This window comes from Protopterus annectens, chromosome 13.part0, assembly GCF_019279795.1.
Source record: "Protopterus annectens isolate FY-2018-M chromosome 13.part0, PAN1.0, whole genome shotgun sequence".
In the NCBI taxonomy this organism is placed as follows: Eukaryota; Metazoa; Chordata; order Ceratodontiformes; family Protopteridae; genus Protopterus; species Protopterus annectens.
This window is the reverse complement of record NC_056747.1, coordinates 119,938,902-120,010,990: the sequence shown is the minus strand read 5'-3', so window position 1 is coordinate 120,010,990 and position 72,089 is coordinate 119,938,902.

Here is a 72,089-nt window from a genome sequence, read left to right as displayed (position 1 = left end):
TTGCAACGTTTGCCAGATGGTCTAGGTATTTTACTGAATTTATTCAATAGATATGTGAAAAAGGCACACATTTGTTTAATACAGTTTTTATTTTATATTGCCTAATTCGTATTTGTCAGTTATTGAAGGAATAAGTAAATTAGTCAAGAACATCTCAGCAAGTTAGTTTATTGATTGAGTTACATTATTTCTTATATCTGATATTTGTACATTATTAGGCATTGTGTCTGCTTCCATGCCAACATTTAAAGTAATTAAAAAAGCACAGTGGAATAATACTGTGATGAACGTTAAAAGGTTGCATAATATGTTATATTTCAGTAGCGGTTAAGTTAATTTATCATACATTTTGGTATGAAAGTAGATGCTTAGGTCAATAAGGTGCAAAGTTAAGTACTACTTGTAAAGCTAATTAAAGAATACTGCTGCAGAAGAAGACTAAGCCATATACTGATGAATTTTAACAAACAATGCAGTACCAGTTCTTGTAATGAAACTTAAATAACACAATCCACTAGGAAGTGAAACCAAGCTTGCGAAATAACCGCCTAATTACAAACTTCCATAGTTGGACCTAATTTTTATTTCACACTTCCTCTTTCTGGTATTGCAGATACTGTGGGAAAACAGCAAATGCTGTTACAGGGTACCACCTTTTAGTTTATCTAATGATATTTGGTAACATTTTGGACAGTACTTCTGAGTTATGCAGACTGGGTAATTGGTCCTCATTTCCAAAAAGATGAGATGGGAGGGTGTGTCCTAGTTTAAGACAGGCTATACTCTTCAGCCTCCCGAGGAAAACATATCCCAGTATGTACATGTGACATTTGAGTTTATCAAATAGCTAAGTCTCAAATTCAGAGGGGAATGTAGATTCTGTCTTGGGCATGGAACAGTGAAGCTTAGATATATGTTGAACGGATCAGAGGGCTTCAGTAATATTGTTGATGTGTCATATGAATATATATACATACATGCATACGGATATCTCAAGCACAGGCAATAATGCACTTCCAGCCTGCCAGTATATCAAAAGATTCATCCCCCCAATAACTGTCCAAGCTGTTCTTATGGGTCTATATTAGGTGTTTGAACGCACAGGTGTCTGAATGGCATAACATCGAACCAGGAAGTTAGAAATGTGAAAATAGCGAAACCGCGAAACACTGAATTTTTCCCCAGGAAAAAAAAATTGGTGGGCCGTTTCCACGGCTTTACTATTTCCTCCACTGCGTTGCAATCTTGGAGTTGGTATATTTAAGTAGGGAGGTGTGGGGGCACAGCCCCCCATGTTGAGGGGTGTGGGGGCAAAGCCCCCCACATTAGTAAAAGTTTGAAGTGTACATTTTGTACCGGAATTCTTGCATTTTAAACTTCCCGGTTCTATATCACGTCGTTCAAACACGTGCTTTCGACGACTTGATATAGACCCGTTCTTACAAGTATTTAATCTAGTACTTGTGTTAATATAATTTGGTAGGCCATTCAAGACATCAGCTTTTCTGTCAGTGAACTAATTACTGTATCTCTCATCCTTATATAATCTACACTAGTTGTTCAATATTTATCTACTACTCCTTAATAACCCCAAACATTCCCAGACATAGTGGACTCTAAACACCCTACATATCTAATATCAATATGAGATAGTATACAAGTTCAGATAATTAATCTTTCATAATAACTTAAATTTTCACATTCATGAATATCCCTGCTATATTTCTACTGTAGTTTTTCCAGTGTATTCACTCTAGTCTTCTTACAAGGTTTCCGTTTTATTATTCCATACCATGTATTGCAAATTATCCTTTGCAAAGCATTAGTACAGTACAGGAACTCAGAGCTACTTATGCATGCCATTCAATCCTTGTATTTGATGAGTGACAGTTGTATACATTCTCAGTGTTAAATCAAATGCATTCAAGGTTGGTGCAGGTCTCCACTAAAACTGTATTTTGTGTCCTGCCTTTGATTTTCATAGGTAAGATATCAAGACACAACAAAAGTCTATAGAGTGTCCATCTGGAGGATGTGAGAGTTGCTTCTTTGTTGTTTGCAGATGATGATGTCCTCTTAGCCTCAAGAAACTGTGATCTGTAGTACACACTGGAGTGATTTGTTGCTTAGAGTGAAGCAGCTGGGATGAAAATCAACACCTCTGTCTGACATCATGGTTCTCATCAGGAAAGAATGGATTGATCTATCCAGATGAAAAGAGAGTAACTACCTTAGGTGAAGAAGTTTAAATATTGTGTGGCATTGTCCACAAGTAGGAGTAGAGATCAGGAGACTGATCAGCAGATGCATGCAGCAGTAGAAGTACTGCACTAGACTGTGGTGGTAAAACCAGAAGTGACTCATAAGCCATAGCTGTTAGCCCACTACTCAGTCACTGCGTCTGTCCTCGTCTGTGGTCATCAGCAGTAAATAATGAGTAAAAGAATGAGACCATGGCTATAGACAGCAGAAATTACATTCCTTTGCAGGGTAGTAGCATACAGTAAGTGCATGTCATCTCACTGAAAATAATTTTGCCAAACTCAAAGAAACCAAAGGTAGTTTGCGAAACCACTTTAATCAGCAGTAGAGAGTGCCTTTTTTCACCACTGTTGTGCAGCCTTAAAGTTGGTATATATAATTCCTGGGGTGGTGTCCCCCTAGATGGAGGGAGTGGGTGAGCTTGCTCCCCTGCAAAAAAAAATATTTTAAATGTTTGCTGAAGGTGGTTTTGGCAAACTGATTTCAAAATTGTTGTATTGCCTGAAACTGCTTTCAATGAATTCACATAAATCCATGTACACTTTACTTTATAGACAGAGGAGCTCATTAATCCTGGAGGCCCTTGAAGTATAATCATTGCTTTCCCATGCTAAAGTGGTCTGGGTACCTTGTGAGAATGCCTCCTCAGTGCATCCCATGTGAGGTGTAACAAACACAATTCATTAGTATGAAGCCTGGGAGGAGACCCAGGACACATTAGAGGGATACAGTCATGGTATTTACCTTCAAACACCCAAGGATCCCAAGGTCAGTGAGTCCCATGTGAGGTGTAACAAACACAGTTCATTAGTATGAAGCCTGGGAGGAGACTCAGGACACATTAGAGGGATACAGTCATAGGTTTATAGGTTCATAGGTAGGTACTAGGCTATCAGCCCTAGGGCCTATACAAGCCCAGCCAAAAAAGGTACCCTGGCTTTTGCCACCAAAGAAAATTATTTTCCTGTGCCACTGTCGAGCAGAGCCACAGAAGTGATCCCCGGGGTGAATTTCCTATTTCCCATCCAATCATCAAGATTTTTCCTGAAGAGTGCTAATGAGGAGCTTTGTTTGATATAGATAGGTAGTTTATTCCAGAGTATGGGAAGTCTCTGGGAAAGGAATCTATCCCTCCGGCATGTTCTGTTTATTGTGGTGACAATGTTTAGGTCCCTAGAGCGTGTAGCTCAGAGGGATTGGGATTTCTTTAAGTGGAGCATGTCCAACAGCTCTGGGTTCGACATAGCTTTGTATGTTAGGCAGAGATCATCTCTGAGTAGGCAATATGCAATGGAGTAAAGCTGGAGTTTTTTGAGACGGTCTGCGTAGGGCATCTGTTTGAGGCTGGTAATCCTCTTTGTGAGGTATTTCTGTGGCCTTTCCAGTTGTTGTAGATGTCTTGTGAGGTACATACCAAAAGGGGCGTTGTACTCTTATAATGGGTCTAATGAGTGATGAGTAGAGGGGAACAATGACCTCTTTTTTTCTGGATGATAAACCTTTTGTGATGAGGTGTGCCACGTAGAAGGATTTCCTGACTACTGCGGCAATGTGATTATCAAAGGCGAGACTACTGTCCACCTGTGTCCCAAGGTCTCTTATCACACTTTCGGTGTTAAGTATACTACCGCCTATGTTGTAGTTCATGAGTAAAGAGTTTTTACTAAAGGGGATGACAATGCAATTTTAGGCATTGAGCTTGAGGCCATGGCTTTGACACCAGGCATCTGTCTCAGTGAGGCCCTTTTGTAGGATGTCCACATCATTAGGAGTATCGATTATGGCTCCTAGTTTGTAGTCATCTGCGAACTTCATTAGCCAAAGACCTTCTGTGTTAGCCTGTACTTCAGAGAAGTAGATACCAAACAGGAGAGGACCCAGGACTGAACCCTGTGGTACTCCACTTGTCACTGGTCTGAAGTTGGATTTGGAGTCTGCTACTTTCACAGTGTGGGTTCTGTCAGTGAGCCAGTTGGCAACCCATCTTGTGACATAGGGATTTATACCTAGTTTAGTGAGTTTATCTATAATTCCAGAGTGGGGGATGGTGTTGAAAGCCTTGGCAAGATCTAGATAGGCTGTGTGAGCCACCTTACTCTCGTCTACAGCTTTGGTGACTACTTCAAAGAAGTCTATCAGGTTTAGGAGACATGATCTGCCTTTTAAAAACCCGAACTGGGTGGGGTCCAGAGTTTGGAGATTACCAATGTCTTTGTTTATAAGTTCCATGATGATACGTTCCATGGCCTTGCAGACCAGGCTCATCAGGCTAATGGGGTGGTAGTTCCCGGGGTCCGTGGTGGCTCCCCCTTTGTGGAGTGGGATAACCATCGCTGTGCGCCATTCATTGAGCACAAAGCCTGAGGGGAGGCTATGATTGAACATGGTACTTAGGTGGGGTGCCAGTTCGTTCTGTAGTTCGTGTAGAACGCAACCTGGGATGCTGTCTGGTCCCATGGATGCTGTGTTCTTGGCTTTGGAGAGTGTGGTTTTTAGCTGTGCAGCCGTGATTATAGGATGCATTCTTCCGGTATAGAGATGGGCCCTTTAGGGGGTGAGATGGGGGGGTAAAGTTAGCACTGAACCTATCTGCCGGGATGTTGGCAGTATCAGCTGGGTCTGTATATTTAGTGCCATTGTGCTGTAACTCAGATCATATCTGAGTGTTGCCATTGAGATTCTTGACATAGCTATAGAATGCTTTGTGGTTGTCTTTAGAATCAGTGGTGATTTTGTTTTCGTAACTAGCTTTGGAGGATTTTATGAGGGATCGCAGCTTCTTACTGAGGCTGACCAGGGAGCTGCTCCACTCATGGGATTTTACTCTCTTTTGCAACAGTTTCTTCCTTCTGTTGTACAGTTTGTTTATGGCAGGCGACCACCAGATTGGCTTCCTTTTTTTGGAGGATAGCATCTTGGTTCTGTTTGGGATAGCATGATCCATGCATCGTGTAATTGCTTATAAAGTGCAATTGTGTAGGATTCAGTAGTCGTAACTGTATTGTCCATCTGAAGCACGAAGTTGGCTTTGGAGAAATGTTTTACTATGGTTTCCTTAATGGGGGGGTGGGGGCAGGATGTGAATATCTAGGGTGATGGTACTTACCTGCAAACACCCAAGGATCCCAAGGTCAGTGAGTCCCATGTGAGATGTAACAAACACAGCTGATTAATATGAAGCCTGGGAGGAGACCCAGGACACATTAGAGGGATACAGTCATGGTACTTACCTACAAACACCCAAGGATCCCAAGGTCAGTGAGTCCCATGTGAGGTGTAACAAACACAATTCATTAGTATGAAGCCTGGGAGGAGACCGAGGACACATTAGAGGGATACAGTCATGGTACTTACCTGCAAACACCCAAGGATCCCAAGGTCAGTGAGTCCCATGTGAGGTGTAACAAACACAATTCATTAGTATGAAGCCTGGGAGGAGACCCAGGACACATTAGAGGGATACAGTCAGGGTACTTACCTGCAAATACCCAAGGATCCCGAGGATGATCTGGAGGCTGTTGCTTGTTTTTATAAGTCTTGTCTATCCTGATGAACTTTGTAGCACCATGAGCAACACTCATCAGGACAAGCAATTTACAAAATTATGATAGTAATGATAGAAAAATAGTGTAACCTACTGGAAATTGTACCTAAGCCCTTTGCATATTACATTGTTTCAAATATCGTGCTGTAAAGTCTATGAAAATTAATAAACTGGTACTGTTTGCAGGCTGGGTCCCAGCTTCAGATCCTTATATGTCACATTATTTCACCAATTTCTTTGCAGTACTCTAAGCTGTGAAACAGTGACTATTACTATATAAAAATGATTAGTAACAAATACATATGTGCACTGATATAATAACAGAAGTTTATTTTCAACAAATCTATGCAGTTTATCATAATCTGATCATAGCAAGAAATATAATAAGAATGTAGGAAACTACTGGCCAATTAAACTGGCAGAGTTTCATTGTTTTACAGTTGATATGTAGTGGCATGATATAACATAAACTATCTTAAAGTTCAAGTCCAAAAAGATTGCCTTACCTTGTTTTCTTTGTTTTCTTTTATACCATTTCCCATTGCATTTTTATTTTTCCCCCAAAACCCAATAATAATAATTAAAAACTGTGGTTGTATACCCTAAAATGAAGCATGCATACTTTCTTGCTCCTAAAATTAGCATTGTCATCATGTGCCACATTTTGGTAATATTATGTGCAGGAAAATGAAAACAGCTTGCCACGTGATGAGGTATTAGCAGGAGATACCAGATATGGAAATAAAGTATTAGATATTATTTAATTGAAGAAAGATCTTGGTGATCACTGGTCAGAATGCAGCACTCCCTGTTCAGGATTAGCTTTAAAATAAAAAAAAAATTATTGGTTATAAGAAAGTGCTGGAAAATAAAGTGCCTTTCTACAGTCCAAATCCTACAATGTACAACACAGTTGGGGGGGGGGGGTGGCCATATCTGTTCAGGTACTACATATTAATATTGATGGTGAGCGATTGCATTTAAAAAAGTAACAACTGGAATTTTTTCCTCCAGTCTTGTTATATATTTTCGGTGAACAGCAGAAACAGTCACTAACTGCCTTCTCACCATGCAGCAGCAACAGTCGCTAACTGCCTTCTCACCATGCAGCAGCAACAGTCACTAACTGCCTTCTCACCATGTGGTAGCAACAGTCACTAACTGCCTTCTCAATGCAGCAACAACAGTCGCTAACTGCCTTCTCACCATGCAGCAGCAACAGTCGCTAACTGCCTTCTCACCATGCAGCAGCAACAGTCGCTAATTGCCTTCTCATCATGCAGCAGAAACAGTTACTAACTGCCTTCTCACCATGCACCCAGAATGATGACAACATGTTGCCCAAGGATACCCTGTGCTGAAAATAAATGCCTCAGTTAGGAACAATGCTGGGGAAGATGCAGTATTTTTTTTAAATTACTTTTTAACTAAAAATAGCACATTTTAAGCATTTTGCCACCTCAGACTATTGTTCTGTCATATGGTACTGTTCAGAAGAGTGAAAACTGAATTGAAAGGTCAAATTCAATTTCACCCCTTTAACCTTGATCTTTAACTTAACTAATGGCTATAATAATGCACCGGGTGCATAAACAGAAGGACAGCCAGCAACGTGTGAAATCCACAGACTGTACAGTAGGTGTAGGTAGGGAAAGCCAGAGGTACTCAGTCTCTTTACAAATCATATTCATATCTAGAGTGCTCACTCATACCTCTCAACTGTCTGGATGTTTGACTCATATTTTGGGTCTTTTCCTCTGAAAGTTGTGGTTTCCTGGCAAATCAGTGACGATAGAAAGTCACTAAATAATGACACACATTTAAGATTCAGACTTCACATCCTTCAGAAAAGCCAAGATAACACATATCTTGTTATTCTACCAACCTTCTACATTTATAAGAGCAATATTTAAAATCTGACCCTATTTTGTGGGTCTCTGTTCCTGTTATTTTTCGGCTTTGCCCAGATTTCTTGTGCTAAGAGGTTAAGAGGTATGTGCTCAATGTATCTATATGCTCAACAAGGAGTTGCATACAATTTTATTTATCTATTTATTTATTTATTTATTTATTTATTTATTTATTGTCATTTGTTAACTGGGTTGGTCCAACTGAGCCAAAGGCCCATTTTCAGTGGAGACCAGAGGAGAAAAGCTCCAGTTACAATTACAATAATTTAAGACAGAAATTTACATCACAGATGGCATATAACAGGAATTTATACGACAAAATGATATTAACTAAATTAACAGTTTTGTACAAGTTTCTGAGTATACCTAAACAGTAACAACAAGAATAATCTGGGTGCAGGAAAATGATTTACATGAACTGGGGGCTGGCACTATGGAGAGGAGAAAAGATAGAGAAAAGAGAACAATAACGGGAGAAGAAAGTAGATTTAAGAAGAGGGTAGCTAGAATCAAGTTGGAACTTGACAAGGACAGGACCAGGTGTTTTGTAGATAGTGTTTAAGTTCAATTTTGAATTGGGCCTTGTGGGGGATACCTCTTATATTATGGTGAAGGGAGTTGCAGCAGTGAGCTGAGTATTTGTATAGTGACTTCCCAATATTTTTTGTAGGTTTGTAGATGTCCAAAAAATATTTGCCAGATGTACGAAGCTGATGTCAAGAGGTTGTATTGTGATACAATATTAGAGACAGAGAGGTAGGAAGTGGGGTTGTAAAGAGAATGTGTTATACGCAGTTGTGGAAGGAGCAGTTGTTTAGGGAATTCAAGCCATTGCAAAGACTTAAGAGCAAGGCAGTGGTTGTATTTATAGGGAAGACTGGTGGCAAATTTAACCATTTTGTTGTAGGTTTGCTCTAATTTGCTTAGAATAGATGACTGAAGGTTGGTAAGGACTGGAGCTGCATAGAGAAGACAGGGTAAGACGAGAGACATGGCAAGGGAGGGTTTAGAAGAGGGAGAAAGAAATTAACGATTACAGTACAGGAGGATAAGTTTTTGGTGTTTTTTTTTATGGATTGATTGATATGAATATCAAATTTTAGTTCATCATCTATGGTGATGCCAAGTAATTTAGTATGTGGTTCAGGTCTGATGATGGTATTGTTAATAGAAGTAATGGAGAAGGAGGATTTGTGTTGTACTAGTGTTTTAGGAAGGAAAAGTAGAAGTTTAGTTTTTGTTAGGATTTAATATTAGCTAATTAGTAGTGAGCCAAGTCTCAATGGAAGAGTATGTGTCTTGGGTAAGAGAAAGGAGCTCAGGGATACTGTGGGCAGTAGTGATAAGGGTGGAATTGTCAGCATATTGTAAGCGAGCTGAGAGGTTGGTAGCAGAGTGTAAATTGTTAGTGAAGACATTGAAGGGTCCCAAAATACAGCCTTGGGGAACACCAGTGTAGACGGACAGAAATTGGGAAGAGACAATTTGCCAACGTATAGATTGTAGTCTATTAGATAAGTAACTACAGAACCAGGTTATAAAGAGGGTAGAAAGGTGAAGGTCAGAAAGTTCGGTTAACAGTTTAGAGTGGGAGACTGTATCATAAGCCTTTGAGAGATCAAGGAATAGACAGGAAAGAAGTAGGTTGTTATCATGGGTTTCTGCTACTGTTTGGGTGAGTGAGAGAAGTGCATATATACTGTGGTGGGGTCTAAAGCCATGCTGACTTAGAGTTAAGAGATTATTATCAACCATTTAAGTAGCTGGGAATGAACACATTTTTCCTAGTATTTTGGAAAGAGGGAATAGTATAGCAATGGGACAATAGTTTGAGGGGTCAGTGGAGTTACCTCCTTTGCGGAGAGGGATTAAGGGATTGTGTGAAAGGATTTCCATAACTCAGGGACTACAGACTCAGTAATAGAATGATTAATAAGGATAGAGACTGGGTAGGAAATAGAATTAGCAGCAATTTTTAGGAAATGGGTAGGTAAATTGTCAACAGAGGGAGAGCAGGGTTTGAGTTTATTCAGTTGGGATTTGGTAAAGACAGTGGGAACAGGTTGTAAGGAGAAAGTATTAGAGGACGAAGGACTGGGAGGTAAAGTCAGAGAAAAGGCACTGGGACTATGTTGAGTTAGTGTCTGGATTGTTTCTATGAAGTGATCGTTTAATAGAGTAGCAGTTTCAGTGGCAGTATTGAGAGGGAAGGGGGTAGGAGAGGTGCTAGGATAGAAGATTTTATTAACGGTGGACCAGAATTTCTTAGGGTTGGTACATCGGCTGCAATGGTTGGAAGCAAAAAAAGATTTTTTTATCTTTTATGATTAGTTTTATACACATATTTCTAAGTTTTTTGCAATGTTGGAGTAGGGGAGAGGTTTTATTTTTGATCCAAGTTTTCCAGACAGTGTCCCTCTGATGCATAATAGAACGTGTTTGTTTAGTGAGCCAGGGGCAGCGTTTGATATTATCCTGATTTTTCTGGACGGGTCCATGGAGTTTAGTATGTCAAGAAATATCTTGTTGAATGTTGTTACAGCATCATTAAAGGGGAGGTGATTAAGGAAGGACCAGCTGATGTTGGAGTGTAGAGTTGAACTTCTCTGGGTCAAAGTGAGTCAGATTATGACATTCTCTGTAGAGGTGTTCTTTGAGTGACTGTTGAGAGTATCTATGAACATAGGTAGGGGAATGGTCACTCAGAGAGTTGGGAAGTATCCCACGGTTATGATAGACACAAGGGTTGGAAGTAAGGATCCAGTCTATAACAGGTTTTGTTGGTTCTGGTAGGGGATGATATAAGTTGGTAGAAGCCATACAGCTTGAGACAATGAGTAGGGGAAGAGGAGGAAAGTAAAGCCCAATCGATGTTTATGTCTCCAAGTATAATGATTTCATAGGGAATATATTGGGAGAGCCAGGAGAGAAAAAGTCTTCAAGAATAGGCATGTTGTTATCTAGGGGATATAAATGGAGATGATGGCAATTTTTTTATGGGGGTTAAGATGGCAGTCTACAATGAGGATTTCTGCAGGAGAAAAGCTGGGTAAGGGGGTAGAGACTGGAGAGATAGTGAGTTGGTTGGAGTATAGGATGGCAACACCTCCACTTCTCTTATTAGCTCTGTCTACATGACAGATGTTGTAGCCTGGGGTTAAGATTTCTGAGTTAGAGATGTGAGACTTTAACCAGGTTTCAGATAGGGTTAGGATATGAGAGTAGTTTTGTTAACAATGCTTTACAAATTCCATACCAAAATTGGAAAACCATGCACAATACTGAAAGTCAGATCGGAAAAAGGAAAATAAGACCGGTAGAAAGTTGGACATATCTAGCTGATGTCAGTATTTCAACCCCAAGAGAGATGGAGTTTCTGCTGCAGCTGAGTACAGTATAGTGCAGACTGGTGACTGATTCCATAATTACATGCATGCTCTTCAGTTTTAACATTTGGGTGGGAATAGTAAACACCTTGCATTCATAGTCACAGAAGGATTATGTTGCAATTAGGAGGTGTCCTTGTATTTTCTTCACCCCTTTAGTGACAGTTCGTACCACTTCCAGTTTCTTATTATTATATCATATTTACCATTTCTTTAAGGTCAGTTGGGAAGACAGTGATGGTCAAAAGCAGAAGCCATAAAATCTTTAAATAAAAATATATATATATATATATATATATATATATATATATATATATATATATATATATGGTTTCACTTCATAATCTTGAAATGCTGAAATCTCGAATTTCAACATTTTGTGACCATAAAGCTGAAACCATACAAAACCGAAACTTCACAAACCAGAAACCAGAAACCCGAACACACAGCACACACAAACCACAACACCCACACCACAAAACAAATACACACAAAAAACAAAACACCAAACATGCAAATACCTACACTACACAAAAGCAGGGGGGGGGCAAGCCCCTCCTGTACCCCTCCACCCCCCTACTTATATATACTAACTCTGAGATCACACTAACAGTAACAGACAGAACACCCACACCCAAACATTCCACAGTCCTTCACACATACACACACACACAGACACACACACACACACACACACACACACACACACACACACACACACACACACACACATACACAAACACCAACATATCAAATAATTACACAATCATACGTTAACCTACCTACCCTAACCCACACATACAACTTAAAAACAATCTAACACACACACAAACTCCTACCCAAATCCCTTAAAAAACTGTCACTTACCTTAGACTCCATGCAAATCCATACACCACATCAAACTGCATCCAATGTAAACACCGTATGTCATGTAATGTAAACCATAACCATGAATTCGAGATATTCGAATTTGCAATTATGCACTTTCCACATTTTGAAATTTGGCTTGGCTTTATAGTCTCGAAATGCTGAAATTTGAGATTTCAGCATTTCGAGATTATGAAGTGAAACTAGATATATATATATATATATATATATATATATATATATATATATATATATATATATATATATATATATACTCATTTATGAAAATAGTGAATGGGATTTAAGGTATGAATAAAGACTTAATAATAAAATTCTTTCTACAAAAATAAGTTATGTACTCACCATAACGATGCATCTTTGTTGTCCATTTTCATTTTTTCTCAAGGGTCTCGAATCTGACATCAAATCTGACTCATCCACATGTACCAGACTCGCAGATCCAGATCTCAAGCTCCTCCCTTTATCCACAATGCCCCATTCTCCTGGTTTACCTCAGAATAAGTTTGCTGCCCCACCGTGATAGATATCTGACATTGTAGTACAAAGGGAAACAAGATAAAGACGTACAGAAAGGCTGGAGCTCAAAGCAGGAAACAGATGAGTTCCCAAAAAGACATTCCTTAGGCTGTCAATAGGATAGTGGGAAGGGGGCTGGAGACTGGGGAGTTGAGGAAGAATGAAAATGGACAACACAGATGCATCATTATGGTGAGTACACAACTTCTGTATCTCATATTGTCATTTTCACTCATTCCTCAACTGATGGAACAGAGTTCCCAGCTAGATGAACCTTGAGTGGTCCTCATGGAAGGAAAATGGAACCAAATGCTGCCCTATTTCTAGAGAGTATGTCTAATTTGTAATGAGTAATAAAGGTATGAGCATTGGACCTTAAGGCAGCTGCATAAATATCATTTATGGAAGCTCTTGACCAGAAGGCTAGTGAGGTGGTTACCAACACTGTGGAATGTGCTTGGGGGGGGGGGGGGACTTTGGTAAAGCTAAACCTCTTTCTTTATAAACAAAAGATATACAGTCAGTTAACCATTTTGATAGTCACTTTAGAAACTGCTTTACCCAATTTGTTCTTGGAAAAACAGACATACAATTGATCAGATTTTCTGAGATTCCATGTTTTGGGTAAATAAAACCTCAGCTGTCTATGTACATTCAGAAGATGCAGCATATATTTACCTGCTTTTAAGAAATTAGAGAAGAACATGGGTAAAATGATGACCTGATTTATGTTGGATGTGGAGGCTACCTTAGGTAGAAAAGAGGGGTTTCTGCATAAAGAGACATTATCTTTATGAAAATAAAACAAGTATGGAGGTCTTGCTTAAAGGGCTTGGGATTCAGATACTCATCTAGAAGAGGTAATTGCATCCAGAAAGACTGTTTTCCAGCATAGAAACTCAAGGTCAATCTTAGCAGAAGGTTCTAAGGAAAGCTGGGTAAGGACCTGTAAGAGAATAGTCAGCTCCCAAGAAAATGGAAGCCAAAAAATCAGAACTGCTGAGATTGGGGTGGATTAGGGATGCAAATCACTCTGAAGGGCCCAGATTGAAAATCTTTTCCATTTACGCTTGTAAGTTTTCCTAGCTGAAAGTTTCTAACAGGATAAAAGAATCTGTCAAACTGGGGAAGAAAACATGTGCTGTTTAGCCATCACTGGAGCTGGAGAAACCATGCAGTTAACTTAAGGCCATTGATATCTGGATGCCGTATGTCTGTCAGATGAAACAGAAGGCCTGTCCATGGATCCAGTATCCAAGGATGATAAATAAGATGAGGCCAGAGGAAGGTGAACCAAACCTGTTGATGTCAAAAGGGTGCTATGAGGATGAATGTGCTCTACAACCTGAATGCTTTCTGTAGCAGTTTGGGAATTAATGGTAAATCATAGAGAGGGTGGCCACAGTGGTGCAGCGGTTAGCATTGCCGCCTCACAGCAAGAGGTTTTCTGGATCGATCCTCAGCTGGGGTGCCTTCTGTGTGGAGTCTGCATGTCCTCCCTGTGGTTGCGTGGGTTTCCTCTGGGTGCTCAGGTTTCCTCCCACATCCCAAAGACATGCTGTAGGTGGATTGGACACTCTAAAATTAGCCCTAGGCATAAGTGTGTGCCTTCTGTGGAAGGTTGGGCGCCGGGCTGGCAACTCAACACCGTAAAAAACTCCACTGCCAATCATGAGCGAACAGGTGATCTGCTGTGGTGACCCCTAACCGGGAAAAGCCGAAAGAAGAAGAAGGGGATAATCATAGAGAAGACCCAAGGGCTGATTATGGACTAGAGCATCTCTTAGTGACTTCCCCTTTAGGGGGATCAGGGCAAAGAACCTGTTGCATTTGTTGAGGGGAGAAGCAAAAAGACTGCAGCAAGGTTGACTCAGCAAAAAATCTCTTCAGCCGCTGTCTGATTAAGAGACCATTTGTGAGGCATTAAAATGGACCTGCTTAGTCTGTCTGCAAGCATGTTGGCTTTCTCCAATATGTGCATTGTTACAAGAAAATGAGTGGAAGAGATCACCCATCGCCACACTCTCATTGCTTCTAAACATAACAGGTAAGATCTGCCCCCCCCCACTTGTTGATAGACCAGACTACCGACATGTTGTCAGTATGTATTGCAATCATCCCCAAAGGGAGAACATCTTGAAAGGCCTGTTATGCTAGTAGGACAGGTCTCATCTCCAGGACATTGATGTGAGATTGGCCTCTTACTAGGACCATATACCTTGGACTGTCCTTCTCAAGAAATACTGCTGCCCCCAATTTGGAAGGCATCTGTAGTGACTGTGGCTACTGGTTGAGGAAGAACAAAGGGACAACCTGGGGATACGTCTTTTGAATGTACCCACCAAAGAAGGTATTTCTTGCAAACCTTCGAAATTTTGACTGTGCTGCTCAGAGAATGTAAAAGTATAGACCATGGTATTGATAGAGTTCACTGAAGAAACAGCATATGATACCCAGCTAATGGGACCTGAGATTTTGCGGCTGCCATCACTCCTAACACTTGGGGGACTAGCCATGCTGTCAGAAAGGAAAGAAAAATCACCTTCATGCCCTGAGTCCTGAGAATGTGAATTCTTATTATATGAAGTGAGGCTATCTGGTTGGTCATGTCTATACGAGCACCTATGAACTCAAGGGTCTGTGTTGGAGTAAGCTGTGATTTGGTGTAGTTGACTGTGATGCCCAAACAGCAACATAACTGGAGCAAGTAATCCCTGGCTTAAATCAATAGATGCCTGGATGGGGTAGTTAGGAGCCAGTCATCAAGAAACAGAAACATTCAGAATCCCAGTGGTCTCAGGTGAGCCACTACCACCGCTATGCATTTGTTGAACACCCTGGGTGCTGTGGCGAGAGCCAAGGGCAGTGCTCTGAACTGGTAATGGCTGGTTCCCAGCCAGAAACACAGGTTATCTTCTTGAGTTCTTGAGCTCTTGACCACGTGTTCACCTTTATATGATAGTAAGCATCCTGAAGATCTATTGAGCACATCCAACCATCCTTTTGTAGAGGATGAAAAATAGACTGAACCGTGATTTATTTATTTATTTATTGGCATTTGTTTACCTGGAAAGTCCACTGGGCTAGGATAGCCCATTTTCAGTGAAGGCCTGGGGAGAAAAGCTCCAACAGAGAAAGAGGTACAAATTACATAGAGTTCCAAGTAAATCACAATAAATGAGTACAAATTATTTGGTTATGAATTATATCACATAATTACATACCACATAATAATACAAGAAAGAACCTACAGAAAATAATATACAATTTTAGAGTCAACATAGGGATTCAAACAAGATTTGTGTTAAGACATGAAAGGGAAGGTTTGAAGGAAGAGTAATGAGAAATATAATATAACATAATGAAAAATAAATGAGAAACAAAGAAATATGACATTATGTTCACAGGGTGGCAGATATAGCAAAGTGGGTGTAGGAAAGGGGAGGGGAGAAAAGAGAAGTATGGGAGAAAGAGAGGGAGATCGAGCGGGATAAGAGAAAGATGATGACAGTGAATAGAGAGGGGAGAGAGGAGAGAGGGAGATAAGGAGGAAGACTGGGGAGAGGAGAGTTACTTTAGTTAGAGAAGGAGAGACGAGAGAAAGATAATAAAGGCAGTGAACAGAGAGGGGAGAGAGGGAAGTAAGCAAGAAGAAGGGGAGGAAGAGGGAATGGTTAGTTACAGAAAAATGGAGAAGAGGGGGAGGAGCGAGGTAAGGAAAGGGTGATCATCCGGATCTTTGAATATTTTATGTACTGATTGACTGCTGATCTCCAGAATTGGTCTCAAGTCCCCTGTTTTGTTTGGAACTAAACAGAATCTTGAGTACGTTCTGGATCCTTGTTGGTTTGGGGGGGGGGGATTTTTGAACAATTCTTTTTTTCTAGCAGCTTTTCTACTTTCAGTGTTGCTGCCTCCCTCTGACTGGGTACAACTCCAGGGATATTTTTTCATTTTTGTTGGGTGAATTTGGGAAAATGGTATGAAATAACCCTCTGGATATGATTTTCTGCACACAGGTGTCTTTTATGATGCAATCGCAGGCTTCTGGGTGCAGAGATAAGCACCCTCAACTGCCTCCAGAGTGCAGCAACTGGGTAATCCTTCCAGAGCGCTGATAAAGGCTATCAGAGAAGGTATTTCTAAAGCCCTGGGTCTGCAGGCCACCTCTCCCATGAGGGCAATGCCTTCCATTAGAGTTTCCCCTCTGTCCCAAGAGGAACTATCTCCTTGTGACTCCTGGAAAGGCCATTGGGACTTATGAAACCACATCTTTCTACTACCTTGCTGATTTCTAGAGAAATATCTCTGAGGAATAGAAAATCAAACCCCAATGGAATATAGTATTTCCATCTTGTTCAGTTCTGGAGAGTATTTCTTTAACTTTGGAGCTGAACAAAGACAATCCATCAAAGGGATTATTGATGAATGAAGAAGTGAAGGGTCCACAAAATCACAGAAGTGCATCCAGGCTTGCCTCCTGATCATTATATTTTTTTATTTTATTTTATTTTACATTTGTTGACCGGGCTAGTCCAGCTGGATATATGTCCATTTTCAGTGGAGGCCCAGGGAGAAAAGCTCCACAAATTACAACAACATAAAAGGTCAAGACAAAGACAATAACAGTATAATTTGGTACATAAGTTTTAACAATTATAGTACAAGCCTAAGATTATATATTTTATATTTCAGTAGGAAAAAGGAAAAATTTATCTAAGAATAGATGAATAAGACTAATACATTTGTATTATAAATGGTGTAGTACAAATCTTTATAACATATTACAAAATTAGATACACCTAGTAATTTATGATAAGAGATTCTAAGGTCTCACAAAAACCTAAGAAAGAAAAACACTAGAGATCAATAGATAGAGTACAGAAGAACAGCAAACAAGGATGGATTTCTAGTGTTATTTAACACATAGGTTGTGATACTATATGAAGGTGTTTGATCATTCCACAGTATATACTTATTTACATGAGAAAAATCCTAAGGAAGGTTAAGCTCACTAAAAATTAGTGAGACAACACAAGATCATGATAGGCTAGGAATTGTGGGAGTCTAGTTAATAGTTAGGTACTTAGTCTGGGTTAACACAGGGGCATAGCCAGTGTGATTTGAGGTAGGGTTTAAGCTTGCTTTTAAATAAGCTGACAGAGGATATTGAGGTTAGCTGGCTTGGGAGGATGTTCCAGGCTTTACCTACTGTATTGGAGAACAAGGTGTCACCAGCTAAGTTGTTGGATTTTGATATTTGTACAAGTAGGTTGTTAGCTGAGCGTAAGGTCTTGAGGTTATTATAGGGATGACTAGGGATGTAAGTATGGGTGTATTTTGAGGTAAATACAGGATCTTATGGGCTACTATTAATTGATTGAAAAGTATTAAATTTGGCAGCTCTAACCATCCTAACTGATTCAGATTGATACAGTGATGAGTTCTATAGGAGGACCCAGCTGCAAATCTGGCAATATTGTTGTAGGAGGATGTAAGTTTACTCAGATTACTTCTACATATTTTGGTATAGATAGGGGAGGCATAGAGCAAGGTAGAGATGAGGTGGGTACGAGCAATAGTAACCCTGGCTGGAGGTGTAAGAAAGGGTTTTATTCTATAGAGGGAACTTAGTTTCTTGTTTACTATTTTATGGTGTTATTAATGTGAGGTTCAAAGGACAAGTTGTTATCTATTAGTACCCTGAGTAGTTTGGTGGTTGGTTCCAGAGATATTATAGTTCCATCATTTGAAGTAATAGTAAAGTTAAGTGGGGAGGTTCTGTGGGTGGGGGTAAATAGTAGCATTTTTGTTTTTTTGGGGTTAAGGATAAGACGTCTTTGTAGGAGCCAGTTTTCGACTATACTAAAGGTCATTTGGGTTAGTGACTGAAGTTCTGATTGAGAAGCAGCAGCGCATATGAGTGTGGAGTCGTCAGCGTATTGGATACAGTCAGCTTGAGGAATTACAGAATGAAGGTCATTTGTAAAGATGGAGAAGAGTAATGGGCCTAATATAGATCCTTGTGGGACCCCTAGAGTGACTGGGATGTGGGAAGATAAAGTATTTCTAAACCCACAGCCCTAGAGGTACCCTCAGCTGTGTGGAGATTAACCTCATGCACATGTTGGAGATGGACTGTAGGGTGGCCAGTTGTGAAGAAGCTTTCTACTGGTCCGCCACCGACATGGACTCCATAAGAGATTTGGAAAAGTCAGCGATCAAATCCCATTGTAACTTGGTGAAATGAGTCAAATAATTCAGCGACTGAAGAGCAAACGTTGCAGAGGCATAAATGTGCTTGCCAAACCAGTCCAATGCCCTTGACTCTCTAGTAGAAGGGTGTACAGATTAGCTCTGTTCTGCAAGCTCTCTCTTGGTGGCTACTGCTACCACCAAGGCATCTACATGGACTCCCTTGCTCCAGTGAGCCCTATCTTTGGGGGATGCTGGAAACTTGTTGGGTCTGTTAGGGATAGATTCTGTTGTATCAGGTTCCTTCCATGCTTGGCGTGAGATAAGGTGGATTAACCCATCAGCCAGAGGAATCACCCAAGACATAGCCGGGCCAGACCAGAAAACCTCCAGAAAAACTGACTCTTCCTGAGAAGGGTATCAGAAGACCACCCACTTCTCTGTTTAAGGAGCTTTAGTGTCTATCAAAAGAAGACATCATCAGGTGAAGATCTGGGGGATCCTTCCCCTTTAGTGAAGTCACTCTCTTTGCTGACAGATTCCTGCTGGGAATCTAGGTGCCTCCTTTTGCACATTCCTTTCCTAGGGACCTCATCAGTGGGATTGTCTGGTGAGGTATCAGAAGAGGGTTGAGGCCTGTACAAGGATTGCTGAAGGCTGGAATGGGGTGACTGTCCTGGTGGAGTATGACATGATAGAATCAGTGCTCAGAGTCAATGGAGGGAGGGTAAGATCCAAGGAAAGCAAGGCTATCCTTTCTCAGGGTAATAAAAAGCCCTCTCCACAACCTCAAAGGCAGAGAGTCCAGGAGAAACAGCAGCCAATCACAAAGGAGCTATACTCCCTGGTGTTGACCTCTGTAACCCCATGGACTCCTGTCTCGAGAAAGGAGTTGGAGCCGAGCTAACACCAAAGCACCTAGAGGCAAGGATGACTCTGACACCCTCGGAGTTGATCCCAACCCTCTAGAGCCAGTGCCAACACTTCAACTCAGGGAGTCCTCCTGCTTTGAAGTGGTCTAAGATGGATGACTCAGGAGAACTGTCAGAGTCAAAGAACGAGTGTTTTTTAGATCAGACAAGGACATATTGGAAGACCTCAGATCTGAGAGCTCTGAAGTCACTGGTCGGATTGAATAAGGAGAAGTAATATGATGTCGGGATGAGGACAGGCTCATGGGTCCATTAGGAGATGGAGCCAGTATACCCTCATCTTAATCTGAGCCCTGAGAAACTTCCTCATCATTCTATCCACTTCTGCTCCTGATAGACTCCTGGAAAGCCCAAAGGATGACACAGTAGATGGTGGCCTAGAAGATCTGTTAGGAGTCTCCTGTAGAAAGAGCAAATGGAGCTGAGGAGAAACTGGATCTGGTGTGAAAAGGGGGAATTGGATCCGATGAGACCTTGGTTTAGATGTAGTTGGATCCAAATAAGGTGTCAAATCTGAAGTTTTTGACACTTTAGCCAATGGCTCCAAGGTTGAAGCCAAATATGAAGAATGATCAGGGGTTTGTTTCCTGGACTCCTTTTCTTTATGTGCTGAATCAGGCTTTCCTTTATCTGTTTTACTAGAGGGGTGTTGAGCCCCAGCCAAGACAGGTACAGTAGAAGGAGGGAGCAAACCTTTTAAAACAAGATTATTTCTTCTGTCACTTAAGGTTCTGGAACTGAACCCTGAACAAACAGTGCAATCCACATCCAAATGAGCAGCTTCCAGACAATATACTCACTCCTTGTAGGCATCCAAGTTAGGGATTGTATGCCCACAGGAGGTGCATTTTTTAAAGCCCATAGGATTGTCAGCCAAAGCAGAATCTAACTACTTATAATTAAGAACAGAAAACTTCTAATACAGATATATACTTATTTTGGTAGCTATAGCACCAGACAGAGAAAAATTACCAGCAATGGTAACTAAGAAATACCCTAGCAGTGGATAAGTAAAGGAGATAGTACTAACAGTGGTATGAAAGAGTACCCAAAAGCTAGGACAAGAAAAGAAGTGGAGAAAAATATAAAGAAAATGGATCGAAAGTACAGGTAAATACAAAGATGGAGTAAAGGGAGGAGGGGAATCACTAACTATAGGAAGTTTTCTCCAAAAAGGATATAAGGCAATCTCCAATCCTTCAATTGCTCAAGAGCAAGAGCAGAAATCTGTGTCTGAACAATGTGGTGCCAAATGAAATCTGAGATGAACCAGGAGAGTGGGGCATTATGGGTAAAAGGAGGAGCTCCAGAGCTGGAGCTGTGAGTCTGGTAAAAGTGGTCTATTCAGATCCAATGCTATTTTCGAAATCCATCATTTGAGGAACGAATGAAGTTGACATTACAGCTGTACTTACCATTTGCTTCAAAACTACTTCTAACAGTACATCCTACCTGTACACCACCATCGCTGTAGGAAACAACTCACCTGTACACAACAATCTCTGTAGTAAACAACCCACCTGTACACAACCATCTATGCAGGAAGCAACCCACCTGTACACTATCTCTGTAGGAAATAACCCACCTGTATATCACCATCTCTGTAGGAAATATCCCCCCTGTATATCACTGTTTCTGTAGGAAACAACCCACCTGTAAACAACCATATCTGTAGGAAACAACCCACCTGTACACCACCATCTCTGTAGTAAACAACCCACCTGTACACCACCATCTCTGTAGAAGACAACCTAATTTCCAAAGGCACCTCTACTATATCCAGAGAAGTCACAAATCCCCTTAACTCATAGGTTCATAGGCGATTACTAGGCTAATGGCACAAGAGCCTTTAAAAGCCTAGCCAATAATAGCCAGGATATGATAATATCATAACTTAATTCCCCAGATATGGGATGAGGTAGTAACAGGGTAGTGGATCTTTGGGTGTTGAAGCTCTGAGTCATTTTACAGACTGCCTCTTTCCATAAGGGACATGGACAGTAGCCCAGGAATGGATTTACAGTTCCTCATCCAGTTATCCAAATTCTTTTTGAAGAGAGGGCGGGACAGGCTTTGTTTTACAAAGATGGGAAGTTTATTCCACAGATAAGGTAGCCTTTGGGATACAAATCTGTCTCTCCAGCAAGTTCTGTTAGAGTCACAAATAAGGTCCAGGTCCATGGAACATGTGACTCTTGTATAATTTTTCTTGCGAATATGTAATATTTTCATCAGAGCTAGAGCAGAGAATGCCTTGTAGGTCAGGCATAAGACCCCTCTCAGTAAATGATATGAGACAGAGTAAAGGGATAGGCCCTTTAGTAAGTCTGCATAAGACAGTGTATCTTACACTTTGTATTTGTTTTAGTGAGAAACCTCTGGGGCCACTCCAATTGGTAGAAGTGGCTGGTTAGTACATGCAGAAGGGAGCACTGTATTTGAATACTGGCCTGACGAGGGCCAAGTACAATGACACTATGACTTCCTTTGATCTTGATGCCATGCCTTTAGCCTTTACTTATAAGTTGAGCCATATAGGTTTTCCTCACTACCATAGCTACCTGGTGGTCAAAGTTTAGGTTACTGACTATCTGTGTTCCTAGGTCCTTCACCACTGGGTCTACCTTTAGGGGTGTGCAATCAATATTATAATTTGCAGGGATATCTGATTTACCGAAGGGTATGATTACACAATTTTTAGCATTTAGTCTCACACCATGGTTTTGGCACCAGTCATTTGTCATTTTTAGGCCGTTTGTAGGATGTCGATATCATATGGGGATTCAATGATTGTGCCTAGCCTACAGCCGTCAGCAAACTCCGTGACCCAGAGGCCCCCAACACTGGCCTTCAATTCAGAGAAGTATGTACCAAACAGGAGGGCTCCCAACACTGAGCCCTGTGGGACACTGCAAGTAACAGGTTTCTTATCATAAGTGGATTCAGCTATCTGGACAACATGTGTCCTGTCACTGAGCCAGTTGGATATCCATCTGACGATATAGGGGTTTATGCCTAACTCAGTAAGTTTATCTATGATCCCTGATTGGAGGATTGTGCTGGAAACTTTGACCAGGTCTAGATAAGTGATGCATACCTTTTTACCCTCATCCATGGCCCTGGTGACTTTCTCAAATAAGTCTACCAGATTGAGCAGGCAGGATGTCCCTTTGACAAAGCCACATTGAGTTTGGTCCAGTTTTTGGAGAGTTCCTATGTTATTATTGATCAGATCTATGATAATCTTTCCATGGCTTTGCAGATAAGACTAGTCAAGCTCATGGATCTGTAGTTCCCTGGGTCAGTTGTTTGCCCCCCCCCCCCATGCAGACTGAGAACTGTTGCAGTCCTCCATTCCTCTGGGACAAAGCCCATCTGCAGGCTGTGGTTAAAGAGGGTTTTTAGTTGACCTGATAGATTCTGTTTTAAACTGTTTAAGAAGCATCCTGGAATGTTGTTGTGGTCCACGGAGGCTGCATTTTTGGCTTTAGCGAGCACAGTAAGGACTTCTTCCCTCATAATGATCGTTAGGGGGAAGGTTGAGAGTATTTCTTTGGGTGTGGTAGGAGGTGATGTGTGGAGAAGTTTGAAGTGAACTTTTTGGCCAGCAGGTTTGCTATAGTTTCAGGGTGGGTGTAAGTGTTGCCACTCATGATTTACTCGGCACATTCCTGAGTGTTTCCCCTGAGGTTACAAACATAATTTAAAAAAATCCTTATGGTTATCTTTCACCTGGGAGGCCTTCTTTGCCTCATAGTTTGCTTTGGCAGATTTGACCAGCTCTCTGATTTGTTTGTTTAGACTACTGAGTGTCTTTTTGCACTGTTTTCTCTATTTCTTCTTGGCTTTGGAGAGGATTTTTTTTCCTTTTGTTGAATAACCTATTTATGCTAGGGGTCCATCAGGGTAGTTTATTTTTGCCATTAATCATAGGTTTGATTCGAATAGGTAATGCCTCCTCTATACAGCTATGAATAAGATTATACAGTGTGTTTAGATCAGAGTAGGCTTCAGTGTCATCTGGGTTCTGAGGGGCTTGGAAGTTTAATAAGTTGTCACTTAGTTTGAGGTAATTGGCCTTAGTAAATTTCTTAACAGATTTGGAGTTTGATGGGGGTTCTAGGTTAGTTTTAATACTAATGGAGATCATTTTCTGGTCAGATCTTACTAGGGAGGAGTTAGTGCACAGGAGGGAACAGCTTCCACCTATATTCATGAGTATTAGGTCTAGGATATTTGTACCTCTAGTTGGGGAACTAACTAGTTGCTCTAAGGTGTTTGCACTGACAAAGGACAAAATCCTCTGAGCGAGTGAATTATGGGTCATGTAAGTCTCCCAGTTTATAAAGGGGTAGTTGAAGTCACCCATAAGTATGGTGTTAAGCTGAATGTTAAGACATTCCAGTAGGTTTAGGTAGGAGGTCTGTAGCTAGCAAAGATATGATAGGGTGTTACAACTATGGTTAGTTGGGCATGAAGCAGCTCAAGCGAGTCATGTTGCTGGACCAGTCTAGCAATGCACTTTTGAGGGATACATTGAGACATGCATCCATCACACTAAAGTGTCTTATGTATCTGTCATATCGCATCAGACCCAGTACTGAATATACTATACCTTTTGGTGTTTACCATCATTTTTGAGAACGACAATCGGACAGCAGTTAGTATACTGAATGTCAGATTGTCATTCACAAAATGTAGAATGAAATGCAACATCAAACACACTTATGCAAATGTAATACTGCATTTGGCTTTAAGTGTTCGACAAACTGTACGGAGATCGCAGTACAATGGGGTTTGTAAATTCATCCATATCCCCACTGTAGTGTGATCTCAGAGTTGGAATATATAGTTAGCAGGGGGTGTGGGGGGGCACAACCCCCTGCAAAAACGTGATATGTTGTATAGAAGTTTCATGTATATGAGCTCCTAAATGGATATCATGTGATTTTTCAAAGACAATGTCGAATCAGCTAATTCGACAGTGTAATGCGGTTGCAGTTCCATTTTCGATGGTTTACTTCGACACTGCGAACGGGAATTGTTTTGCCTTTTGCAATATTGATAGTAAACCACTTTTGGCATGTTAATGTCTAAACATATAACTCAACTTGACAGAACTCAGAGATTCATAACTAAAAAGATCAGTTGTCACAAAAATCTTAGCTATCAGGAGGGACTGACAGCCCTTTCTCTGTAAGTCTCTTACAGACTCCTCTGTGGAGACCTCTGTCTAACCTTTTGAGCTATGAAAGAACAAACCCTTTATGGCCTCCTATTCTTTCCCAGAAGAAATGGTACCTCATATAGCTGGTTAAAGGAACTAAACCAGCATCAGCAGATAAATAAGACACGTTAGCATGATAGATTCATATCTCAATGTATCCTTCAATTCTGGAACAAACTTGTATTGCACATCAAGCACCCTTATCACTTTAAAGGTAAACCTAGATAATTGGGTTGGCTGCCTCAAATTCTCCACAGGCTATCTTGCCTTGCCCTTCTTGTGGCTGAAGGGAACTTATGAATATGGATTTTTGGCTAGGCTAATAATGGTCTGCAGACTGATTGCCTAGTACTTACCTATAAATTTACTTGAATAGGCTATGAGTATGATTAGGGTACTTATCAGGATAAGGGAGAAAATATATAGTTCCTGAAGTTCTAACTACTTAGACTGACAGTCTGCTAGTAATAATAAATGTTTATTAACTGATTCATCAATTAATAATCATTATAATGTGCTTGAGTGACATCAGATCACAAGAAGCTTTCCAAACACACCTATGTATGTAACTGTTTTTGTAATTGTAAAGTCTTTTCTTATGGAAGAGTCCCAAATAATTGTATGTGGATGTAATACCAGTGATTAGGTCTGTCCTCAATTAGCAGCCATTTTGTTGAGATGCAAATGCATAGTAAAATCATATTGAATTACCAGCCCTGCCTAAACCAGCAGTGTTAAAATAACTTGTTTGCTGTTTGAAACATTCTTTAGAGTCTCCTTGCTGTTTTTCTGTTGTTTAAAATGTCTTTGAGTGTCTCACTGCTATTTTTATGCTGTGTTAAACATTTTCTAGTGTTTTCCACTGAAACTAGGGTAGCTAGTAGCTGTAGCATAGCCCAGCTACAGGTTTGCTGCATCTGAGTCTGTTTGTAGTGGCTGTTTGTTCTGAGCACATTTTCCAGGCCATCTTTGATTGGAAAGGACCCTTCTGCACTCTAGTGAGAGAAGTATGCTGACTGGAACCTGTCTGGTGAAGGGTGGTTGGTCTAGGGATTGGAGTAAGCATCCTCATTGATCCTTTTGAACCTTTTTAAAGTTTTTTCAAGTTTTTAGCTTCTGGGTTTTAAGCTCTTCTTTGAGCAGGTTTCTCCTTGTTTGCACATCGCACAGCATTGTGCACTGCTGTGCAATTGTGCACCAAATCCAGACAGATAAATTCAACATTTTTTCCCTTCGATACAGCTATAGCACATTAGTGTAGTCCTCAACCTTAGTACTTTTCTGGTCTAAGAAATGCTGCTAGTGAGCTGTGACCTATTAAACCACAAAACAAACAAACAAACAAAAAAAAAAAAAAAACATCAGAAATATCCATCCACTCAGCACCTCCATGATCAGTCCTGAACCCCCCCCCCTTATGATAACTGTTCTTCACCCTAGCATTATGGACAGTTGGACTACCCTTGTTTCTCCTCCCAATTTTGTTAACTTGGGTTTCCTGAGGCAGTATAGCAACTGCCTCATGTACACTGACAACCTTCTACTAATAACTCACTCTAGTATGGAGTGCAAGAGATGTATCTAAACCAAGAATCTTGAATCCCTGCTCTCTCACACTCGAAACAGTAACACTGAAGAGACTGTCGACCCTCCCACCACTACTCATGCACATAGTACACATCAAACACAAAAATCAACATATGTGGAGGTTCTCTCAAAAAAAATTACTGAAACACCAGAGAACTCCAAAACACAAGACTGCTACAACTAACACAGTTCCCACAGCACCCATGATACATAGTAACACCAGTTTCTCACCTACCAAGCCCTTAAGGTGAAACACTCAAAAACCAAATTTTCTTGTCTTTGGAGACTCCATTGTGAGACACACAGAATGTCCCATTCACCAGGTTGGACAAGCAGGAAGTCAAGGTCCTGTGCCATGATTCGTCAGATCAGGAATGCACTCAGGTCTCTCAGCAACAAGTACCATTATGACTCTGACATAGTTCATGTTGGAGTGAATGACCTGAGATATACCTCACTGGACTATATGAAGAGAGGCATGATTGAGCTCTCTGAGTATGTGTCCCAGGCAGGTATCTCCCTAACCTTCAGCAGCCCACTATCTTCACCTAGAATAATGCCACAGTATAAACAAAAATTACTTATTTCAATAATTGGCTTAGTTTTTGGTGTCAATCAAAGCAGATTCAGTTTCTGTCAGCCTGGGATAACATGGTCGACAAACCTCGCTGCTTTACCAGAGACAGGTTGCACCTTGCACCACTAGGCTTTTGGCTACTAGCAAAGGCTATTGCCTCCCCATAGTCTCTTTTTTTAGGCAAGGTCTCAAAAACAAATTTACCGACGTGAAATTTGCCAATCATAACAAAATAAGGGTTGTGCTGCTAAATGCTAGGAGCTTAACAAAAAAGTGCACACCCTGGAAGCACTTCTGTCACTAGAAGATGTAAACATCTGTGCAGTCACAGAAACCTGGCTCAAGGCCTCAGAGAGTACCCCCGGCCTTGCAAGGCCAAAATGTCTTCCACACCTTCAGACCACAAAATGAGCATGTGAGAACTAAAGGAGGTGGTGTTTCTATCTATAATAGACATAAATTCACCTCCCGTAGAGTTAGACTGGACAACTCCATGGAGTTACTCTAAGTTCAGGTTACTGTGGGTAAGACCCCCATTCAAGTCATAGCCAGTTACAGATCTTCCTCCATGGATCATGACGCACATGAAGCCTACTTGACCATACTGGAATCAATTTAAACATTTCTGAATACTCTGGTTATGGGGGATTTCAATTATCCCACCATCAACTGGGAAACCTTCTCTTGCCCTAACTCACTAGCGCAAAAGAATCTTGACTTTGTTAACGTTAATGCCCTGGAAGAAATTGTTCATACCCCAGCAAAAGGAACAAGCATACTAGATCTGGTCCTCACTAAAATGACAAACCGATGTAGTGCCGCAAATGTCAGACCCTCTCTAGTTAAATCTGACCCCAAATCAGTCATTTTCAAGCTGGCACTAACACCAGAACTCACAAAGGGTGAAGTCAGACTAAAAAATTTCACCAAGGCAAACTATACCCTCTAGGGGAAAGTATAAATCCATTCCAAGCCCCACTCCCAGCTGGAAGTGGTAACTACACCAAAGCTTACACTAAAGCCCTGTACAATTTCTTGCAAAAATGTATAGACTCGGTTGTACCAGAAAGAATCAAAGCTACATCCACCAGTAAAAACAAGCCACCATGATGGACATCCAGCATCAACAAACTTTACAACAAATGCAAAATGTTTCTGTCCAAGAAAACAAAGGCAAGGCCCCAACTATGGAAAAGCACCCTCCACAGCCTTAACAGGCAAATAAGACAACATGTCAAATTTTCTAAGGGCATCTTTGAGAAAAACCTACCAAGCACAGCCCAGGATAACCATAAGGCCTTTTACAGCTAAGCACATAGCCTAAAAGGTAGGACCCAAGCACATGCTGAACTAGTGACAAATGGTATCACACAAACTGACCCCAAAGAGATAGCAAACCTGCTAGCAGATAGGTTTAGTGAAAATTTCACTACCTTACCCCCTCCAAACATATCACAAACCTTGCCCCAAATTTCCCCCCATCCTACATATCTGAAGAGCAGGTCATTAAAGCCTTGTCCAAGGCAAATAAAACACAGCCTCTGTGGGACCAGACAGCATCCCAGGCTGTCTTCTAAACAGGCTAAAACACGAACTAGCATCAGCATTAAGTATCCTTTTAAATCATAGCCTAACCACTGGTTTCATTCTTGCAAAATGGAGAACAGCAATCATAGCCTAACCACTGGCTTCCTTCTTGTGGAATGGAGAACAGCAACAGTTATTCCTCTCCACAAAGGTGGCCTAGCAAAAAACCTGGGGAACTATTGACCCATAAGTCTGACCAGCCTCATCTGCAAGGCCATGGAACATATAATTTTGGACCTCATAAATAAAGACATAGGCAACCTCCAAACCCTGGATCCAACCCAATTCGGTTTCGTCAAGGGCAGATCCTGCCTGTTAAATCTGGTGGATTTCTTCAAAAATGTGACCATGGCCATTGACAAGGGCAAATCTGTGCACACAGCATACCTCAACTTGGCAAAGGCTTCCAACACAATCCCACACTCAGGCATTACTGATTACCTTTGCAAACTGTATGTAAACCCCTTTGTTGTAAGATTGGTTGCCAACTGGCTCACGAAGTGGACACACACTATCAAAGTGGGTGACTCCACATCAGCCAGCAGACCTCTCACCAGCAGGGTGCCACAAAGGTCAGTGCTGGGCCCCCTACTGTTGGTATATACTTCTCAGAAGTTCAGGCCAAAACTAAGGCGTTGTGGCTGACGAAGATTGCGGACAACTACAAACTAGGTGCAGTTATTGAATCTCCAAATGATATCAGTATACTCCAGGAGTGTCTTATGCAGACCAACAACTGATGTCTTAGTCACAGTCTCAAACTGAATGCAGAGAAATGCATCATCATTTCCTTCAGCAAAAACAATGTCCCCTCACACCATCAAATCAACAACAGTACCCTAAGTACCTACGAAGTGGTAAGGGATCTAGAATCACAAGTTGACTGCAACCTTAACTTTGACCACCATGTGTCTACTGAAGGCTTTCTACGTAGCACACTTGATTAGTGAAGGCATCACCTCAAGAGCAAAGGAGGTTATAGCCTCTCTATACTCAGCACAAATCAGGCCAGTAACTGGGTATAACACAGGTATTTTGCAGGAAACACTGACCAGCTACAGTCCCACCAGTTCCAACCCTGCTGCTCTAACCAAAGCAAAAACCTCAGCTATCTGGCAGTTTTCTCTTTTTGAAAAGGGCCTTACCCACTTACACCTAAGACCTATTGTGGAGACAATACATAAAATAAAACATCTCCAGATTCGCAGGAAATGCTGACCACTACATTCCCACTAGTTTCAACCCTGCTGCTGTAAGCAAAGCAAAAACCCTCAGCTATCTAGCAGTTTCCTCTTTTTGAAAAGGGCCTTACTCACCTACATCTAAGACCTACAATGGAGACAATACTTAAAATAAAACATCTCCATATTTGCAGGAAACACTGACCAGCTAAAGTCCACTAGTTCCAACCCTGCTACTCTAAGCGAAGCAAAGTGTGTTAAATAAATTCTGAAATATTGCTTCCTTTTAACCTCTGTTAATTCTGTTAGTGTACCATACTACCAGAACTCACTCTCCTCCCCTCCTCCTCCTCTCCTATTTCTATGAAATACTCCTTAGTCCCTTGTCTACCCGCTGTATCCTATTCTCACTTACTCAGTTCCATAACACCACATCTCCTCTGTAACTGTTAGTTTCTCTCTTTTTGTCTGATACACTGTGTTCAAACATCTCACCCCTGCTCTTCTAACTTTTCTTTCCCTAGGCTTTTGGCCAGCTATCTTCTTGCCTCCTGAATCATTCTATTTCAACTCCACTCTCGCTATCACTACTCACAACACTGATAGTTTTTTGTTAGACAGAGCTCCTTCTGCTCAGTATAGCCCCCCCTCCGTTTGCCCTCACTACACTTGGGCTCACTCCACTCCCCTACCCTACCCCCATTCCCCACCCCTATATTATTTCCTTTATACCTAAGCAGACAACTTCCAAACTTCTATCCCCTGCCCTTCCTACCCTCATCATCCAATACCTGCTAACCTGCTCACACAATCCTTATTTCTTCCAAACCAATAAAACTAGCTACATACACCCAGCCCCACCTCCTTTCTAAATTACCTCCCCTGTTTTTGTCTCCTATTCTCTCTCACATACCTCCTCCCATCTCACTCACCCATACCTCTTTCCACTGAACCTATCATGCATCCAACTATCCTCTATATACCTCATTTAATACTACTTTACTTACTCACCTCTTACAGTTTTCAACTAATACCTCATCACACCTCTCCTACATCTACCCACACAAATGCCTTTGCACTACCTCAGCACTCTTTCATAATCTCCCCATCCATATTCTCATTAAATACCCCAATACCTAAAATCAAATTTCTTCTTCTCCACCCCCCCCACCCATTTCTTCAAAGAGCAAAGTTAGGTTCTTCATCTTTTACCCTGCTCTCTACAACACTAATACCCACCTTAAAACTCAGGTGATGTCCATCCTAACTCAGGCCCAAACTGTCCCCCTCCTACCAACCACCCAACAGACCCAGTCAATGACCACCTCTCCCCCCAAAAAAAATCTAACATTTTACTCTATGAACATTAGAAGTGTTCTGAACAAAGGTGCTGAATTCCATGCCTGGATGTCATCCCACTCTCCTGATATTATTACCCTCACCGAAACTTGGCTAAAACCAATTAACCTAGACAAAGACTTTCTCCCTCCAGGGTATAATGCACTCCAACTAGACCACCAGAAGAAAAAGGGTAGTAGAGTGACCTTTAGCTTCTCTAACCTTCTTACACTTACCCTCCTTGACAAACCAACACCATCCTTTCACCCTGCTGAACTGCTAATCGGCAACCTCAAAATTAATGGCCATCTTAAAATTACAGTTGCTGCAATATATATATATATATATATATATATATATATATATATTCCCCCTGGTGATAACCACCTCCGTATAGAACACATCCTCTCCTGGCTTGCTCAAAACATACATAATGAAACCATCCTTCTAGGGGATGTCAACATTAGTTGGCTGCCCCTCTGCTCACCCCACTCTACTATGAATTTCAATCTGCATGGTTTCTCCCACCTAATCTCTACTCCCACCTGCACCAATAAAACATACAAGTCCAGCTCAATTATCGACTGGATATTAGTCTCAGACCCAAGTAAATATCACAACCCTGAAACTCTGCAAGACTCCCTTAGTGATCACTGTCCAATAAAATTCTTAGATTCTATTCCCATTCCCCCAGACCATCGAATACATTGAATGTCATAAGCTATCACACTTTGACACTAATACTTTTAATACTCTTTGACACTAATACTTTTAATACTCTCCTCTCCAGAGTTAATTGGGCTTCTCTGTTCCACCTCCCTCTTGATGATGCCTTCAACTCTACTTTTCTAAACATACTTAACTCTCTAGCACCTATATGCACTGTACGTGTCAAAACTAACATATTCCCCTGTTTAACCAATGCCACTTACTCCTTAATGAAAGTTAGAGATAGAATGTGGAAAACCTGGGTTAAAACTAACCTTCTCATATACCTGAACAAATACAAAGAACTCAGAAACCTTACTATAAGACAAGTAAATAAAGACAAAAAGGACTACTATAATAATCCACCCAGCTCTCAGAGATCTAATCTTAAGAAAGTCTGGCATGCATTTAATCAAATACTCCACCCTGGTAACTCCTCATCTCCAAACCCCTGCCCTACTAATACACCTCTTGAAACTGCATCAGAATTCAACACCTACATCATAGAATCTATCAGTAAGCTGACAAGTCCTATCCCCCTCTAAATCCAACACAAATACTCCTCCTGACCCTCTATCCAAAAATCTACAAACACCTTCTTCCTCAAACCTATACCTTTTCAAACTAAAACCCTGCTCTGCATCTGCAGACTGCCTACCTCCTCACTTTCTTCAGCTAGCAGCTGACTCTGTTGGCCTCCCTATTTCTATTCTAATTAACAGGTCTATCACTGAATCTAAGTTTCCCTCTATCTGGACATAATTCTATACCCTACCCATTCACAAAGGGGGTAACTCCATTGAAATCTCCAACTTCACCCATAGCCATCCTTTCACCTCTCTCAAAAATACTTGAGAAATATGTCCACAAGCAAGGCATGGAACACCTACTTCAGGAAAATCTGCTCACCCCTACACAACACAGCTTTCATCCTAAGCATAGCACCACTACTGCCCTACTATATTTTATCAATACCATCTGTCAGGCCAGGGACAACAACAAACTGGTGTCATACTTATTCCCTCATCTTTCCAAAGCATTTGCACCGTGTCTCACTCCAATCTTCTGGACAAACTCACTAACCTCAATTTCTCCCTCCCTGCTACTGCCTGGTTTTTCAGCTACCTCCCCAGTTGACTACAATCAATTAAATGGCTCTCTGCTCTCTCCTTCCACCCCCTGTCAAAATGGGTGACTCCCAAGGATCAATTCTTGGGCCATTAGTCTTTAATATTTTCACTAATTTACTTTACACCACCTGCCCCAAGTCTACTCTCATCCAGTATGCCGATGACTATATTGTCATCACCATAGCAGATACCCCCCTGACTTACATTCCATTACTCAGAAATCTTTCATTTCCACTGAGTCCTGGCTATCCCACAGTCAGCTAATTCTAAATGCTAAAAAGACTAAACTATTACTTTTTCTCCCCAAAAGCCTACATAACCTCAAGTCCACCTTCACTATCCACTCTCTAGACAATGCACCCATCCTAGCTGAACCCCACACTAAACTTCTAGGGGTCTTAACTGATGACCAACTGAAATTCAATTTGCATATCAACAACTGTATTAGGAAAAAAACATCAAAAACTCAGCCTTCTACAGAGAAACAAAAATACTGATCCAACAATGCCAAGATTACCCTTTCTCACACCCACCTCCTACCAAGCCTAATATACAGCTCCCAGATCCTCTCCAATCTCCAAACCAACCTCCTAACCAAACTAGAAAATACCTGTAACAAAGTGCCTAGATTCACTGCTAATCAAACTTACAAATCCCACCACTGTCTCTCTCTAAAACACAAACTGGCTGGAACTGCCCCACCTGCTTCTCCTCTTGCAACTTCAGATTATTCACTCTATCCTTTACCAAGCTTCTTTCTGTCCTAGCTTAACACCTCTGATCTCCTCATACACCCCCTCTAGGTCCCTCCAAAGCTCAGACCAAAACCTAATACACATCTACAAACCCAAGAGCAAATATGGGCAAACCATCTATAGCTATCACCCTGCCATCTCCTGGAATAAACCTCCACTACAGGTTCAATCTCTTAAACAACCAAAAGTATTCAAATCAGCTGTCAAAGTCTTACTAAAAACCACTGGATATACCACTGTACCCACCCCTTTCAACCCCTATCCTTTCCTATCTCTAATCCTCTGTCTGACTCCTACTCGTTCCAATTTCACATTCTGCAACCATCTATCTTTCTCCCTTAACTGTATTATTTTTCTCTTTCACTCTCTCTTATTCATCCTTACTAATATACCCCTGCATATCTTTCCATATTACAACTACCTGGCTGTATCTACAACAATTGCATTATCCTTTTCTCGCTCTATGTTAATATATTTCCAAATGTAATATCAACACAATACCTTTAATCGTTATCAATGATTGTACTTTTTTTCGCTAGTTAGAATGTTCGATTTTTTGTATACTTTGAGCTTAAGCATTGTTAATATTACTTTGTGCAATTTTGCTTAAATGTAAATAATGTGGAGCTTTTCTACCTGGGCCTCCGCTGAAAAAGGGCTATCACCTCAGCCGGACAAACCTGGTCAAAAAATGTAAAATAAAATAAAGAAAATAAATAAATAACACCCCATTCGGCATATACAGTACAAAGCACCTTCAGCAACTGGATAGAACTCTGAGGTTTTTCACAAAGAAGATCAAGGGACTCCAGCAAGTGCCTTACACAGACCAACTAAAGTCCCTGTCTCTAAACTCTGTATTGTATAGACTTCTTAGGGGAGACTTATGTCTGGCTTACAGAGCAGTCTCAGACCCAAGCCTAACGAACTTGCTGCACATACGTAAATCAAATGGTACTAGCGCTACCCATTCCAGGGACCTAAATATGGCCTGCAACTTAAATATGACATACTGGAGGGACAGATTTGTCTCCCAGCGACTGACGCATATTTGGAATAGGCTACCAATTCATGTGAAACAGAGCACCTCTAGGACACTGTTCAAAAGGAACCTGGAAGAGTGGATGAGGCACTGTAAATTCTTTCTGGGGATAGCACCCACAACCCTCCTGGACATGGGCAGTCATTACTAAATGCAATCCTGGGTATTGACTAGCATATCTATGGTATTACAATGGGATGAAATGGCTAGGCTTGAAATGTCATCCGGGTTGTTAGCCTATGTCCAACACACATCCTTGCTTAATATAATAGGCTATATGGTAGAACGGGTCTATATCAGAAGACCGAATGGAAAAAATATCGAATGGCAAAACAGTGAAAAGACCGGACCTCGAACTTGCTATTGTGAGGGGCTGTGCCCCCCTCACCACCTGCTAAATATATATATATATATACATATATATATATATATATATATATATATATATATATATATATATATATATATACCAACTCTGAGATCACAGTACAGTGAGGAAAGGGCAAACATCCCAATCTTCACTGTACCGCGATCTGGCAAACAGCACTTTGAGGTCCGGTCTTTTCACTGTTTTGTCAGTCAATATTTTTTCCATTCGGTCTTCTAATATAGACCTGGAAGAACAACCTCAGGGTCATTTTTTTTTTTTTTTTTTTAATGAAATGGTCAGTCACTAAAGAAGGATTTGATTAATGGTGCAAATTCTTTGATGCAATGTGAATATTACTGTAATCAGATTTAATATACGTAAAGCATTTTACTACTGCTTGACTATTTCTACTTAATATATATTAATGAGTGTGTCATTTTTTTTTTTAACTTGGTATATGTCTGAAGAAAATCCACCATTACCCTGGTAAACAATCTCTTAATCAATTAATTAAAAATAAGAGCAATAGCTGATCTAATTTGCCCTATCACAAATTAGTACATAAGAATTACCTCCTACTATGGACAGTCAAGTTTCCCAACATTTCTCCAGCCAGCCTAATTGACATGGGCATCCTGAGGCAATGCATGTATAGTGACAATCACTTGCTCCTAAAGCAAACAAATACAGTATGTGAGAGATGTAACTATACCATGAAACTAGAATCAGTCCTCTCACATAACAATAAACAAGACATCAAACATATTGTCAGCACACACACCTCTCCACTCACACAAGATAAGGTCAAGACACATAAACCCACATACAGGGAGGTACTCACTAAGAGCCTACCAAAAGAGCAGAGACCTCCCAAGAGCAAACAACCTACACATACTGGTACACAAACAGAATCCACCACTACACATAGCAACACACATATCAGTGTCTCACCAATTAAGCCTCTAAAGCAAAATACCTCAAAACCTAGTGTCATAGTCGTAGGAGACTCAATAGTGAGACAGGAAGATGTCTCCCTTACCAGGTTGGACAAGGAGAAGGTCACGGTCAGCTACCTGTCAGGTGCCAGGATCTGCCAAATCATGCATGCACTCAAGTTACTCAGCAACAATTACCATTATGATTCTGTCATAGTAAACATTGGAGTGAATGACTTGAGACGTACCTCTCTGGACCATATGAAAACAGACATGACTGAATTCTTAGATTATGTGTCCCAGGGAGGTATGTCCCTAGCCTTAAGCAGCATTCCGCCTTCACCTAGGAGAATACCACAATACAGCCAAAAAGTGATTGATGTCAATAATTGGCTTAGCTTCTGGTGTCACTCCAGGGGGATCCATTATCTGACAGACAGGGATGATGTAGTCAACAGACCATGCTGCTTTGCCAGAAATGGCATTCACCTATCTCTTCCAGGCTTTCAGATACTGGCAAAGATGCTTGCCTCCCTCGTAGTGCCTTCTTTAGGCAATGTCAAAACAACAAAACATCTGATGTAAAGAAATCCACTAGAGACAAAATCAAGAACATGCTGCTTAATGCTAGGAGCATAAACAGTCAACTGTACTCGCTGGAAGCACTCCTCTCCTTGGAAAATGCTGATGTCTGTGCAGTCACTGAGACTTGGTTCAAGGCCGTAGAGAGCACCCAGGCTATACAAGGCTACAATATCCAATGCCTTTCACACATTCAGACCTCAAAACAAGTGTGAAAGAATCAAAGGTGGAGGTGTATCCATCTTCATTAAATCCAAATACACCTCCAGACTGGAAAAAGAGTACAACTCTCGTGAGCTACTCCAGGTCCAAATAAATTCAGACAAAACACCCTACCACATCATCGCTACCTACAGGTCCCCCCATGAACCAGGAGAAGCACGCAGTCTACCTGGACTTGCTAGAGTCACTCAGTATACAGCCAAATGCCTTAGTCACTGGGAGATTTCAACTATCCTTCCATGGATTGGGTGACTTACACAGGCACAAACATGACTGCTCTGAGGTTCCTGGATTTTGTTAATTCAAATGCCCTGGAACAGTTGATCTACACCCCCACAAGGGGGTCAAATGTCCTAGACCTATTGCTCACCAACATGGAGGGGGTCACTGCACTACCCCCTGTGTGTTCCCTCCCTGGTAAAGTCAGACCATAAATTGAAAGGTTTCTCCAAAGCAAACTATAGCCTCCAAAGCGATGGTATAAAAAGTTTCAAAGCCCCTTCTAAAACAGCCAATGACTCCTATGCAGAAGAGTATACAAATTTCCTATATAGCCACTTAAACAAATGTATTGCTTCAGCTGTACCTGACAGGATTAAAAACAGCCCCCCCCCCCAAAAAAAAAAGTCACCCTGGTGGACTGTAAGTATAAGTTATATAACAAAAGAAACAAACAAATATCTAAGAACTGAGGGAAATTAGTCAATGAAGAATACCCTCCACAGCTTGAACAAGCAAATCAGATATCTTGTAAAGTCCTCTAAGACTAGTTACAAGACTAAATTAGCATCGCTAGCCAAAGACAACCATAAGGCATTTTTAGCTATGTCCAAAACCTAAAAGGGATGCCCAGCTGTGTGCTAAACTTATAGTGGATGGTACCACTCACACTGAACCTGAGGAAATTGCTGACCTGTTAGCTGACAGATTTGGCAATAACTTCAACCCCCTGTACCCACCAGCCATACCCCAAAGGATCTACTTCGCAAGCTCAAAGTTTGAAAACTTCAAACTGCAAATTGTCGAGACCATAAGATCGAGTGTTTTGAAACTTCAGATTTATAATAAATGTTTCTGCAGGGGGCAAGCCCACACCAACTGCTAAATAAATATTCTAACTCCAAGATCGCACTACAGTGAGGAAAGCAGTAAACTTCCCATTCCGCTCTGTACAGCAGTCTCCATTCAAAACATTTGAAGTTTTAAAACTTCTGTCTTATGGTCTCAGCGATTTGCAGTTTGAAGTTTTGAAACTTCGAGCTTGTGAAGGGAATCCACCCCAAAGCATACCTGACACCAATCCTCTATCAGGTATCTCCAACAAACATGTCATACAAGGGCCCTCCAAGGACAAAAACATGGCGTCTGTGGAACCTAATAACATCCCAGATTGCTTACTAAACAATTTAAAACAAGACCTAGTGGAATCACTTAGCACTCTTTCTAACCATAGCCTGAGTACTGGCTTTGTTCCAGCAGAGTTGAGAACAACAGTAATCCCCTTGCATGAAGGGGGTCCATCAACTGACCCAGGAAACTACTGACCCACAAGCCTAACCAGCCTTATCTGCAAGGCCATGGAAAGAATCATCATGGACTTTATCAACAAGGACACAAGTGATGTTCAAATTCTTGATCTGACCCAGTCTGGTTTCATCAAGGGTAGATTTGCTTATTAAACCTGGTGGACTTCCTTGAGAGTGTCACCAAAGCCCTGGATGAGGGCAAAGCAGTACATACCATCTATCTTGATTTAGCCAAGGCTTTTGTCACAGTCCCCACTCAGGGATCATTTAGAAACTTTCCCAGCTGAGGATTAACCCATACATCACTAGATGGGTAGCCAACTAGCTCATCAACAGAATGCAAAGCTGGGGAGTCCACCTGCACTAGTAGACTAGTCACCAGTGAAGTACCAAAAGGATCTGTGCTGGGTCAGCTACTGTTTGCAGTCCATTTCTCTGAGCTCCAGATGAAAATAGCATGGCCTGTGGCTTACCAAGTTTGCAGATGTCTGCAAACTGAGTCCCCCAACAATGTAAGCATATTACAGAAGGGGATGACGCAGACAAATGATTGGTGCTGAAGTCATGGACTAAAACTAAACACAAAAGAATACCACATTATCCCCTTTGGCAAAGAAGTAGCTCCTGCTAATTAGGATATAGATAGCACCCCTCTAAGCTCAAACCCAGTGGTGTGAGACTTGGAAGGAAAGCCTTCAACATTCTGCATCTCATAAATAATGGCATCACATCCAAGACTAAGGAGGTTATAACTCCACTGTGCTCAACCCTTATCAGACCACTAATTGAGAGCAATGCTCCCTTCTGTATGTATCTCAACAGACACCTGCAGCAACTGGAGAGACCACAGAGGTTTCTAACCAAGAGAATCCTGGGCCTCCAAAATCTGACTTACATGAAAAGGCTGAAAGCCCTGTCACAGTATTCTGTATCATACAGGCTGCTGAGAGGTGACCTGTGCCTGGCCTACAGAGCAGTGTATGCTTACCCTTATGGAAATTCCGCACATCCACAAATCAAATGGGAAAAGAGTCACTCACTCCAGGGATCTCAAGCTAGCCTGTGACATTAACAGAACATGCTGGAGAGACAGATGCATCAGAGACTGCCGCTCCTCTGGAATATGCTCCCACTTCACATGAAGCAGAGCTCCTCAATGACCCTATATAAGTGCAACTGAATGGGTGACCATAAATTCATCCCAGGGGTGGCACCTTTGTCCCTCATAGATAGGGGTAGTCTGTGCTGATCATAGATTTGCTCTGCTAACAACGATAATCTAACTATGATCAATTAGAGTACATGGTTTTTTTACACAACTAGGCTTGTAAGGACCCTAGGGCCATTAGCTTAGTAACCTCCTGTGAACCTATGAACCTATAAGATGCTTAGAACAAATTAATTATATGCATATCTAGGAAGTAAGCTTTCCATCTACCTCACAAAAGAATGGGTTCTGAACTACTAGCTCTATTTTAAGCTTACATATATTTCTTTTACATTATAAAAATCCTTCTATTGAATAGTTTTAAGCTCTAAAATAATGCAAAGCTAGATGCTAACATGAAACAATGCACAAAACAGAAACATAATATATGGTCAGAAAGTGGAAGTTGTCCTCTTCCTCACCCAGCTGTGAAAGGTTTCTCCTCCAGATAATTTTAATAATTTAAGAAGTCACATTGTGCACTAGTTGAGTATACCACTTTTCCTCCCTATCAGTAAACTGCTCACCATTTCCCTTAACTGTAATGTTCCCCCACAAGCATGTTTCCTCCATATCCCCATAATGTCCACCAGTTGAAGCCAGATGGTGCAGAGGTCTTTCCACCATGTAAACTCCATGACCATTATATAGTGAAGCAATTGACAGAGTAACTCTCTGCTTGCCTCGAAAGTTAATGGAACAAAAGTAACCCTTTCATATTGATTTATTTTATTTTATTTTATTTTACATTTGTTAACCGGGAAATTCCAACAGGACCAGGACGATTTTCAGTGGAGGTCAGGAGAGAAAAGCTCCGACATCAAGTTATACAAATACAATACATTCAGCATAATACACAAAACAGGTTACATCATGTATGCTGAGCATAGTAATATAACAAGAAATTAATAAAACACTCCAGGTAAAAGAAGATAGAGCATAGGTAAGAAGCCAATGTTAGTTACAGTACATCAAGCATACTACACAAAACAGGTTACATTATGTATGCTGAGCATAGTAACATGACAAGAAGTTAATAAAACACTCCAGGTAAAAGAGGGTATAGGACATAGGTAGAAAGACAATACCAGTTATAGATTGGGGAGAGTAGAAGATATATCCAGTAAGATTCTACAGTTAAAAGTACTCTTATCAGATGACCACACTTGTAGGATATCAGAGATCCAGCATGTGATCAGAGGGCTGTTTGGATAGTTAGTAGCAGTGTGGGTAAGGTTATGTGATACAAGGGCATAACCAGTTACTAAGAAGATGCAATTTGAGGGAGTTTTGAATATGGATGTGGAGGGGGCAGTGGACACAGATAGGGGAAGAGATTTATATGCAATTATCGGTTTTGCTGTCAGAGTAGAGCACTGTATGTGAGTAGTACTTTGCAGATGTTATTACCCGCTATTTTAAAATCTATGTTTTGCAATTATTTACTTATTAAAACTGACTTCCCACAAAAAGGCCATTAGGAATTTTGTAGTACATGGAGAACCATGATTACAATATCAAGATAAAGATTAACTTTTTAAGCCCTAGTGTGAGACATGACCATAACAATGCTAAAGGGTGCTTAACAAAAGTTTATTAAACACCCCTAGCTGCTATGATGCTATTATATCTCATGCTAGTGAAAGCACCAACTGGCAAAGAACAGTAATGGAAGGCAAAACAGCCTTTAAAAGCTAGTAGAACTTCACTCTGCCAATTTTATAAACAAAAGATAGAGCATAGCAATGTGTCTTAACAGCTTTTAAAAACTGTTTTACCTTCTGGCGGGGGGGGGGGTTAATTTCTTCTATTGTATCTCAGCTGCTCCTTATTTTGCATGACATCCCTGATTTTGCTTCATATTTTTGCCATGTTCCTCATGAAATCTTTGATTTCCTAGTAAATCATCAGGGATTAGTCAAACAGTTAATAATGTCACTCATTAAAGTTTGATACTTTTTATTGTTCAGAAAATGTATGCTGATGCAAAACTTGTTGTTCTATTAACTTTTTATTTATTTATGTATTTATGTATCCTTTTTGATGACTGGGTTAGTCCCACTAGGCTAATGACCTTGTGATGTCCCTGCTCTGAGCCAGTGATCAAGGAATCTCAATCCTCTCCATGGGCACCTGTGAGGGTCGTTCACTTGGAACAAAGATAGATACACACAGTATTTCCAGATGCAGCTCTCTACACCAAGTACATTTTCCCTTAAGAGCACACAGGCAACTGTCCATCATGGGGCTGGGTTTCCCTCTCTCTCTCTCCAGGCCCCAAATAAGACTCTCCACTGACACAGCTGTAGAGTTGAGTCCTCATCCAAGTGTTCCAAGCCAAGTCCTCCAACACCCTCTCTGTGAAACCAGTGCTCTCTGTCCCTGCTCCAAGTAGCTGACACGTACACTATTTGAGATTTGATTTTTAAACACACCTGGGAAAGACTGGCACAGATTTATTATCTATGCCCCCTCTGCCCAGACGATAAGGCCACCAGAACACCCCAAAGCCAGCTACTCTAAGGCTCTTAAAAGGATTCCCAATTATACTGGGTAAAATTAATACTAATGCAAATTGTAGTATTTGACCAATACAGCAAGGCTTTCAGGAGCAACCACAGTGTCACCAAATAAATACAAATACTCTGAAAAGTTAAAATATTCTCTAAAAGACCAACCACAATGAAAGGTTTAAATATATTTAATAATAAATAATAAAAGAATAAATAATAAAAGAACATGAAAATACTGAAAACTTATTTACAATAAACACCAGAGTTTAAATCACAGGAAATATTAAAAATAACACAGATGGAAAGGTTCACACAGATACAGAGAAACAATAATTAACTAATCTCACTATATTTTCCTGACTGAAGAATTTATATTCTCTAGTTCACTTACTACAGCAAGGCAAGATGATGCAGCTGTGTGGTCTTTCTTGCCAGGTTTCCCAAACAGACTGCCCTGAGACCTCTGTCTCATCTAGTATCAAAATACCATTTCAGTACTGGATTACAGAATGACATAACATACATCTGGTCATCTGACTTCTGGTTCCCACACTACTTCCTTTACTAGAAACTGAACCCAAACCTAGCACATATGTGTTATAATACACACAAATAGAGCTTTGCTAAGATGTGTTATAACACCTAGAAGCTATAAATCCATTTCAAACCCTTCCACCCATACAAAACAGTAGGATTCCTAGTCCTGGTTTTCCCAGACATTTTGTCTCTGGCTGCAATCAGGCCTGTGATATGCAATCTGTATGGCCTAAACCAGGTAATTTAATTTCAGACTATTTTTCAAAGTAAGCTGGACTGAGATTAATCTCTTCTCTTCCAGTATCCTCTGTAACAATATATTTATTTTTCAAAGTAAGCTGGACTGAGATTAATCTCTTCTCTTCCAGTATCCTCTTTAACAATATATTGATTTCAACAGTTACAATACAGTCTGACATACAGGTGTATCTCTTTTCTGTCAAACAGGACCCAAAGTTAGTACATTTTCAACACAAGCAGCTTTACAAATACATTTTCAACAGAAGCACTTGGACAAATCAGTTTGATATAAAAATGACATATACTTCATTACAAAACTTCAGCTAGCTATGCTGACATATGGTACATATCCACTGCCCTACTTCTCCTGGCATAGCTGGTAATAACTCACAAGATCACATCTCCCTCCCCTTTGAAGACTCTAGCTAGTTTTTTTCAAATGACCCTTGAGAAACATGGCTTGTGGGACATGAGCCTGTCTGGGAACACATTAACCCATACTCTGTCTTGAGAAGCCATTTGCATTGGCATTGCTGACCCGACTATGGTGCTGCACTGTCATATCATATGCCTGCAACTCTAGGCTCCACCTTAATAACTTGGTATTTTGCTGGCTGGCTTGATGTTGCCATGTTAAAGGATTGTGGTTTGTAACTACAGTGAACTTCCTTCCATATAGATAGGGTTGAAGTTTCTGCAATGCCTATACTATGGTTAGACATTATTTTTCTACTGCTGTAAAACATTCCTCCCTGGCTGAGATATACAGCTGGGTACTCTTCTCCCTCTGAGGAAACCTGGCTGAGTTCAGCCCCTACCCCATGGTTCAAAGCATCCACCTGCACAACAAATTCTTTGCTGTAATCAGGACTGGCTAACACAGGGGGGGGCCTCTCAAAGCCTCTTTAAGATTTTGGAATGGACTGGCTAACACAGGGGGGCCTCTCAAAGCCCCTTTAAGCTTTTGGAATGCCTGCTCACAGGCTGGGGTCCACACTACCTTATCTGGTCTGTTTTTCCTCATCAAATCTGTGAGGGGAGCAGCTATTATACTATAATTGAGAACAAACTTTCTATAGTACCCCACTGTCTCCAAAAATGCCTTCACCTGCTTTTTGGTAACAGGGGCAGGCCACACCTGAATAGCTTCCACTTTGGCAGGTTCTGGCCTGATCTTACCACTCCCCACTCTATGTCCCAGGTAAGATACTTTTGCCATACCTACCTGACACTTACTGAGCTTAATGGTCAACACTGCCCTTTGCAGTCTGCCCATGATCTCCATGACATGATGAAGGTGCTCATGCCAAGAATGGCTATAGATGGCAATACCATCCAGGTTAACAAGAGCATAATCTACTGCTCCTGCTAGGATATGATCTACCAGCCTCTGGAAGGTTGCTGGGGAATCTTTACGAATTTGTATAATCCGAAAGGAGTCACAGAGAATGACCTCTCTCTAGCGGTTGGTGTCAAGGGCACCTGTCCAGTTTAGACTCCCCCTTTCCTTGAGAATCAGGTGCCTCCCTAGCTACCTCCTTCAAGCCTTTTAGTTTAGGGTCTGAGACCTGAGCCTTTCTTAACTCTATCTTTGTGACCCTTCTGAGCTACCCTTCCACAGGAAGTCTGGTATTCTCTGACAACAGTGCCTCACTGTCAGCCTTAGTACTACCACTCACCTCTGCCCTTGCAGTCCCTCTGTCCAAGGCAACACAAGTACCTACCAGCAGCTGTGGCTCACCTTCAGGTTGACTGCTATAGGGTAGCTCCCTCCGTGAAATATTCATCTCACCAACCTTAGCTTCAGGTGTAGGGTCTGTCTGGATTTCCCCCAGGCTACCAGACCCACATGCCTGTCTCCAAGCCTAACTGCATGTAACTGCATATGCACAAGGTACTGCATTTGTCAAAATCATTCCTTGTCAAGGCATCTGCAGGGATTTTTCAAACACACCTACTTGCTTGCTTCCTTTTCCACTCTCCAAGTCAAGGTGAACCATGGCCAAAGGTATTTGGAATGGGGTCTCTCCAAAAGCTCTGACTGAAGTAGACTGCCCAAGCTAGTACTGCTCCTCTTTAACCACTGCAGGCTTCACAATGGTTATGTCAGAGGCTGTGTCTCTCTTAGTCTTGGTCTGTTTTCCATCCATTAAGATAGGGTAAAAACTCCACTAAGATATGATAAAAACTCCAGTGATAAGTTTGATATCCCTGTTGTCTCCAGACAACTTATCACTGGTATAATGTTATTCCCACTTGCTGGTTCCCCCACCGTTTGTTTCCCACCTTGCTTACATGGACATATGTATGTTACATGGCCCCACTGGTTCCTTTTAAAACATCTAACCCTTGATCCTGGCTGTATACCTGAACTAGTGGATTCCCCTGTTACAGGTGGTCTCTGTTGTGATGGTTTAGACTGCCCACCATGTGCACCACTGGGTATCCCCTTCCTGTGCAGTGATGCCCTGCTTGCTAAGGAGAGGTCCCCTTTTTCCCCCAGATCATCTGCAGAGTTACACTCCTGGTCTGCCTACCAGATTCTCATGTCCTCAGGCAAAGTGCTAAGGGCTTTTTTCTGTAAGCTTCAGGTGTTAACTTAAAACATTCCAATAAAGATTGTTTAACTTTATCATAGTTTAAACAATCAGTATCAGACAATTTACAAACAGCAGTTACAGCTTTACCATGGAGTAAGGGGGTCCCTTGGTTAACATTATACTGTTTATATACTCTTTCAAATATATGAATAAAACTATCAAAATTATCACCCTCTGCAAACTGTGGAAGAAATTTACTAACCTTTATTGCTTCTGGGATTCAGTTATTGCCTTCTCCATTATCTCTATGACCCCGATGAAGAGTCAAGATCTCCCTCTCATTTTGATGCTGTTTCCCATTTTCTTCAGCTTCTAAAAGCAGCAGTCTCTCTGCTGATTCTCATTCTATATGTTTTATTTATTTATTTTATTTATTTAAGTTTGAAGACCGGGGAAGTCCACTGGGCCAAGAAGAGCCCGTTTTCAGTGGAGACCCGGAGAGAAAAGCTCCACAATAATTGCAAGTTACATTTTACATGTTACAAAAGGACATAGTTCATACAGCTAATTAAACATTTACAGGTAAGCTCCATGATATTTGCAACTGGCTTGTCACAATGTTACAAAAATGAAAAGACATAATTCAATACAGAAATTTCAACATTTACATAAAGTGAATATTTTTGTTATAAACTCAATTGTAGGTTTAACATTTCAAAATATACAGCTACTAGCCGTTAGTAGGTTAGAAAAATATTATGCATGGAGAGGGTAATAGTACATTTGAGATTGGAGAATATAGTACAATAGATATTAGAGAAAAACTTAGTTTTTAGTAGGGAAGGGATTTTTTGGGTGGGATGAAGTAATAGTAGAGGTAGTTCAATGAGTCAGTGCAGGGTGGAATGAGGGGTTGAGTGGTTTAAGTTGGAGCGTGGCAAGGGTATTCCCATTTGGAAGAAAGATGAGAGAGTAGCTGAGATTTGAAATTTGTATGGTTAGGTAGGTTGCATAGGTGTGTGGGGAGAGAGTTCACTGTTTAGCTAAGAAGTGGGACAGCAGTACATGGACCGGTCGTCATGCAGGTTTGTGAACCTGAAGGAGATTTTGATTTTTGGATCTGAGTGAGCGGTTGGGAATGTAAGGTTTTAAGGAAGTAGCAAGAGCTGGGCAGTTGGCAAGTTTAAAGATGAGCTTGTGGACAATGGTGAGTTGTAGGTAACTAAGGTAGTTGGGTAGTTCATGCCAGTTGAGGGTGAGGAGGGAGTGGCAGTGATGGGATGAGTTTTTTGAAATGGTTGCAAATTTGGAGATCTTGTAGCAGGATTCAAGTTTGGACTGAAGGCCAAGATGGAGATTGGTGAAAAGAGGGGCACCATACATAAGGGAGGGGAGTACGAAGGTGGATGCAAGAGTTTGACGGGTAGAGGGGCTTAGGAAGTGGTTGTGTCTGTACAGGAGACCTAACTTTTGGTGGATTTTCTTGATTGCGGAGTGGATGTGGGTGTCAAATTTTAGTTCTTCATCAATAATGATGCCAAGAAGCTTGGTGTTGGGAACAATTTCAAGGAGGTTGTTGTTTTGGCTCTGTATGGTGAATGTGGATTTGTCAATGGAGTTTTTGGTTGGGGAAAAAACATTAGTTTGGTTTTATTTGCATTTAGTGCCAGATGGTTAGACTGCATCCAGGTTTCTGTTTTGGAGAAGGCTAGTTGGTTTTTGCTAGGAGCTCGGAGGGGGAGAAGGCTGAGCAGCTGATTGTTAAGTCATCTGCATATTGGATGATAGATGATTCTGGGATGGCTTGGTGAAAGTTGTTAATGAATAGATTGAAGAGAAGAGGGCCAAAAACAGAACCTTGTGGGACACGTGTGGGAAGGAAGGGGGAGGTTGAAGTTTAACAGTGGACAGCTTGTTGGCGGTTGGACAAGTAGCTGGAAAACCAGGCGATGGTGGTGGGAGAAAGGTGAAGGGTGGAGAGTTGGGATATAAGTAGGGTGTGTGAGATGGTGTCAAAGGCCTTTGACAGATCTAGGGATAGTGCGGATACGAACTTGCCTGAGTCGCATTTGAGGTTTATGGTTTCAAGAAATGAAAGAAGGGCAGTCATGGTACTGTGGCCAGGGTGGAAGCCATGTTGGGTAGGGGAGAGGAGATTGTTTAGTGTTAGGTGTGCCATGAGTTGTGCTTGTATTGTTTTCTCTAGTATTTTAGAAAGAAGGGAAAGGATGGCAATAGGCCTGAAGTTGGTGATATCAGTATTTTTGCCACCTTTGTGGAGGGGGATGATGTAAGCATGTCACCAGTTAGAAGGGACGTATGATTCTTGTATGGATCTATTTATAAGACTAGAGATGGGATAGGCAGTGCTGTCTGCAGATTGTTTGAGGAAGGTGGGTGGAAGGTTGTTGGGTGCATTGCGACAGCATCTGAGTTTGAGGAGAAGTATTTTTATAGTGCTTGTGGAGATGGGCTTGAGGCAGAAGGATGTGGAGGAAGGTTGATGATTCGGTGGTGGTTGGAGCAAGAGGGGGTGGTGGTGGAGGAAGGGGGTGGGAGATGCTGATAGTTTAGCTATGCAGTCTATGAAGAATGAGTTGAACTGGCTGGATGTTTCAAGGTTGGAGAGGCTGGGGTCTGGGCAAGGGTTTTCTTTGCTGTCAGGATGCAGCATGGATGAGATGGAGTCCCAGAATTTTTTGGGATTTGTTGAGTGCAAGGTTTGAAGTAGTGGGCTTTGCGATCTTTAATTATCAGTTTTTTTGCAGAGTTTCATAGTTGCTTATACAATAGGAGGGTGTTAGGGTTTTATGTTTTTGATATTGTTTCCATTTTTTGTCCCTTTGGTGCAAGGCTAGTTTAGTATCTTTTGATAACCATGGGCAGGGATTGGTTTTGATGTGTTTGGTTTGAGGGGGGGCTTGCTGATTGAGAAGCATTAGGAATGAGTGGTTAAAGTAGGAAATGGCATCATCTAGAGGAAGGGTTTTTAGATGGGAGCAGTCAGTATGCTTTAAGCATTCAGAGAAAGTTAAAGGGTTGAAAGAGGAGAGGTTGCAGGTTTGGATATAGTGGTGTTGTTTATGCAGTGGAGATGGAAGATGGTCAGCGAAGGCTGGTAGGTGATCGCTGAGAGGATCAGATAATGTTCTGGTTTTGGTGATAAGGTTTGGGTGAGTTGTTAGGATCCAGTCAATGATGGTACCAGAAGTACCATCTTTATTTGGTCTGGTTGGAGATTGTATTAGTTGGAGAAGTTATACAGGTTGATTGTGTGGGACGGGGCTTCAGAGTTAATAGTATTCCAGTTGATGTTGGTATCACCAAGTATATAGGTTTTATTTTTTTTTATTGAAGAAGAACCAAGACCGGATGTTTTCAAGAGTTTTGATATTATCACCAGGGGGAATATAGAGGGCAGTGATACATATGGACTTGTGGTTGTTTATTTTTAGTAAACCTATTATAATTTCAGCATTGGCAAAGGTTGGTATTTTATTGGAGTATGGAGTTATGGTATGGGAGGTGGGGTAGATTATTGCTACTCCACCTCCTTTTTTGTGGGCTCTGTCATTGCGAATGATTTGGAAACCTGGTGGTAGGATTTTGCTATCTTTTATATAGGTTTTCAGCCAGGTTTCAGAAATGGCGTTAATGTCAGGGTGGTTATGGGAGAGCCAGGCATGGAGTTTGCCTGCAGCAGTCTCTCTGCTGATTCTAATTCCAAACATTTGTACTCTAGTTCAAGTCTCTAACTCCAGATGGGTTTTTAAGTCCTCTGAGAAAAAGGAGAACTGTCCTGTTGCTGAGGGCTGCAAATCCCCATCACCTGACTGGTTATCCTTCTGGTTGCTGCTATGGGCTACAGCTGCAACTAAGGCTAAAATAATTTCCTCTTTAGTCAGGTTGGCATGCACCAGTCCTTTGGCTTCATACACCTTGGCCAACTGGTTCTTTGTCAGCTTGCCATAATCCTCTGCTGACATCTTTGCCTGCTTTTGCTGACTAAACTAAACTAACAAAAAATAAATAAAACTGTTGTGAAAATAAAATTCTGTATGTTTACCTTGTGGCTGATGAGAGTACACACACCTTCAGTGATTGCCTACAGGCTACAGAAGTTCAATTAAAATCCACATCAGTGCTCACCAATATGTAACTTCCCTGCTTTGGGCCAATGATCAAGGAGTCTCAATCCTCACCACAGACACTGGAGGGACGTTCTCTTGTAACAAAGATAGATACACATAGCATTTCCAGATGCAGCTCTCTGCACCAAGCATAATTTTCCATAACAGCACAAAAGGAACACACTCCGTCCTGAGGATGGGTTTCCCTTTCTCTCTCCAGGCACCAAATAAGGCTCCCCACTGACATATCTGTAAAACTGAGTCCTCAGCTGAGTGTTTCAAGCCAAGTCGTCCTCCACCTTCTTTGTGAAACTGGTGCTCTGTATCCCTGCTCCAAGTAGCCAACACACACACACTCTTTGAAATTTAATTTTCACGCACATATACACAGGAAAGGCTGGCACAGATTTACTAGCTATGCCCCCCCCTGCCAGACTAAATAATAAAAGAACATGAAAATACTGAATATCTATTTGCAATAAACACCAGAGTTTCAATCATAGAAAATATTAAAAATAACACAGATAAAAGGTTCACAGAGATAGAGAAAAACAATACTTAACTAACCTCACCATATTTTCCTGACTGATTAAAGAATTACTGTTCCCTAGTTCACTTACTAGAGCAAGACAAGATGATGTGGGTGTGTGGTCTTCCTTGTCATGTTTCCCAAACAGATTGCCCTGAGACTTCTGCATCATCTAGTAAGAAAACATCATTTCAGTGCTGGATTACAGAATGACATCACATACATCTGGTTACTCCTGGTTTCCACGCTACCCCCTTTACTTGAAAATGGACTAGAATCTAGCACGTGTCATACTACACACACGCAGGGCTTTACTAAGATGTGTTATAGCATCTTGAAGCTATAAAACCATTTCAAAAACTTACACCCTTCCAGGGTAGGAGTTAGTTCACATCTAAGGACAATACAGTAGGATTCCTATTCCTGTTTTACCAGACATTTTGTCTCTGGCTGCAGTCATACCTGTAAGATGCAATGTTTATGGCCTAAACCAGGTAATTTAATTTCAGACTATTTTTCAAAGTTAACTGGACCCACCTCTTCTCTTCCAGTATCCTCTGTTACAGTATATTAATTTCAAAAGTTACAGTACAGTCTGACATACAGGTGTATTTCTTTTCTGTCCAGCAGGACCCACTGTTGGTACATTTTTAACACAAGCAGCTTTACAAACACACTTTCAACACAAGCACATGTACAAATCAGTTTGATATACAAATGACATATGCTTCTTTACAAAACTCCACCTAGCTATGCTGGCATATGTTACACATCTACTGTCCAACTTCTCCTGGCATACCTGGCAATACCTCACATCATCACAGGCCTCTTTTCAGGGAAGATCCAAAAGACTTTAAATTAGAGCAATATTTAAAAACTGTCCTAGATTTTGAACCTTTCTTCTCTTATTTTTTCTTTATTTGTCCAGAATTTTGAAGCAAAGAAGTTACAGGAATGCAGCTAACTGCTTCGTAGCACAAAGTTCTTTACCAGGTTTTAAGGCTAATAAAACTTTTATACTTCTGTACTTTCTATTTGTTCCTGTAAATGGAGCAGATAAATCTCCATACACTACAAAGAACTATGATTAGGCCTCCAGTCTTAGGATCAAAGGAGATTACTAGGCTATCGACCCGGAGGTCATTTTAAGCCTAACCATTTCAACCCAATGTAATACCGTAGAAGTACTAGTCAATATCCAAGATTGCATTTAGTGATGACTGCCCTTGTCCAATAGGGTTTTGAGTGCTATCCCTGGTAAGACTTGATGGTGCCTCATCCATTCATCCATGTTCCTCTTGAACAATGTCATAGAGGTGCTCTGTTTCACATAAATTGGTAGCTTGTTCCAAAGACAGGCAGTCACTGGGAGATAAATATGTCCATCCAGCAAGTCCTATTTAAGTTGCAGGCCATATTTAAGTCCCTAGAATGGGTAGCCCTAGACACATTTGATTTACCGATATGCAGTAAGTTCATTAGGTTTCGGTCTTAGGTTGCTCTGTAGGCCAGGCATAAGCCTCCCCTAAGAAGTCTATACTATACAAATTATAGTGATAGTGACTTTAGTTGGTCCATGTAAGTTTCATGCTGGAGACCCTTGATCTTCTTTGTTAGAAACTTCAGAGGTCTCTCTAATTGCTGCAGGTGCTTAGTATGGTACATAATGAATGGGGTGTTATAATCAATTATGTGCTGAATAAATACCGAGTATGGGGGGGTTATAACCTCTTTTGCTCTCAAGGCAATGCTTTTACTAATCAAGTTAGCTATGTGGAAAGCTTCCCTTACAAAGGTAGGCATGTGGTGGGAAAGTTAAGGTCGAGGTCACAACCTGTGATCCCAGGTCCCTTACTATTTCATGGATACTTAGGGTACTGTTGTTGATTTGGTAATGTGAAGGGGCATTGTTTGTACCAAAGAGAATGATTATGCATTTCTTTGCATTCAGCTTGAGATCATGACTAATACACCAGTCATTGATCTATGTGAGACTCTCCTGGAGTATACTGACATCATTTGGGGATTCAATGATTGCACCTAGTTTACAGTTGTCTGCAAACTTGGTCAGCCACAAGCCTTTAGTTTTGATCTGAAATTCTGACTGCCAGTCATATCCCTTACTATGTGTTCTTAACAAGGATGCAAAGATTCACCTCATGAGCTTTGGTTTAACGATGAGTTTCCTGACATCCATCTCTCAAGCACATAAATAGTGGGTTAAGATAAGAGACTCAGTCAAGATCCCCTGTATTTCTGATATTTCCAGCCATGATGTTTGAGGTGTTGAGCTGTTCAATAGCTCACTGTTTTTTAGTGATATACCACCTAACTTTCTTTTTCATGGAATTTTAAGTAATTGTGCATGCATGTGAAATATGGAAGAACAACAGTGGCTGTAATTGTGCATGCATGTGAAATATGGAAGAACAACAGTGGCTGGTCTTGCCTCGTGGCAGTGAGAAAATTGGCTCTAGATGATTGTCACTGTTGATGTGACACACCAACACTATGTGCACAAATGGAAAAAAAGGGGTTGTAGATGGACAGATGAAGTTTACTTACATTTAAAAGGGAGAAGCTCTGTACTTACTAGCACTTGCAAGTCAGTCCTTCTTACATAATGATTTACATGACTTCACAAAATGATTGTTAAAAAGAAGTCTCAGGAATCACATTTGCTAAGCAGCAAATAATGACGTAATACTAATTTCATAAACTTTAATCATACCCTGACATAGAAATGGGGTCCATTTCTGTCAGTGTATTAGAAACTGTAAACAATTTGGACAGATTATAAACAGGTAAAACTCCAAACCCACTGGAATGCATCCTGATGAAGGTATGGAGCAGATAGATGGGAGTCAGCTGGTCAACATGCTTTCTCAGTAATTTTACCCAGAATTAAGTTGTATTTGTTGTCCCTGACTTTTACTGCAGATGATCTCCTTATTTGGGCAAGGGAGCAGAAGAAACTGCCAAAGCCCTGTTACACAAGTGTCTTTAGAAACCTAAGCAAGGCTTGTATGTTGTGACAAGGTACTTGGACTGACAGATAAATGACTAAGAAATTGAGCAGCAACTCCAGGCATACAGCAGGGTTATACTATGGAACAATGTAAGATATTTTCATTTTGTGTCTTAAAATAATGTATTTAGTGAGACTGAAAGCACAAGATTGACTTAAGATGCAATACAGATTTAAAAGTTACTAGAAGTAATAGTGTTGCCTTCACAGACCTGATAGACTTGTATATGTGCTCAAGTTGTTGTATTCTTATATTCCCTCTAGGATTCTTCATTCTGTTAATCCTGCAATCTTGACATGGCATCAACGAATATTTCTGGAACAGACAAGGGCATTTGGGCATCTCTCCTTGGCTGTGTACAACTGATTGCATTTTTGCATTAACTCTGAAAATCCTATCCATGATTTTTATACAGAAACTGAAACATTATTTTTTTCTGTATTTTAATTGATGAAAAATCTGTAATACAGGAGATATCTAATGAAAGAAAAAACTGTGAGTGGTAAAATGTCCCCAAAAGTCTGATATACGGCAAAAATGCACATACTTTTAGAGAGAGAAATGTGTTGACATGGAAGATGTGATGTCCCCACTCTGGGCCAGTAATCAATGAGCCTCAATCCTCACCACTGACACTGAAGAGAGACTTTCACTTGGAATAAAAATGGCTACACTCAGTATTTCCAGATGCAGACCTCTCTGCATCAAACACAATTTCCCTTAAGAGCACACAGGGCACACACTCAGCCTGGGATCTAGTTGTCTCTATCTATCTCCCCTCCAGGTCACCAATAAGAAAACCAGTGCTTTGTGTCCCTGCTCCAAGTAGCTGACACACACACTCTTTGAGATTTAATTTTCAGACACACACACACACACACACACACACACACACACACACACACACACACACACACCTGGGAAAGGCTGGTTCAGATTTACTAGCTATGCCACCTTTTGTCCAGACTATAAGGTAGTTTCAATGCCACTAGTCAGTTACTATAAGGATCTTAAAAATGCATCCAATTATATTGAGTGAAGTTAATATTAATACAAATGGTTATGTTGACCAAACAGCAAGGCTTTCAGGAATGGCCAGAGTTATCATCAAATAAATATATGCAAATACTCTCAAAACTAAAATATTTTTCTAAAAGGTCCAGCCACAATGAGAAGTTTAAATATATTTAATAATAAATAATAAAAGAAGATGAAAATACTATATCTCTATTTACAGTAAACACTATAGTTTCAGACACAGGAAATATTAAAAATAACACAGCTGGAAAGATTCACACAGTTACAGAAAAGCAATGCTTAGCTATTCTCACTATATTTTCCTAACTAATCTAAAGAGTACTAGTCACTGGTCACTTACTAGAGCAAGACAAGATGAAGTAGGTGAGTGGTCTTCTTCCTTTGTTAGGTTCCAGGAACAGACTGCTCCTGAGACTTCAGTCTCCTCTAATATGAAAACATTTCTTACAGAATGACATCACATATATCTGGTCATCTGACTTCTGGTTCCCATGCAACCCCCCCCCCCCCATTGCTTGAAGCTGTCAGGATTTAGCACCTATGTGTTACCATATACACAGAGCTTTGCTCAGATCTGATGCAGTTCCTGGAAGTCATAAAATTATTTTATTACTTCTACTCCTCCTATAGAGCTACTAGCCATACTTCTTACAGACATTGCATCACTGGCTCCATTCAAAACTGTGAGATAACATATTTATGGCCTAGGCCCAGTATTTCTCAAAGTCAAGTGAATTGGGATTAACCTCTTCTCTTCCAGTGTCCTGTGTTACAATATATACATTTAAACAGTTACAATAATGCATGTACATTTCTTTTCTTTCCAGCAGGACACACTGTTGATACATTTTCGACTCAAGCATCTGTACAAATCAGTTTGATATACAAATGATGTATAATTCTTTACAAAATTCCAGCTAGCTCTGCTGGCATATGTTACACATCCACTGCCCTACTTCTCTTGGCATAGCTGGTAGTACCTCCCTATCATATTGAAAATGAAGATGTGCAAGCATAACTCAGGTATGATTAAAAGGGTATATCATCATCATCAACCCTCTTTTTCTGATTTTCTACATGGGGACAGGGTGTCGTGTTAACTGATGCCATCTCTCTTGATTCAATGCGACACTCCTGCCTTCTTCAACACTTGTGCCTGACTGTCACAGATGTTCTCTCACACAATCCATTAATCTCTTTGTTAGATGCCCTTGCTTCCTCTTACCTTCTTCCTGTCTGTCCCAAATCTTCTTCACCAGATTGTCTTCTGCTGTTCTGAACATGTGCCTGAACCACTGCAATCTATTCTCGTTGATCTTTTTTGTAACTGGAGCTGCTTTGGCTTCTGCTATGTCCTCATGTCTTTGTCTCTCCCACAGTGTACATACTACCCTTCTCAGGCAGGTCAATTCCATCATCTCTTGCTTTCTAATCTGCTCTGCCTTTACTGCCTATGTTTCTGTTCCATACAATAGTATTGATCTCACCAGTGTTTTGTACACCTTACTTTTTAGCTTCTTTGGCATTTTTCTGTCATACACTACTGACACTCTATGCCATATGGCTGCAGCCCCTCTGATTCTAGCTTTGATCTCTTCATTCAGACTTCTCTTCTCCTTAACCACCCCTCCCAGTTACCTGAAGCTCTTAACCTGTTCCACTATCTTCCTTTCTATCTCATCTTCTATCTCAATTCTCATCTTCTTTTGATTTCCCCAATTTTGCTGCCATTACTACTATCTTATCTGTACTTAGTTTCATCCCATGTACCTTCAGTTTTGCATTCTCTTCCCCTATCCTTTGCTGAAGGTCTTGCTCAGAGTCTGCATGTAATTCCACATTGTCTGCATACAATAACTTTGTTGATCTGTACCCTCCCACCTGTCTGCTAATGTAATCCATCACCAGTATGAACAGCAGTGGGCTCAGAGATGAACCCTGGTGCATATCCACTCCCACTGGGAACCCCTGTCTGAAATTGAACAATGTCAGTACTTGAGTCACTGGGTACTTGTACATAGCCTGCTCTAATTCTACCAATGTTTCTGGGACTTCATACCACTGCAGTACTGCCCAAGTCAGCTTTCTTGGGACCTTATCATAAGCCTTCTGCAAGTCTAGTTGAACTGTTTTGTCATCTCTAGCTTCTTCTCAACTATCTGTCTCATTGCAAACATCTGGTCAGTTGTGCTACATCCTGATCTGAGTCTGAACTGCTCATGTCCCATCTTACTTTCTACTAGTCTGCGTAGCCATTTATCAATCACTGTCTCCAGACCTTTCATGCAGTCCTACAGAAGTTTGATACCTCTGTACTGCCCACAGTTGTGTATGTCCCCCTTATTCTTGTACACTAAAGTCAAATAAATACTTATTCTTAAGTCATCTGGGATACACCTTTCTCTCCACACTGCTATGAGTACCCCCAGGAGCCATTTCTCCCCAATCTCACCCAGCAACTTTATCATATCTGCTGTGACCTCATCTGAGCCCACTGCTTTCCCTGACTTCATTTTATTCAGTGCTATTCTTACTTCTTTTAGAGTGGGTTCCTCTTCTTTTCTCATTGTAGGCTCTGTCTGGGGAAGTACATTGCTATACAGTAGAGAGTCGATTATCTGAACTAATTGGGACCTAGGGTAGTTTGGATAATCAAATTGTTCGGATAATCAAACATATAATTGAACTGGATAAAAAAATGCTAAAATCTTGTTTTTTTTCTGCACACAGGAATACACTTTTCAACCATTCAGCAATTCCAATGGACAATAAAGAATATTTTTCACATACAAGCTGGCTAAAAGTTCAAAAAACATGCTCAAGCAAATATGTATAATGTTTACATATTCAGAATTTATGATTTTTCCTACCCAAAAACTTTGGAAGGCTGGTTCTGATAATTGACATTTCTGATAATCAACGTTCAGATAATTGACTCTCTACTGTACTTTCAAAACTAAAGTAAAAGAAATTTGACTTAATAAAATGGTATCTGCACAATGTTGTCCAAATGCAAGTTCCTATCAACCTTCCTTTCTACAGTCTTTGGTCTGAGTTCTTTGCAAAGTGCAACACTGAGATATGAATAGTTAAACATGTCCTAACCCTGCATAAGTGACATTCAAAGACTCACAGAAGACTCTCTCTCTCTCTCTCTCTCTCTGTCTGAATGTACGATACCCTCTTCTAATTACTGTGATTTAAACAAAGAAGTTATGTTCTTACCATAACGTTCCATGTTAGTTGTCTTCTTCTCGCCTTCTTCTTGCTGGATGGGTTCGGAGCCGACCTCGGCTCCGACTCGGCCACTCTAAAAGCTCGAGAGTTGGTTCCACCGGCTTGAGGCTCCCCTTATATCCCACAATGCTAGGCGTGAGTTACCTCAGATCTTGTTTGTAAGCTAGGCCCAGCCTATAATAGTAATAGAATAATTAGTAACAAAGTCCACCTCTATAAATAAGGGAGAAGAGAAGGGTGACCTACATCCTGATCCAGGAAATATGCACAGCAGAGCATATACCTAAAGTACAGAGGTGGTAGAAAGAGAGGTCACAATCACAACTCCTCTAGGTCTGTCCAGGCCAGGGGGCAGGAGGGTGGGGACGAAGAAGAAGGCGAAGAAGACAACTAACATGGAGCGTTATGGTAAGAACATAACTTCTTTATGTTAAGTTGTCTATCTCGCCTTCATTCTTGCTGGATGGGTAGCACCTTGTCCCGGGTGGCCTAACGGAACAGACTCCTGAGAACAGTGGAACCAAAGTTAGCTCTATGCCTGGAAGCTAAATCCAACTTATAATGAGAAATGAAAGTGTGAGGAGTAGCCCAAGTAGCCGCTGCACAAATGGTGTCAATAGGCAGTCTGTCTTGGAAGGCTAAAGAAGTAGCCAAAGCTCTGGTGGAATGGGCCTTAGGTTTATTAGGCAGCTTTTGGTGTCTAATTTCATATACAAGGGAAATCAAAGATGTTAGCCATCTGGATAATGATACCTTTGAAACTGAAAGTCCCTTTCTGCCTTCCGCATAGGAGACAAACAGCTGGTCAGATTTTCTGAAATGTTTTGTTCTATCCAAATAGTACCTCAATTGACGATGAACATCCAGGCAGTGTAATTTTTGTTCAGACCTATTGGAATATTCTGGAAAAAAGACAGGGAGGTCAATGCTTTGATTTAGATTTGACGTCGAGACTACCTTAGGCAAAAAGGACGGGTTCGTTCGTAAGGATACCCTGTCCTTATGAAACAATAGATAAGGAGGTCGACAGCTGAGTGCTTGAAGCTCTGAAACTCTTCTAGCTGAAGTAATAGCTACCAGAAAGAGAGTCTTCCATGATAGCAATTTTAAAGAACAGGAGACTGCAGGTTCGAAAGGGGAAAGAATCAAAGAAGTAAGAACTAAATTTAGGTCCCAAGGAGAAGGAGGATTTCTTATAGGAGGTCTGAGAAGAAAAACTCCTTTCAAAAAGGCTTTGCAAAGCTTGTGGGACATTAAAGCAGATTCAGAAATACCCACATGAAAGTTAGAAATAGCTGCCAATTGAACTTTAAGAGTAGAGGGAGATGAACCTGCATGGAAGAGTTCAGCTAGAAAATCAAGGACTATTTGGATGGAAGCAGTGAAAGGATCTATGTCCCTTCCTTGAGCCCAATATGTGAAGCATTTCCACTTACTCAAATAAATCTTCCGAGTGGAAGATTTATGGGAAGCTATCAAAATATCTCGAACGGAGTGAGATAATTGAGGAAGCCTGGCTAAGGTTGGAACTGGAGGAACCAAGCAGTGAGGTTCAGAGAGGGAGGGAGCGATGTAACTGACCCGACTGATGGATCAAAAGATCTGGAACTAGGTCCAGATGCCACGGTCGCTCAATAGAAATTGATGTAGAAAGGGGAACCACACCTGTCGAGGCCAGTAAGGAGCAATGAGGATCAATGAGGCCTTCTGAGCGATAGCTTTCTGTATCACTTGAGAGATTAGTGGGAAGGAGGAAATGCATACAGAAGTCCCTGGGGCCAAACTTGGACTAGAGCGTCTCTGCTGGGTTGGCCTGGTAAAGGGAATAGAGTGAAATATTCTCTGCACTTGCTGTTTTGGGGAGTAGCAAAAAGATCGCAGCAAGGCTGACCCCACTTGAGGAAAATTTCTCTCACAACAGAGTCTTTCAGAGACCACTCATGAGGCATGAGGATAGCTCTGCTCAACTTGTCCGCAATTTGATTGGACTTCCCGGGGATGTGCGTTGCTATCAGAAACCGCTGAGAAGAAATCGCCCATTGCCACAATCTGAGTGCTTCTCGACACAGGGGTATGACCTGGTTCCGCCTTGTTTGTTGATGTACCACACTACAGACATATTGTCTGTCTGGATTGCAATCGTTCCCAAGGGAAGAGTCTTGAAGGGCTTGCAACGCTAAAAGCACTGCTCTCATCTCCAGAACATTTATGTGCAAGTGGCATTCGATTGGTTGCCATGTGCCCTGGACCGTCCTGCCCTGATAATGCCCCCCCCACCCGATCAGGGAGGCATCCGTTGTCAGAGTAGCAACCGGAGGGGGTGGAACAAAGGGTCTTCCCAACAAGAGCTGAGGGGAAGACATCCACCACATGAGATGATTTCTGCACGCCTGCGTGATCATAATGGTGTGGGACATTGGAAGTTGCTGGTATGACCATTGTGTAAAGAGCATCCATTGAAGGATCCGCATGTGGAATCTGGCTAATGGAAGCAGAGGTATGGCCGCCATAATTCCCAACACTTTCAGAACTAACCTGGCTTTGATTCTGTTGTTGTTGAAAAGGAGTGAGACCAGTTTGTGAATGTCTGTTATTCTCTGATGTGTTAGTCTCGCAGACATGTCTACTGTGTCTAGATTTGCGCCTATGAAAGTAATAGTACGACAAGGCGACAAAACAGACTTTTCGCAATTTATTGAAATGCCTAACTTTTGACAAATGCGAAAAGTGTAATCCCTGGCCATCAGAAGGAGATGCTTGGTGGGAGCTGTGAGGAGCCAGTCGTCCAAATATGGAAACACCTGGAATCCTTGTTGTCTCAGGTGAGAAGCTACCACTGCCATGCATTTGGTAAACACACGGGGCAGTGGTGAGACCAAAGGGCAGGGCCCTGAACTGAAAATGACTGGTTCCCAGCCTGAAGCGGAGGAATCTTCTGGAGCATCTGTTCATTTTTATGTGATAGTATGCATCCTGAAGGTCTATAGAGCACATCCAGTTTCCTTTTCCCAATAGGGGAAGGATGGATTGCAGCGTGACCATCCGAAATCTTGTTTTCTTGACTGATCTGTTCAAGATACTGAGATCCAAAATTGGTCTCCAGTCCCCTGTTTTCTTTGGAACTAAAAAGAACCTTGAGTAGATTCCGGATCCTTGCTGGTCTGCTGGAACTGGCTGAATTGCTCTTTTTGCAAGCAGTTTTGAAATTTCCAAAACCGCTAGATCCCTTTGAGCGGTGGAACATCTGGAAGGGATTTTTTTGATTGGTTTGGAATGCGAAGAAAGGGGATAGAATAGCCTTCGAAATGACGGACTGTACCCATTTGTCTTGAGTCAGGGATAGCCAGGCTTCTGGGTACAGTGACAATCTTCCCCCGACTGCCTCCAAAGGTGGGCAGTCGGGCAACACCTCAGGGATGCTGAAAGGGCTTATCAGAGAAGGCTTCCCGATTGCCCTGGTTCTGGAGCCCCCTGCCTCGAGGCGGCGTCTACCATTGTTATTCCGCCTCTGCCTCTGGCGGGAAATGACTTTGCGTCAGGCGAAGTCCCTTGAGATTGTTTACGGAACCACATTTTCCCACTTTTCTGGCCTTTGGGGTAAGGCCTAGAAGGAGTAGAAAATGGACTCCGACGGCAGAAAGAGTCTTGCCATCAGTCTCAAGCACCTAGTCAAGGTTTCTTTCACTTGAGGACCAAAGAGAGATGATCCATCAAACGGGAGTTAGTGAAAGACGTCTTGAAGGGTCCAAAATTGCATAGCCGCATCCAGGCATGCCTACGTAAGGCCACACCTGTCCCTGCGGCCCTACTCGCTCCATCAGCCGCATAAGAAAGGAGGCATGGAGGAGTTGGTTATGGAGTTAAGGGTAGCCAGCTGAGTGTTCATCTTATCTTGAAAACCCGCAGCTGTAGGGTCCTTCAACATGTCACTCGCTTCTTTAATCAAGTCCCTTTGAAGACGAGTGAAATGGCACAGGTAGTTCAGCGACGCATAGTAAATGTCGCTGACGAGAACATCCGCTTCCCGCACCTGTCCATGGACCTAGATTCCTTGTTAGGTGGATGGACAGGTACTGAAGGATCAGCTAGTTCCTTCTTAGTGGCAGCAGCTACCACCATAGCATCCACAGAAACTCCTTTTGTTAAGAACTGTTTGTCTGCTGGTGCCGTTATGAATTTTGAGGGTCTCCTGGGAGTGGGGTCCACTGAATCAGGGGCCGTCCATGCCTTTTTAGCCACCACCTGCATGAGGGGGTCAAAGGGGGGAGACACCCAGGAGGTGGAAGGACGAGAGCCGAACGCCTCAAGGTACACAGATTCATCCTCCGAAGGGCTGAGGGCTGGCCAATTTCCCCTCTGTTTGAGGATTTCGAGAATGTCTGCAAAGGAGACATCTTCAGAAGGGGAACGGGGGGAACCCTCGGAATCATCTAAATCTGTGTCAGATGTGATGGACTCAGGTGAGTCAATGTGTTTCCTCTTACACTTCCTCTTCCGAGGGGCTCTTCTGCCAAATCAGGAGAGGCCTCGGAAGAGGATGAAATCCCACAGGGGTTCCTGAGGAGTTGGCTCTCTGCAGTCCGGGATGAGGGAGTGAGTCGACTTGACCTGAGGCACCGTGAGGGAGGGGCGGACGGAGCCGACTGTGGAGTAGAGCCAGGCTCTAACACACTCCGCATGACCTCGACGCACCCCTGTCAGGTAAAGCCAGAGGTCCCCGCTCCGAGAAGCTGAGAACCTCCCTCGGCACCGACAGTGATGGCTCCGAGGCCGATGTTGGAGCCGAACTCACCAGCGCCGAAGCTCCGAGAGGTAGAGCGGGGTCGGACAAGGGTCCGATGCCACTCACCCCTCGGAGCCGACGAGGGAAGTCCGGCGCCGAGAATCCTCGAAGAAGAAATCGGAGCCGGCGAGCGAGCCGAAGACACCTGTATCGGCTCTGACGCTGCCACAGTCTCGGTTCAGCGCCCGGCCCGAGCTCAACGGAGTCGGAGGAGGAATATATTGAGGGACAGGGGCAGGCATCGACTGATGAGTCGGGCTCTGAAGCATTTGGGCCAGTGCCTCGGACTTAAGAAGTCGACTCACTACCCTCTGGAGGTCATGATCTGACAGCCTCGATGACCTAGAGGAGTGAGAGCCAAGGGATGGTGACCTGGATCTCTTCCAAGATATCGGCTCCGAAGGTCTGGTCGGAGCCGACAAGGGAATTTCTACTACCTCGGCTCCAGCCGGAGCCGAGGGAACCACAGAAGCTGTAGACTCATCGGCTCCAGCCGGAGCCGATGCAGACATAGGTTTTGTAGCTTTAGGTCTCGGCTCAGTAGCTGGAGCCGAGGACCTAGAAGCCTTAGAGGGCTTCCCAGAGACAGAAAGGGAATCCTCAGGCTTAAGTAGACCCCTTAGGATCAACTTATTTTTTCTTTCCTGCAGGACCCTGGGGCTGAAGCCGTGGCATACAGCACAGGAGTCCTGCAGGTGCAAAGGCCCCAGGCAGTAGACACAAGAAGTGTGACCGTCTGTCAGAGACATTTTCTGACAGCACGCATCACACTTCTTGAAGCCTGAGACCTTTGTGTCTTTAGACATCCTAGACAAAAAAGTGTAATCACACACACTGAAACAGACACACTGATTACACTAATCTTACTTTTAAAACTCAAAAATAAACAATTAACTAAAGTTTAATTAAGAGTAACACACACACACCACTAGGGGATGGAGAAAGGCCAGAAGGCCCGAGAGAGAACTTTAAAAGTTCTTGTGGGAAAAAAATGGGATTTTCCGGAAAAAGGGGGTAGAAATCCACTACTCTAAGGGAAATATATTTAAACTTAAAAATATAGGGTTTTAAATATTCTAATTTTACAAAAAATACACTTACCAACAAGCCGGTAGAAAAACCAACACCTCGATGCTGTAGCGGCAAACGAGATCTGGGGTAACTCACGCCTAGCATTGTGGGATATAAGGGGAGCCTCAAGTCGGTGGAACCAACTCTCGAGCTTTTAGAGTGGCCGAGTCGGAGCCGAGGTCGGCTCCGAACCCATCCAGCAAGAATGAAGGCGAGATAGACAACTTAACATATATTGTTCACTGAAATAATAATTAATCTCTTTCTGTCTTAGTTGAAATTGATGAATTGCTATCATGATAGGGCAGAATGCATCATTAAATTAAATTTTGTTTGATCTGTTGGCCTTTTGCCACCAGTATCTTTCATTTGTAAATGCTTTGCTACTCCTAAAAAAAAGCAATACAACTTTTGAATGTTTCTCCCCGTAATGACTTCCAGTTACACGCACAATAGTTTTAAACTGTAATCACCTCCTCAACAATAAAAACTTGAATGTGAAATGATATTTGCTGACCTTCCATCTTTTTTTTTGTTTTTGAATATTTCAAAACTTCATTTGAATTAGCAGTGTGAAGTACCCTCCTCCCAGTCACACATGTACACACACATGCACATGTGCCCATCTGTGTGCACACATACACACACACACACATACAATAATTCATTAGTTATCTAAATGTGTGTGTGTGTGTGTGTGTGTGTGTGTGTGTGTGTGTGTGTGTGTGTGTGTGTGTGTGTGTGTGTTATATATATATATATATATATATATATATATATATATATATATATATATATTAAAGTAAAACTTAGCAGAGAATGAGTGTTTTATATGAATTTGAAAAGAATTGTTTTATTGCTACAAATTGTTTCTTTAAATTGGTTAACAGAATTCTGTTTGCAGATATACATGAAGCTGTCATATCAGATTGCTCACCTTGTAGTTTACAGATTTCTGAATCAGCTGGTTAACTTCAAACCAGACAAAGTGGGATAAATATCTGCTTTATCTAAATAACCCAGAAAGAAAATATGGCTACAGTAATAAATCATTTTCAATATAAAATTTATATTAATCAAACTAAATAAAGTTAAAGGTTTACAGTTGGGTCATTTTTGACAAGGGGTTATTCAGTATACTAACCGGATAAGGTGTACCTTAGCAAACGGTATTTTCTTTGTAAATTAAGAGAGTGTGAGAGAGAGGCAAATGCTACAATGACTCCAAAATATCAAATACTTCACTATTCTATTTGTCTTATGCAGAAGTAAAGAAAACAAACACTGACTGGGAACAAGTCTCACAATAGAAGTACCCATCATTCTGCACATTTCACTCTGTTAAATACTTTGAATTCCTGGATTTCTTCCGTGTGTGTGTGTGTGTGTGTGTGTGTGTGTGTGTGTGTGTGTGTGTGTGTGTGTCTGTGTGCGCATGTGCCCGTGTGTGTGTGTGTGTTCTAATTTTAGGAAAAGCTTTTAAAATATTTCCCAGTTTAGTTTAGAAGCCTGTATAAGTAGTCAAGGAAATCTGATTTTTTCCTGTCCCATCACTTTTAGTTTTAGGGTATTATTTCTTTAAAGGGTTAGGAAGAGAAATCAGGTCTCAGTCTAATGCTAAGCATGTGTTATTGTCTTGAGTACAAAAGATGTATTATTTGTATTACTTTCATCAGATATTTCTTAATGTTATCATTAGAAATATCTCCATCAACACAATATAAAGAAAAGCTATTATTATTATCATCTAGGTCAAAAAAGCTCACGATTAAAAGTTTATATTTTTACTGTTGTTACAATCAGCAGTGCCTCTCTTCAAAGGTGATCTTTAACGTGACTCACTGACGGATTTTGAGTTGGCCCAATAATTCAATATTAGACCTGCCAATCTAGTTACAAATGTTTTTATGCAAGAGTGCTACCCACTGGCCAGCACCCCATGGAGGAGTGCTAACTATGGGTAGTGTTTCTTCCCTTTCCACATTTCCTTTATAGCTTCACAGGCAAGGTATTTATTTACGGAGCAAGCCACTGTGATACTGATGGTGCATTCTGTAGCATTTTTGACAGTGCCATGGAATTTCTAAAAATTAATGAGCTTAGACTATAACATATGCTTTAGAAATCAAAATTCAGAACCAACACTATTCCCAAACAGAAGTCTGCAGATAGTACTAATGCTGGAATCTGTTTATAGAGCATACTTTTTAGAAAGCCATTACTGCCTTTAACTACTAGGGGTACTAATAATTACTGTTTATCTATCAACCTATCTATCTATCTTTGCTGACAACATTAGTCCCACTAGATTAATGGCCTCTTTTCAAGGGAGAACCATTGTGGTATTCATAATGACTAGAGGAAATCTGGCCAGAGCACTAGGGAACTTCCCCTACTCGTCATTGTTGTTAGTGGAACCATTTTGGAGGAGCATTTCCTGTTTCCATTCCAGGTGCAGAGGTGGCCCAGAGAAAATGAGAGGCAGATGGAGAGAAAAGGAGATGATGGAGTAGTGAAAGAAATGAAGGAGAAAACAAATATTGAGACTGGAGAATGTGTGCAGGATTCTGAGGAACTGTTTCAAAGAAACCTGTTTGATGGCGATGACTCGGAAAATGATGAATGTGTAATTACAGCCCCCCAGTTGGGAGGGTTGCAGGATGATTAAAGAAATAGTGGTGCAGAATGAGCCAGAAAATGAAAGAGTTGCTTCCTGGGGAGGCATTATGGAGAAAATACATTAGGAGGATGCAGAGACAATCCTGAAGAATAGTGGTGAGATGAAAAAGAAAACATATGCAGAAAAAGTAAAAGAAGGCAAAGTGGAGTAGCAGAGAAGAAGGTAGAAAAAAATGAAAAAAGGAAGTATGTGGTAAGGATTCAAAGTAAAGAAGACAAAGAAATGGACAGGTATGAAGTATGGGACAATTTAATAGGTTCTTCTGGTGTAAAAGTACAAGAGGTAAGAGTATTTATTCTTACTCTTATTAACAAAGAGACATTTTGTGACATAATATTTGAGACTTTTTTTTTCAATGGAACATCTATTTTTGGAGAATATGAAACAAATAAAGCCTGTCACCCATGGAATATTTATGTGACAAAAGCATTTAACAGGGAAACAAAAAAGAAGATTCATGTACAATTTTGAACAGAGATAGAAAGAGAAACCTTGAAAGGATAAAGAATAACAAAAAGGCCAGTAAAAAACAAATGAAGTTTAATAAATGAGATACTGTAGTGCCTTGCCTATTCCGTAGCCTTCAAGGAGTAAAACAATGCACAATCATCAGCATTATATAACACAATCACAAATCTAATAAAACAATTAAATAATAAAGCAATCAAATAATCAAGTTAAATCACTGAATATAATTCATAGGTTCATAGGCTGGTATTAGGCTATCAGCCCTAGGGCCTATACCAGCCTAGCCATAACAATTCCCTGGCTATTTCTTCCCACAATATTTACTTCCCTGGACCCCTGTCTAGCAGGGCAACTAATATGATCCCAGGGGTAAATTTCTTATCTCCCATCCAGTCGTCAAGGTTCCTTTTGAAGAGAGCCAAGGAGGCGCTCTGATTGACATGTATGGGCAGTCTATTCCAGAGTATGGGAGTCTCTGGGTCAGGAGCCTATCCGTCCAGCATATTTTGTTCATTGTAATGACAAGGTTTAGGTCCCTGGAGAGTGTGGCTCTGATGGATTGGGATTTCTTTAAGTGTAGCATGTCCAACAGCTCTGGGTTTGACATGGCCTTGTATGTTAAGCAGAGATCGCCTCTGAGTAGACGTTATGCGACAGAGTATAGCTGGAGTTTTTTTAGTCGGTCAGCATAGGGCATCTGCTTTAGGCCTGTGATTCTTTTAGTGAGGTGTTTCTGTGGCCTTTCCAGTTGTTGCAGATGTCTTGCGAAGTACATACCAAACGGGGTGTTGTACTCTATGATGGGTCTAATGAGGGATGAGTACAGTGGGACAATTACCTCCTTTTTTCTGGATGAAAAGCCCTTAGTGATGAGGTGTGCCACATAGAAGGATTTCCTGACTGTTGTGGCAATGTGGCTACTGAAGGTGAGACCACTGTCCACCTGTGTTCCTAAGACTCTTATCACACTTTTGGTATTTAGTGTACTGCCACCTATGTGGCAATTCATGGGTACATGTTTTTTCCCAAAGGGGATAACTATACACTTCTTGGCATTGAGCTTGAGCCCATGGCTCTGGCACCAAGCATCTGTTTCTGTAAGGCCCTTTTGTAGAATATCCACATCATTTGGGGATTCAATAATGGCTCCCAGTTTGCAGCCATCTGCGAACTTTGTTAGCCAGAGTCCTTCAGTGTTGTTCTGTACTTCAGAGAAGTAGATGCCAAACAAGAGCGGTCCCAGGACTTAACCCTGAGGTACTCCACTTGTCACTTGTCTGGAGCTGGATTTGGAGTCAGCTACTTTTACAGTGTGGGTTCTGTCAGTAAGCCAGTTGACAACCTATTAAGTGGCGTAGAGATTTATGCCCAGCTTATTAAGTTTATCTATGATTCCAGAGTGGGGGATGGTGTCAAAGGCCTTGGCGAGGTCCAGATAGGCTGTGTGGACTGCCTTACCATCGTCCATGAGTCTGGAGACTGATTCAAAGAAGTCAATCAGGTTCAGGAGACACAATCAGCCCTTCACAAAACCAAACTAGGTGGAGTTCAGTGTTTGAAGGTTGACAATGTCTTTGTTTATAAGTTCCATGATAATATGTTTCATGGCCTTGCAGATCAGGCTCATCAGACTGATGGGATGGTAGTTCCCAGGATCCAAGGTGGATCCCCCCTTGTGGAGAGGGATAACTGTAGCTGTGTGCCACTCAGTGGGCATGAAGCCTGAGGTGAGGCTATGATTAAACATGACACTTAGGTGAGGTGCCAGTTCATTTTGTAGTTCATGTAGTACACAGCTTGGGATGCTGTCTGGTCCCATGGATGCTGTATTCTTAGCTTTGGAGAGTGCAGTTTTTACCTGTGTGGCAGTGATTACCAGAATTTGGCAATCTTTCTGCATTGAGATGGGCCCTTTGGGGGTGAGAGGGGGGTGAAGTTGGCACTGAATCGATCTGCCAGGATATTGGCAATGTCCTTGGGATCAGTATATTTAATGCCATTCTGTTGTAGCTCAGAGCAGATCTGAGCATTGTCATTTAGATTCTTGACATAGCTATAGAATGCCTTGTGGTTGTCTTTGGAATCTTTGGCAATTTTATTTTTGTAACTGGCTTTGGAGGATTTTATGAGGGATCTCAGCTTCTTACTGAGGCTGGTAAGGGAGTTTTTTGCATCCTGGGATTTTCCTCTTTTCTGCAACAGTTTCTTCCTTCTGTTGTATAGTTTGGTTATGACAGGGGACCACCAGAATGGCTTCCTTTTTTGGAGGAGAGCATCCTGGTTCTATTTGGGATGGCACGATCCATGCACAATTGGATGAGCTCATACAGTGCTTTAGTGTAGGATTCGGCAGTCGAACTTTCAGTTCCCATCTGCATGGGTGTCATGAAGTTTGTCACTTCTGACTTTAGTAGCATGAAGTTGGCCTTGGAGAAGTTTTTTACAGATGTTTCCTTACTGGGGGGTGGGGGTGGGATGTGGACGTCAAAGATGATTAGCTTATGGTCAGTCCTAACCAACAAGGGGGTGACCACTAGTGTGGAGCATCAATTTCCCATGTTGGTAATGACCAGGTCCAGGATATTGGAGCCCCTGGTGGGACTATGGATTACTTGATACAGGGCATTGGAATTTATGAACTCCAAGAACCGTTGGGCAAAGGTGTTGGTACATGAGTAGTTTTCCCAGTTAATGGCAGGGTAGTTGAAATCACCCAGTATTAGGGTGTTTGGTTGCTTCTTAATATTTTCCAGTATGTTTATAAAGGTGTAGTGTGAATCTTGGGGCATGGTGGGGGATCTGTAGCAAGCTACAATTTGGATTGCAGTCTTACCTAGTGTTAGTTGCGCCTGGAGAATTACGGATGCATTGTGTTGGGCAACTATCCTGGAGGTGTGAATATCCTTGGTGAATATGGACACTCCTCCACCTTTAGTGTTTCGGTCTGGTTTGGGGGCCGAAAAGTGTGGTAAGAGTTGTAGCCTGGTATTGCAGGGGTGCTCTCTGGAGCCTTAAACCAGGTCTCAGTTACTGCACAGATATCAATGTTCTCCATTTTTAGGAGTGCCTCGAGAGAGTGCATTTTGAGGTTTAGACTTCTAGCATTAAGTAGCATTACCTTCAGATTTGGCATACTTGTACCTGTTATGGTGGTGGTTTTGTCCTTTGAGCCTTGCCTAAAAAAGGCACTATAGGGGTGGCAGGAGCCTTAGCCAGTAACCTGAATCCCAGGGGCAACAGGTGCAGACCATCTCTGGCAAAGCATAGTGGTTTGTCGATCATGTAATCCCAGGCAGACAGATACTGGATCCCCTTTGAATGACACCAGAAGCTTAGCCAATTGTTGAAGTCAATCATTTTGTCCTTATACTGTGATATCATTCTGGGCAAAGGCAGGATGCTACACAGGGCTAGGGTCATACCTGCCTGGGCCACATGATCTGACAGCTCTTCCATGTCTCTTTTCATGTAGTCCAGGTAGGTACATCTCAAGTCATTCACTCCAACATGGACAATAACAGAGTCATAGTTGTACTTGTTGTGGAGTGACTTGTGTGCATGCATTATGTGACGGCTCCTGGCACCCGACAGGCAGCTGACTGTAATTTTCTCCTTGTTCAGCCTGGTGAGTGCAACATCAGTGTGCCTGACTATAGAGTCACCTATGACTTAAGTGTTGGGTACGTTGTCTTGCCTTAGGGGCTGTTTTTGGGTGGCACACTGATGTTGTGAGCTATGTGATACTTTGGTTGTGATTGGTGTTTGTTTGCGTTTCAGCTTCAGAGATCCTTGTTGCTTGGGCAGGTTAATGTTAAGGACCTCCACATATGTGGGTTTACTGTTGCTATGTGTGGGTGTTGGTAGTGAGGGTTTTGAAGGGCTATGCGTTTCTTGAGGTGTAGTGCGGGTGTTAACCTTCTCCTCTTGATTGTGTAGCACAATCTTGGCTCTCTCAAGCCAAGATTGTGTAGCACAATCTTGGCTGGAGAGAGCTTTGCTTCCAGTTTGGCTATGTAAGTGCATCTCTTGCAGGTTGTAGTGTTGGGTGGTAGGAGGAGAGGGTTGTCTGTGTACATGAGGCAATTGCTGCATTGCCCCAGTATGCCCAGATTCACCAGGTGCACAGTAGAAATCACTGGAAGCTGACCCTTGGACATGTCTGGTTAGGTGCTTTTTTTTTTTTTTTTTTTTTGTAAAGTACAAGAGCTGTTTTCCCTTACCTTGGCAAGGTACTTTGCAATTATAGGTGGCTTAGTGCCTATGATTAATTTCTCCTTATTAACAAGGAGAGTTGAGTGCTTGTATCAGTTTAAGGCTTCCTAGTGCTTTCCAGCAGGTTTTAGAGCAAGTGCTAGTTACAGGAACTCCCACCGAAAGAGTCAGGAATCAATGCACTCTGCTCCTACTCTCACCAGGATCAGAATATAAGCACAGATTCCAAGCTGTCACCTATAAAGCAGTTATTAAGCTTTTTGGTGATCAGCAGTCTCCAGGAAATAATGTAACTGCACTCCTTCTCTCACCAGGAGAAAACAGAAGCACTAATCCCAACATGACTACTGAGAGGCAGAATGTGGGCTCTCCAATAACTGGTGGTCTTGCAATAGATGCTTAAAGGTAAAATGAAAAAAAATGTTTTATCCTAAACACTGCAGTGTGCACTAGAGGAATTACATGTGAAAGTAGGTAACTTAAGTTTTACCTGTCTAAAAAGTTAAGTTTTAATGGAGAGTCACTATTTTTAAAACAGCAAGCTAGATTGAAAGGGGTGGTCACTTTTGTATTCTGGTACTATGGAATACAGTAGGATCGCCAATAAATTTAAATAGTTGAAGGGGAGTGATTTCACAAAATGATAATTTTGTGCTTATTCACACAAGCCAGTAAAAGCAGAGAGGAAATGAGATATATGGTCAAATTAACATAAAGGGCAGGCAACAAGAAAGACAGTGGTGTTTAAGAACACAACAGTAACTGGGTGGGAGGGAAAAATTATTTCTGCATGACTCACAAGAGACAGAGCTGTAGTCTCTTTTCAAGTTTTAATATGCAATTAAAAGCAGAACACGCGTAAAACACAAGGTAAAGAAAACAAATCACAGTATTCAAAATAGAAAAAGGCAATAAAGTAATACAAAATACAACAAATAAAAATCAAATAACCTTTCCCTCACAGCAAAGTGTAGCAAAGTCTGTGTGAGCCTTTCTAGTAAAATTAAAACTCTGCAGTTACACTCTCTATTCAGACCTGAGGGTATTAAAGTGCTATACTTTAAAATAAAAAAAAACAATTCTTTACATAACAATTTCTTGTAATCTTAGCTTAAAAGCTCTCTTGCTCTCCCCCACATAAAAATATTACATGGACATCGTAATGCATGTAGCTGTTCTAGCTGCAAGTTTATTGTAAATGCTTTTCAGAATATTAATGGTTTATTTTTAAAACCTAAAAGGAGGCATAGTTGTAACACAGAGGGCATTATTTATGCATTAAGATGTCTGTGTAATCTTTTTTATGAGGAGGACAGCAAGAAAGCATTCAAGCTAAGACTGCAAGAACGTGTTAGAGACATCAGGAATTGTAGAGCTGAGAGTCCCATTGTACAGCATTTTAAATTGCATCATAACTCTGACCCGACAGATTTAAAATGTACTATTTCAGAGAAAGTATATTTTGAGTATAAAAA